The 65,000-nt window shown below is 54.4% G+C and overlaps 3 protein-coding genes across 3 annotated transcripts in view; 2 read left to right on the top strand and 1 right to left on the bottom strand.

Annotated features, from left to right (window-relative positions):
- Positions 1-28,684: 28,684 nt before the first annotated feature.
- LOC125447190 (putative oncomodulin-2) lies at positions 28,685-37,898 on the top strand. The gene is made up of 5 exons (XM_048521396.1): positions 28,685-28,791; positions 29,677-29,744; positions 30,681-30,813; positions 31,084-31,193; positions 37,704-37,898. Exons 1-5 carry the CDS (start codon positions 28,739-28,741, stop codon positions 37,727-37,729), a joined length of 390 nt encoding a protein of 129 aa, XP_048377353.1. The 5' UTR covers positions 28,685-28,738; the 3' UTR covers positions 37,730-37,898.
- Positions 37,899-39,659: 1,761 nt separating this feature from the next.
- On the bottom strand, positions 39,660-49,238 carry LOC125447127 (E3 ubiquitin-protein ligase TRIM56-like). The gene is made up of 2 exons (XM_048521264.2): positions 49,030-49,238; positions 39,660-48,531 (listed from the first exon to the last, which is right to left on the bottom strand). The coding sequence occupies exon 2, from the start codon at positions 48,520-48,522 to the stop codon at positions 46,552-46,554; it is 1,971 nt and encodes a 656-aa protein (XP_048377221.1). The 5' UTR covers positions 48,523-48,531; positions 49,030-49,238; the 3' UTR covers positions 39,660-46,551.
- Positions 49,239-64,942: 15,704 nt separating this feature from the next.
- ddx47 (DEAD (Asp-Glu-Ala-Asp) box polypeptide 47) overlaps positions 64,943-65,000 on the top strand; it is a 29,690-nt gene continuing 29,632 nt past the window's right edge. Inside the window, exon 1 of the mRNA XM_059640743.1 lies at positions 64,943-64,996. Within this exon, the coding sequence (XP_059496726.1) occupies positions 64,943-64,996 (54 nt within the window). The remainder of the gene's footprint in view (positions 64,997-65,000) is intronic.

The raw sequence follows: 65,000 nt of genomic DNA, 5'->3' as shown, positions 1-65,000 counted from the left end.
CATTCGGAGTTTTGCCTCATGTTTTTCCTTTGGGAGCAGGAACTGTGCCTGCAATAAAGTCTATGGGAGCTGTCACACTGTCGGATGGTCAGTGCTGAGGGAGCGCCGCACTGTTTGCGGGGGGGGTCAGTGCTGACGGAGCGCTGCACTGTCGGAGGGCCAGGACTGAGGGACTGGCGCACTGTGGGAGGTCCAGGACTGAGGGACTGGCGCACTGTGGGAGGGTCAGTGCTGAGGAAGCGCCGCACTGTCGGAGGATCAGTGCTGAGGAAGCGCCGCACTGTCGGAGGGCCAGGACTGAGGGAGTGGGCTCTGTCGGAGGGTCAGTGCTGAGGGAGCGCCACACTGTTGGAGGGTCAGTGCTGAGGGATGGGCTCAGTCGGAGGGTCAGTACTGAGTGACTGGCGCGCTGTCAGAGGGTCAGTACTGAGGGACTGGCGCACTGTCGGAGAGTCAGTGCTGAGGGAGCGCCGCACTGTCTGAGGGTCAGTGCTGAGGGAGCGCCACACTGTCGGAGGGTCAGTGCTGAGAGAGTGGGCACTGTCGGAGGGTCAGTGCTGAGGGAGTGGGAACTGACGGGGAGTCAGTGCTGAGGGAGTGGGCACTCTCAGAGGGTCAGTGCTGAGGGAGCGCCGCACTGTCGGAGGGTCAGTGCTGAGACAGTGGGCACTGTCGGAGGGTCAGTGCTGAGGGAGTGGGAACTGACGGGGAGTCAGTGCTGAGGGAGTGGGCACTCTCAGAGGGTCAGTGCTGAGGGAGCGCCGCACTGTTGGAGGGTCAGTGCTGAGGGAGTGCCGCACTGTCGAAGCGTCAGGGCTGAGGGATTAGGCACTGTCAGAGGATCAGTGCTGAGGGACTGGCGCACTGTTGGGGGTCAGTGCTGAGGAAGTGGGCACTGTCAGAGGGTCAGTGCTGAGGGAGTGCCGCACTGTTGGGGGTCAGTGCTGAGGAAGTGGGCACTGTCAGAGGGTCAGTGCTGAGTGTGCGCTGCACTGTCAGAGGGTCAGTGCTGAGGGACTGGCGCACTGTCGGATGGTCAGTGCTGAGGGAGTGGGCACTGTCAGAGGGTCAGTGCTGAGGGAGTGCCGCACTGTTGGGGGTCAGTGCTGAGGAAGTGGGCACTGTCAGAGGGTCAGTGCTGAGTGTGCGCTGCACTGTCAGAGGGTCAGTGCTGAGGGACTGGCGCACTGTCGGATGGTCAGTGCTGAGGGAGTGGGCACTGTCAGAGGGTCAGTGCTGAGGGAGTGCCGCACTGTTGGAGGGTCAGTACTGAGGGTTCGCCGCACTGTCGGGGGGTCAGTGCTGAGGTATTGCCGCACTGTCGTAGGGTCAGGGCAGAGGGAGTGGGCACTGTCGGAGGGTCAGTGCTGAGGGAGCGCCGCACTGTCGGAGGGTCAGTGCTGAGCGAGTGGGCACTGTCGGAGGGTCAGTGCTGAGGGAGCGCCGCACTTTCGGAGGTTCAGTGCTGAGGGAGCGCCGCACTGGCGGACGGCCAGGGCTGAGGGAGCGCCGCACTGTCGGAGGGTCAGTGCTGAGGGAGTGCCGCACTGTGGGGTGTTCAGTGCTGATGGAGTGTGCACTGTTGGAGGGTCAGTGCTGAGGGACTGCCGTACTATCAGAGGTTCAGTGCTGAGGGAGTGGGCACTGTCAGAGGGTCAGTGCGGATGGAGTGGGCACTGTCGGAAAGTCAGTGCTGACAGACTGGCGCACTGTCGGAGGGTCAGTGCTGAGGGAGTGGGCACTGTCGGAGGGTCAGTGCTGAGTGACTGGCGCACTGTCGGAGGGTCAGTGCTGAGGGAATGGGCACTAATGGAGGGTCAGTGCTGAGCGAGTGGGCATTGACAGATCGTCAGAGCTGAAGGAGTGGGCACTGTCGGAGGGTCAGTGCTGGGGGAGTGCTGCACTGTTGGAGGGTCAGGGCTGAGGGAGTAGGCACTCTCAGAGGGTCAGTGCTGAGGGACTGGCGCACTGTCGGAGGGTCAGTGCTGAGCGAGTGGGCACTGTTGGTGGGTTAGTGCTGAGGGAGTGGGCACTGTCAGAGGATTGGTGCTGAGGGAGCGCCGCACTATCGGGGGGTCAGTGCTGAGGGACTGGAGCACAGTTGGATGGTCAGTGCTGAGGGAGTGCCGCACTGTCGGAGGGTCAGTGCTGAAGGATTGCCGCACTGTCGGAGGGTCAGTGCTGAGGGACTAGCGCACAGTCAGACGGTCAATGCTAAGGGATTGCCGCACTGTCGGAGGGTCAGTGCTGAGGGTGCACAGCACTGTTGGAGGGTCAATGCTGAGGGTCAGATGCACTGTCGGAGGGTCAGTGCTGAGGGAGTGGGCACTGTCCGAGGGCCAGTGCTGAGGGAGTGGGCACTGTCCGAGGGTCAGTGCTGAGGGAGTGGGCACTGTCGGAGGGTCAGTGCTGAGGGAGTGGGCACTGCCGGAGGGTCAGTGCTGAGGGAGTGGGCACTGTCGGAGGGTCAGTATTGAGAGAGCGCCGCACTGTCGGAGGATCGGTGCTAAGGGAGCGCCGCACTGTTGAAGTGTCAGGGCTGAAGGAGTGGGCACTGTCGGACAGTCAGTGCTGAGGGAGTGGGCACTGTCAGAGGGTCAGTGCTGAGGTAGTGGGCACTGTCAGAGGTTCAGTACTGATTGACTGGCGCACTGTCGGAGGGTGAGTGCAGAGGGTCTGGCGCACCGTCGGAGGGTCAGTGCTGAGGGAGCGGGCGCTGTTGGAGGGTCAGTGCTGAGGGAGTGTCACACTGTCGGAGAGTCAGTGCTGAGGGAGCGCCGCACTGTCTGAGGGTCAGTGCTGAGGGGGTGCGACACTTTCGGAGGGTCAGTTCTGAGGGACTGGCGCACTGTTGGAGGGTCAGTGCTGAGGGAGCGCCGCACTGTCGGAGGGTCAGTGCTGAGGGAGTGGGCACTGTCGGAGGGTCAGTACAGAGGCAGTGGGCACTGTCGGAGGGTCAGTGCTGAGGGAGTGGGCACTGTCCGATGTTCAGTGCTGAGGGAGTGGGCACTGACAGACGGTCAGAGCTGAGGGAGTGGGCACTGTCAGAGAGTCAGTGCTGAGGGACTGGCGCACTGTCGGAGGGTCAGTGCTGAGGGAGCACCGCACTGTTGGAGGGTCAGTACTGAGGGAGTGCCTCACTGTCGGAGGGTCAATGCTGAGGGGGTGCGACACTTTCGGAGGGCCAGTGCTGAGGGACTAGCGAACTGACAGATGGTCTGTGCTGAGGGAGTGCTGCACTGTCCGAGGTTCAGTGTTGAGGGACTGGCGCACTGTTGGAGGGTCAGTGCTGAGGCAGTGGGCACTATCGGAGGGTCAGTGCTGAGGGAGTGGGCACTGTCCAATGTTCAGTGCTGAGGGAGTGGGCATTTACGGAGGGTCAGTGCTGAGGGAACGGGCACTGTCGGAGGGTCAGTGCTGAGGGACTAGCGAACTGACAGATGGTCTGTGCTGAGGGAGTGCCGCACTGTCCGATGTTCAGTGCTGAGGGAGTGGGCACTTACGGAGGGTCAGTGCTGAGGGAACGGGCACTGTCGGAGGGTCAGTACTGAGGGAGCGCCGCACTGTCGGAGTGTCAATGCTGAGGGGGTGCCACACTTTCGGAGGGTCGGTGCTAAGGGAGCGCCGCACTGTTGAAGGGTCAGGGCTGAAGTAGCGGGCACTGTCAGACGGTCAGTGCTGAGGTAGTGGGCACTGTCAAACGGTCAGTTCTGAGGAAGTGCGCACTGACCGAGGGTCAGTGCTGAGGGAGTGGGCACTGTCGCAGGGTCAGTATTGAGGGACATGTGCACTGTCGGAAGGTCAGTACTGAGGGAGCGCCGCACTGTCGAAGTGTCAGGGCTGAGGGAGTAGGCACTGTCAGAGGGTCAGTGCTGAGGGAGTGCCGCACTTTCGGAGGGTCAGTGCTGAGGCAGTGGGCACTGTCAGACGGTCAGTGCTGAAGGACTGGCACACTGTCGGAGGGTCAGTGCTGAGTGAGCGGGCACTGTCGAAGGGTCAGTGCCGAGGGAGCGCCTCACTGTCGGAGGGTCAGTGCCGAGGGAGCGCCTCACTGTCGGAGGGTCAGTGCTGAGGGAGTGCCGCACTGTCGGAGGGTCAGTGCTGAGGGAGTGGGCACTGTTGGAGGGTCAGTGCTGAGGGAGCGTCGCACTGTCAGAGGGTCAGTGCTGAGGGAGTGGGCACTGTCAGAGGGTTAGTGCTGAGGGAGTGGCGCACTTTCGGAGAGTCAGGGCTGAGGGAGTGGGCACTGTTGGAGGGTCAGTGCTCAGGATGCGGCGCATTGTCGGAGGGTCAGTACTGAGGGAGCGCCACACTGTCGGAGTTTCAGTACTGAGGGTGCGCCACACTGTCGGAGGGTCGGTGCTGAGGGAGTGGCGCACAGTCGGAGGGTCAGTGCTGAGGGAGTGGGCACTGTCGGAGGGTCAGTGCTGAGGGAGCGACGCACTGTCAGAGGGTCAGTGCTGAGCGAGTGGGCACTGTCAGAGGGTCAGTGCTGAGGGAATGGGCACTTGCAGAGAGTCAGTGCTGAGGGAGTGGGTGCAGTCGGAGGGTCAGTGCTGAGGGAGTGGGCACTGTCAGAGGGTCAGTGCTGAGGGAGTGGCGCACTGTCGGAGGGTCAGTGCTGAGGGACTGGCGTACTGTTGGAGGGTCAGTGCTGATGGAGTGGGCACTGTCAGAGGGTCAGTGCAGAGGGAGTGGGCACTGTCGGAGGGTCAGTGCTGAGGGAGTGGCGCACTGTCCGAGAGTCAGTGGTGAGGGAGTGACGCACTGTTGGAGGGTCAGTGCTGATGGAGTGGGCACATCCAGAGAGTCAGTGCTGAGGGAGTGGGCACATCCAGAGAGTCAGTGCTGAGGGAGTGGGCACTGTCGGAGGGCTAGTACTGAGGGAGTGGGCACTGTCAGAGGGTCAGTGCTGAGGGAGTGTCGCACTGTTGGAGGTTCAGTGCTGAGGGTGTGCCGCACTGTCGGAGGGTCAGTGATGAGGGAGCGACGCACTGTCAGAGGGTCAGTGCAGAGGGAGTGGGCACTGTCAGAGGGTCAGTGAAGAGGGAGTGGGCTCTGTCGGAGGGCTAGTACTGAGGGAGTGGCGCACTGTCCGAGGGTCAGTGCTGAGGGAGTGGGCACTGTCAGAGGGTCAGTGCTGAGGGAGTGCCGCACTGTCGGAGGGTCAGTGCTGAGGGAGTGGGCACTGTCGGAGGGTCAGTGCTGAGGGAGCGCCGCACTGTCACAGGGTCAGTGCTGAGGGAGTGGGCACTGTCGGAGGGTCAGTGCTGAGGGAGCGGGCACTGTCGGAGGGTCAGTGCTGAGGGAGTGGCGCACAGTCGGAGGGTCAGTGCTGAGGGAATGGGCACTGTCGGAGGGTCAGTGATGAGGGAGCGACGCACTGTCAGAGGGTCAGTGCAGAGGGAGTGGGCACTGTCAGAGGGTCAGTGAAGAGGGAGTGGGCTCTGTCGGAGGGCTAGTACTGAGGGAGTGGCGCACTGTCCGAGGGTCAGTGCTGAGGGAGTGGGCACTGTCAGAGGGTCAGTGCTGAGGGAGTGCCGCACTGTTGGAGGTTCAGTGCTGAGGGTGTGCCGCACTGTCGGAGGGTCAGTGCTGAGGGAGTGGCGCACAGTCGGAGGGTCAGTGCTGAGGGAGTGGGCACTGTCGGAGGGTCAGTGCTGAGGGAGTGGCGCACTGTCCGAGGGTCAGTGGTGAGGGAGTGGCGCACTGTTGGAGGGTCAGTGCTGATAGAGTGGGCACTGTCGGAGGGCTAGTACTGAGGGAGTGGGCACTGTCGGAGGGTCAGTGCTGAGGGAGTAGCGCACTGTCGGAGGGTCGGTGCTGAGGGAGTGACGCACTGTCCGAGGGTCAGTGGTGAGGGAGTGACGCACTGTTGGAGGGTCAGTGCTGATGGAGTGGGCACTGTCAGAGGGTCAGTGCTGAGCGAGTGGGCACATCCAGAGAGTCAGTGCTGAGGGAGTGGGCACTGTCGGAGGGCTAGTACTGAGGGAGTGGGCACTGTCAGAGGGTCAGTGCTGAGGGAGTGCCGCACTGTTGGAGGTTCAGTGCTGAGGGTGTGCCGCACTGTCGGAGGGTCAGTGATGAGGGAGCGACGCACTGTCAGAGGGTCAGTGCAGAGGGAGTGGGCACTGTCAGAGGGTCAGTGAAGAGGGAGTGGGCTCTGTCGGAGGGCTAGTACTGAGGGAGTGGCGCACTGTCCGAGGGTCAGTGCTGAGGGAGTGGGCACTGTCAGAGGGTCAGTGCTGAGGGAGTGCCGCACTGTTGGAGGTTCAGTGCTGAGGGTGTGCCGCACTGTCGGAGGGTCAGTGCTGAGGGAGTGGCGCACAGTCGGAGGGTCAGTGCTGAGGGAGTGGGCACTGTCGGAGGGTCAGTGCTGAGGGAGTGGCGCACTGTCCGAGGGTCAGTGGTGAGGGAGTGGCGCACTGTTGGAGGGTCAGTGCTGATAGAGTGGGCACTGTCGGAGGGCTAGTACTGAGGGAGTGGGCACTGTCGGAAGGTCAGTGCTGAGGGAGTAGCGCACTGTCGGAGGGTCGGTGCTGAGGGAGTGACGCACTGTCCGAGGGTCAGTGGTGAGGGAGTGACGCACTGTTGGAGGGTCAGTGCTGATGGAGTGGGCACTGTCAGAGGGTCAGTGCTGAGCGAGTGGGCACATCCAGAGAGTCAGTGCTGAGGGAGTGGGCACTGTCGGAGGGCTAGTACTGAGGGAGTGGGCACTGTCAGAGGGTCAGTGCTGAGGGAGTGCCGCACTGTTGGAGGTTCAGTGCTGAGGGTGTGCCGCACTGTCGGAGGGTCAGTGCTGAGGGAGTGGCGCACAGTCGGAGGGTCAGTGCTGAGGGAGTGGGCACTGTCGGAGGGTCAGTGCTGAGGGAGCGATGCACTGTCAGAGGGTCAGTGCAGAGGGAGTGGGCACTGTCAGAGGGTCAGTGAAGAGGGAGTGGGCTCTGTCGGAGGGCTAGTCCTGAGGGAGTGGCGCACTGTCCGAGGGTCAGTGCTGAGGGAGTGGCGCACTGTCCGAGGGTCAGTGGTGAGGGAGTGGCGCACTGTTGGAGGGTCAGTGCTGATGGAGTGGGCACTGTCGGAGGGCTAGTACTGAGGGAGTGGGCACTGTCAGAGGGTCAGTGCTGAGCGAGTGGGCACATCCAGAGAGTCAGTGCTGAGGGAGTGTACACTGTCAGAGGGCTAGTACTGAGGGAGTGCCGCACTGTCAGAGGGTCAGTGCTGAGGGAGTGGGCACTGTCGGAGGGTCAGTGCTGAGGGAGTGCCGCACTGTCGGAGGGTCAGTGCTGAGGGAGTGGGCACTGTCGGAGGGTCAGTGCTGAGGGAGCGCCGCACTGTCACAGGGTCAGTGCTGAGGGAGTGGGCACTGTCGGAGGGTCAGTGCTGAGGGAGCGGGCACTGTCGGAGGGTCAGTGCTGAGGGAGTGGCGCACAGTCGGAGGGTCAGTGCTGAGGGAATGGGCACTGTCGGAGGGTCAGTGATGAGGGAGCGACGCACTGTCAGAGGGTCAGTGCAGAGGGAGTGGGCACTGTCAGAGGGTCAGTGAAGAGGGAGTGGGCTCTGTCGGAGGGCTAGTACTGAGGGAGTGGTGCACTGTCCGAGGGTCAGTGCTGAGGGAGTGGGCACTGTCAGAGGGTCAGTGCTGAGGGAGTGCCGCACTGTTGGAGGTTCAGTGCTGAGGGTGTGCCGCACTGTCGGAGGGTCAGTGCTGAGGGAGTGGCGCACAGTCGGAGGGTCAGTGCTGAGGGAGTGGGCACTGTCGGAGGGTCAGTGCTGAGGGAGTGGCGCACTGTCCGAGGGTCAGTGGTGAGGGAGTGGCGCACTGTTGGAGGGTCAGTGCTGATAGAGTGGGCACTGTCGGAGGGCTAGTACTGAGGGAGTGGGCACTGTCGGAGGGTCAGTGCTGAGGGAGTAGCGCACTGTCGGAGGGTCGGTGCTGAGGGAGTGACGCACTGTCCGAGGGTCAGTGGTGAGGGAGTGACGCACTGTTGGAGGGTCAGTGCTGATGGAGTGGGCACTGTCAGAGGGTCAGTGCTGAGCGAGTGGGCACATCCAGAGAGTCAGTGCTGAGGGAGTGGGCACTGTCGGAGGGCTAGTACTGAGGGAGTGGGCACTGTCAGAGGGTCAGTGCTGAGGGAGTGCCGCACTGTTGGAGGTTCAGTGCTGAGGGTGTGCCGCACTGTCGGAGGGTCAGTGCTGAGGGAGTGGCGCACAGTCGGAGGGTCAGTGCTGAGGGAGTGGGCACTGTCGGAGGGTCAGTGCTGAGGGAGCGACGCACTGTCAGAGGGTCAGTGCAGAGGGAGTGGGCACTGTCAGAGCGTCAGTGAAGAGGGAGTGGGCTCTGTCGGAGGGCTAGTACTGAGGGAGTGGCGCACTGTCCGAGGGTCAGTGCTGAGGGAGTGGCGCACTGTCCGAGGGTCAGTGGTGAGGGAGTGGTGCACTGTTGGAGGGTCAGTGCTGATGGAGTGGGCACTGTCGGAGGGCTAGTACTGAGGGAGTGGGCACTGTCGGAGGGTCAGTGCTGAGCGAGTGGGCACATCCAGAGAGTCAGTGCTGAGGGAGTGTACACTGTCAGAGGGCTAGTACTGAGGGAGTGCTGCACTGTCAGAGGGTCAGTGCTGAGGGAGTGCCGCACTGTCGGAGGGTCAGTGCTGAGGGAGTGGGCACTGTCGGAGGGTCAGTGCTGAGGGAGCGCCGCACTGTCACAGGGTCAGTGCTGAGGGAGTGGGCACTGTCGGAGGGTCAGTGCTGAGGGAGCGGGCACTGTCGGAGGGTCAGTGCTGAGGGAGTGCCGCACTGTTGGAGGTTCAGTGCTGAGGGTGTGCCGCACTGTCGGAGGGTCAGTGCTGAGGGAGTGGCGCACAGTCGGAGGGTCAGTGCTGACGGAGTGGGCACTGTCGGAGGGTCAGTGCTGAGGGAGCACCGCACTGTCGGAGGGTCAGTACCGAGGGAGCGCCTCACTGTCGGATGGTGAATGCTGAGGGGGTGCGACACTTTCGGAGGGTCAGTGCTGATGGAGTGGGCACTGACAGAGGGTCAGTGCTGAGGGAGTGCCGCACTGTCGGAGGGTCAGTGCTGAGGGAGTGACGCACTGTCCGAGGGTCAGTGGTGAGGGAGTGACGCACTGTTGGAGGGTCAGTGCTGATGGAGTGGGCACTGTCAGAGGGTCAGTGCTGAGCGAGTGGGCACATCCAGAGAGTCAGTGCTGAGGGAGTGGGCACTGTCGGAGGGCTAGTACTGAGGGAGTGGGCACTGTCAGAGGGTCAGTGCTGAGGGAGTGCCGCACTGTTGGAGGTTCAGTGCTGAGGGTGTGCCGCACTGTCGGAGGGTCAGTGATGAGGGAGCGACGCACTGTCAGAGGGTCAGTGCAGAGGGAGTGGGCACTGTCAGAGGGTCAGTGAAGAGGGAGTGGGCTCTGTCGGAGGGCTAGTACTGAGGGAGTGGCGCACTGTCCGAGGGTCAGTGCTGAGGGAGTGGGCACTGTCAGAGGGTCAGTGCTGAGGGAGTGCCGCACTGTCGGAGGGTCAGTGCTGAGGGAGTGGGCACTGTCGGAGGGTCAGTGCTGAGGGAGCGCCGCACTGTCACAGGGTCAGTGCTGAGGGAGTGGGCACTGTCGGAGGGTCAGTGCTGAGGGACGGCTGCAATATTGGAGGGTCAGTGCTGAGGGAGTGGCGCACAGTCGGAGGGTCAGTGCTGAGGGAATGGGCACTGTCGGAGGGTCAGTGATGAGGGAGCGACGCACTGTCAGAGGGTCAGTGCAGAGGGAGTGGGCACTGTCAGAGGGTCAGTGAAGAGGGAGTGGGCTCTGTCGGAGGGCTAGTACTGAGGGAGTGGCGCACTGTCCGAGGGTCAGTGCTGAGGGAGTGGGCACTGTCAGAGGGTCAGTGCTGAGGGAGTGCCGCACTGTTGGAGGTTCAGTGCTGAGGGTGTGCCGCACTGTCGGAGGGTCAGTGCTGAGGGAGTGGCGCACAGTCGGAGGGTCAGTGCTGAGGGAGTGGGCACTGTCGGAGGGTCAGTGCTGAGGGAGTGGCGCACTGTCCGAGGGTCAGTGGTGAGGGAGTGGCGCACTGTTGGAGGGTCAGTGCTGATAGAGTGGGCACTGTCGGAGGGCTAGTACTGAGGGAGTGGGCACTGTCGGAGGGTCAGTGCTGAGGGAGTAGCGCACTGTCGGAGGGTCGGTGCTGAGGGAGTGACGCACTGTCCGAGGGTCAGTGGTGAGGGAGTGACGCACTGTTGGAGGGTCAGTGCTGATGGAGTGGGCACTGTCAGAGGGTCAGTGCTGAGCGAGTGGGCACATCCAGAGAGTCAGTGCTGAGGGAGTGGGCACTGTCGGAGGGCTAGTACTGAGGGAGTGGGCACTGTCAGAGGGTCAGTGCTGAGGGAGTGCCGCACTGTTGGAGGTTCAGTGCTGAGGGTGTGCCGCACTGTCGGAGGGTCAGTGATGAGGGAGCGACGCACTGTCAGAGGGTCAGTGCAGAGGGAGTGGGCACTGTCAGAGGGTCAGTGAAGAGGGAGTGGGCTCTGTCGGAGGGCTAGTACTGAGGGAGTGGCGCACTGTCCGAGGGTCAGTGCTGAGGGAGTGGGCACTGTCAGAGGGTCAGTGCTGAGGGAGTGCCGCACTGTTGGAGGTTCAGTGCTGAGGGTGTGCCGCACTGTCGGAGGGTCAGTGCTGAGGGAGTGGCGCACAGTCGGAGGGTCAGTGCTGAGGGAGTGGGCACTGTCGGAGGGTCAGTGCTGAGGGAGTGGCGCACTGTCCGAGGGTCAGTGGTGAGGGAGTGGCGCACTGTTGGAGGGTCAGTGCTGATAGAGTGGGCACTGTCGGAGGGCTAGTACTGAGGGAGTGGGCACTGTCGGAAGGTCAGTGCTGAGGGAGTAGCGCACTGTCGGAGGGTCGGTGCTGAGGGAGTGACGCACTGTCCGAGGGTCAGTGGTGAGGGAGTGACGCACTGTTGGAGGGTCAGTGCTGATGGAGTGGGCACTGTCAGAGGGTCAGTGCTGAGCGAGTGGGCACATCCAGAGAGTCAGTGCTGAGGGAGTGGGCACTGTCGGAGGGCTAGTACTGAGGGAGTGGGCACTGTCAGAGGGTCAGTGCTGAGGGAGTGCCGCACTGTTGGAGGTTCAGTGCTGAGGGTGTGCCGCACTGTCGGAGGGTCAGTGCTGAGGGAGTGGCGCACAGTCGGAGGGTCAGTGCTGAGGGAGTGGGCACTGTCGGAGGGTCAGTGCTGAGGGAGCGACGCACTGTCAGAGGGTCAGTGCAGAGGGAGTGGGCACTGTCAGAGCGTCAGTGAAGAGGGAGTGGGCTCTGTCGGAGGGCTAGTACTGAGGGAGTGGCGCACTGTCCGAGGGTCAGTGCTGAGGGAGTGGCGCACTGTCCGAGGGTCAGTGGTGAGGGAGTGGTGCACTGTTGGAGGGTCAGTGCTGATGGAGTGGGCACTGTCGGAGGGCTAGTACTGAGGGAGTGGGCACTGTCGGAGGGTCAGTGCTGAGCGAGTGGGCACATCCAGAGAGTCAGTGCTGAGGGAGTGTACACTGTCAGAGGGCTAGTACTGAGGGAGTGCTGCACTGTCAGAGGGTCAGTGCTGAGGGAGTGCCGCACTGTCGGAGGGTCAGTGCTGAGGGAGTGGGCACTGTCGGAGGGTCAGTGCTGAGGGAGCGCCGCACTGTCACAGGGTCAGTGCTGAGGGAGTGGGCACTGTCGGAGGGTCAGTGCTGAGGGAGCGGGCACTGTCGGAGGGTCAGTGCTGAGGGAGTGCCGCACTGTTGGAGGTTCAGTGCTGAGGGTGTGCCGCACTGTCGGAGGGTCAGTGCTGAGGGAGTGGCGCACAGTCGGAGGGTCAGTGCTGACGGAGTGGGCACTGTCGGAGGGTCAGTGCTGAGGGAGCACCGCACTGTCGGAGGGTCAGTACCGAGGGAGCGCCTCACTGTCGGATGGTGAATGCTGAGGGGGTGCGACACTTTCGGAGGGTCAGTGCTGATGGAGTGGGCACTGACAGAGGGTCAGTGCTGAGGGAGTGCCGCACTGTCGGAGGGTCAGTGCTGAGGCAGTGGGCACAGTCAGAGGGTCAGTGCTTAGGGAGTGGGCACTGTCGGAGGGTCAGTGCTGAGGGAGTGGGCACTGTCGGAGGGTCAGTATTGAGGGACTGGTGCACTGTCGGAGGGTCAGTACTGAGCGAATGCTGCACTGTCGAAGGGTCAGTGCTGAGGGAGTGGGCGCAGTCGGAGGGTCAGTACCGAGGGAGCGCCTCACTGTCGGATGGTGAATGCTGAGGGGGTGCGACACTTTCGGAGGGTCAGTGCTGATGGAGTTGGCACTGACAGAGGGTCAGTGCTGAGGGAGTGCCGCACTGTCGGAGGGTCAGTGCTGAGGGAGCGCCGCACTGTCGGAGGGTCAGTGCTGAGGGAGCGCCGCACTGTCGGAGAGTTAGTGCTGAGGGAGTGGGCACTGTCGGAGGGTCAGTGCTGAGAGAGAGCCGCACGGTCGGAGGGTCAGTACTGAGGGAGCACCGCACTGTTGAAGGGTCAGTGCTGAGGGAGCGTCGCACTGTCAGAGGGTCAGTGCTGAGCGAGTGGGCACTGTCGGAGGGTCAGTGCTGAGGGAGTGGGCACTGTCGGAGGGTCAGTGCTGAGGGACGGCTGCAATATTGGAGGGTCAGTGCTGAGGGAGCGCTGCACTGTCGGAGGGTCAGTGCTGAGGGAGCGCCGCACTGTCGGAGGGTCAGTGCTGAGGGAGCGCCGCGCTGTCGGAGGGTCAATGCTGAGCGGGTGCCACACTGTCGGAGGGTCAGTGCTGAGGGAGTGGGCACTATCTGAGGGTTAGTGCTGAGGGAGTGGGCCCTGACAGAGGGTCAGTGCTGAGGGAGTGCCGCACTGTCGGAGGATCAGTGCTGAGGGAGTGGGCACTGTCAGAATGTCAGTGCTGAGGGAGCGCCGCACTGTCAGAGGGTCAGTGCTGAGGGAGCGCCGTACTGTCAAAGGGTCAGTGCTGAGGCAGTGGGCACCGTCGGACAGTCAGTGCTGAGGGCCTGGCGCACTGTCGGAGGGTCAGTGCCGAGGGAGTGGGCACTGTTGGAGAGTCAGTGCTGAGGGAGCACCGCACTGTCGGAGGATCAGTGCTGAGGGAGTGGGCATTGTCAGACGGTCAGTGCTAAGGGACTGGCACACTGTCGGAGGGTCAGTGCTGAGGTAGTGGGCGCTGTCGGAGGGTCAGTGCTGAGGGAATGTGCACTGTCGGAGGGTCAGTGCTGAGGGGGCGCCACACTGTCGGCAGGTAAGTGCTGAGGGAGTGCCGCACTGTGGGAGGGTCAGTACTGAGGGAGCGCCGCACTGTACGAGGGTCAGTAGTGAGGAAGCGTCGCACTGTTGGAGGGTCAGTGCTAAGGGACTGGCACACTGTCGGAGGGTCAGTGCTGAGGTAGTGGGCGCTGTTGGAGGGTCAGTGCTGAGGGAATGTGCACTGTCGGAGGGTCAGTGCTGAGGGGGCGCCACACTGTCGGCAGGTAAGTGCTGAGGGAGTGCCGCACTGTGGGAGGGTCAGTACTGAGGGAGCGCCGCACTGTACGAGGGTCAGTAGTGAGGAAGCGTCGCACTGTTGGAGGGTCAGTGCTGAGGGAGTGGCGCACTGTCGGAGAGTCAGTGCTGAGGGAGTGGGTACTGTCGGAGGGTCAGTGCTGAGAGAGCGCCGCACTGTCGGAGGTTCAGTACTGAGGGAGCACCGCACTGTCGGAGAGTCGGTGCTAAGGGAGCGCCGCACTGTTGGAGGGTCAGGGCTGAAGTAGCGGGCACTGTCAGACGGTCAGTGCTGAGGTAGTGGGCACTGTCAGATGGTCAGTTCTGAGGGAGTGCGCACTGACCAAGGGTCAGTGCTGAGGGAGTGGGCACTGTCAGAGGGTCAGTGCTGAGGGAGTTGCACACTGTCGGAGAGTCAGTGCTGAGGGAGCAGCGCACTGTCGGGGGGTCAGTGCTGAGGGTCTGGTGCACTGTCGGAGGGTCAATGCTGAGGGAATGGCGCACTGTCGGAGGGTCAGTACTGAGGGAACGCTGCACTGTCGAGGGGTCAGTGCTGAGGGAGTGGGCACTGTTGGAGGGTCAGTGCTGAGGGATTGGAGCACTGTTGGAGGGTCAGTGCTGAGGGAGTGGTGAAATGTCGGAGGGTCAGTGGTGAGGGAGTGGCGCACTGTCGGAGGGTCAGTGCTGATGGAGTGGGCACTGTACGAGGGTCAGTGCTGAGGGAGCGCCGCACTGTCAGAGGGTCAGTGCTGAGCGAGTGGGCACATCCAGAGAGTCAGTGCTGAGGGAGTGGGCACTGTCGGAGTGTCAGTGCTGAGGGAGTGGGCACTGTCGAAGGGTCAGTGCTGAGGGACTGGCGCACTTTCGGAGGGTCAGTGCTGAGGGAGTGGGCTCTGTCTGATGTTCAGTGCTGAGGGAGTGCGCACTGATGGAGGGTCAGTGCTGTGGGAGCGGGCACTGTCAGATGGTCAGTGCTGAAGGAGTGGGCACTGTCGGAGGGTCAGTGCTGAGGGAGTGGGCACTGTCAGAGTGTCAGTGCTGAGGGAGCGCCGCACTGTCGGAGGGTCAGTGCTGAGGGAGCGCCGTACCGTCAAAGGGTCAGTGCTGAGGCAGTGTGCACTGTCGGAGGGTCAGTGCCGAGGGAGTGGGCACTGTCGGAGAGTCAGTGCTGAGGGAGCACCGCAGTGTCGGAGGATCAGTGCTGAGGGAGTGGGCATTGTCGGACGGTCAGTGCTGAGGGACTGGCACACTGTCGGAGGGTCAGTGCTGAGGGAGGGGGCGCTGTCGGAGGGTCAGTGCTGAGAGAGCGCCGCACTGTCGGAGGTTCAGTACTGAGGGAGCACCGCACTGTCGGAGAGTCGGTGCTAAGGGAGCGCCGCACTGTTGGAGGGTCAGGGCTGAAGTAGCGGGCACTGTCAGAGGGTCAGTGCTGAGAGAGTTGCACATTGTCGGAGAGTCAGTGCTGAGGGAGCAGCGCACTGTCAGGGGGTCAGTGCTGAGGGGCTGGCGCACTACCGGAGGGTCAATGCTGAGGGAATGGCGCACTGTCGGAGGGTCAGTGCTGAGGGAGTGGGCTCTGTCTGATGTTCAGTGCTGAGGGAGTGCGCACTGATGGAGGGTCAGTGTTGAGGGAGCGGGCACTGTCGGAGGGTCAGTGCTGAGGGAGTGGGCACTGTCAGAGTGTCAGTGCTGAGGGAGTGCCGCACTGTCAGAGGGTCAGTGCTGAGGGAGCGCCGTACTGTCAAAGGGTCAGTGCTGAGGCAGTGGGCACCGTCGGACAGTCAGTGCTGAGGGCCTGGCGCACTGTCGGAGGGTCAGTGCCGAGGGAGTGGGCACTGTTGGAGAGTCAGTGCTGAGGGAGCACCGCACTGTCGGAGGATCAGTGCTGAGGGAGTGGGCATTGTCAGACGGTCAGTGCTAAGGGACTGGCACACTGTCGGAGGGTCAGTGCTGAGGTAGTGGGCGCTGTCGGAGGGTCAGTGCTGAGGGAATGTGCACTGTCGGAGGGTCAGTGCTGAGGGGGCGCCACACTGTCGGCAGGTAAGTGCTGAGGAAGTGCCGCACTGTGGGAGGGTCAGTACTGAGGGAGCGCCGCACTGTACGAGGGTCAGTAGTGAGGAAACGTCGCACTGTTGGAGGGTCAGTGCTGAGGGAGTGGCGCACTGTCGGAGGGTCTGTACTGAGAGAGCGCCGCACTGTCGGAGGTTCAGTACTGAGGGAGCACCGCACTGTCGGAGAGTCGGTGCTAAGGGAGCGCCGCACTGTTGAAGGGTCAGGGCTGAAGTAGCGGGCACTGTCAGACGGTCAGTGCTGAGGTAGTGGGCACTGTCAGATGGTCAGTTCTGAGGGAGTGCGCACTGACCAAGGGTCAGTGCTGAGGGAGTGGGCACTGTCGGAGGGTCAGTGCTGAGGGATTGGAGCACTGTTGGAGGGTCAGTGCTCAGGGAGTGGTGCAATGTCGGAGGGTCAGTGGTGAGGGAGTGGTGCACTGTCGGAGGGTCAGTGCTGATGGAGTGGGCACTGTACGAGGGTCAGTGCTGAGGGAGCGCCGCACTGTCAGAGGGTCAGTGCTGAGCGAGTGGGCACATCCAGAGAGTCAGTGCTGAGGGAGTGGGCACTGTCGGAGTGTCAGTGCTGAGGGAGTGGGCACTGTTGAAGGGTCAGTGCTGAGGGACTGGCGCACTTTCGGAGGGTCAGTGCTGAGGGAGAGGGCTCTGTCTGATGTTCAGTGCTGAGGGAGTGCGCACTGATGGAGGGTCAGTGCTGTGGGAGCGGGCACTGTCAGATGGTCAGTGCTGAAGGAGTGGGCACTGTCGGAGGGTCAGTGCTGAGGGAGTGGGCACTGTCAGAGTGTCAGTGCTGAGGGAGCGCCGCACTGTCGGAGGGTCAGTGCTGAGGGAGCGCCGTACCGTCAAAGGGTCAGTGCTGAGGCAGTGTGCACTGTCGGACGGTCAGTGCTGAGGGCCTGGCGCACTGTCGGAGGGTCAGTGCCGAGGGAGTGGGCACTGTCGGAGAGTCAGTGCTGAGGGAGCACCGCAGTGTCGGAGGATCAGTGCTGAGGGAGGGGGCGCTGTCGGAGGGTCAGTGCTGAGAGAGCGCCGCACTGTCGGAGGTTCAGTACTGAGGGAGCACCGCACTGTCGGAGAGTCGGTGCTAAGGGAGCGCCGCACTGTTGGAGGGTCAGGGCTGAAGTAGCGGGCACTGTCAGACGGTCAGTGCTGAGGTAGTGGGCACTGTCAGATGGTCAGTTCTGAGGGAGTGCGCACTGACCATGGGTCAGTGCTGAGGGAGTGGGCACTGTCAGAGGGTCAGTGCTGAGAGAGTTGCACATTGTCGGAGAGTCAGTGCTGAGGGAGCAGCGCACTGTCGGGGGGTCAGTGCTGAGGGGCTGGCGCACTACCAGAGGGTCAATGCTGAGGGAATGGCGCACTGTCGGAGGGTCAGTACTGAGGGAACGCTGCACTGTCGAGGGGTCAGTGCTGAGGGAGTGGGCACTGTCGGAGGGTCAGTGCTGAGGGATTGGAGCACTGTTGGAGGGTCAGTGCTGAGGGAGTGGTGCAATGTCGGAGGGTCAGTGGTGAGGGAGTGTTGCACTGTCGGAGGGTCAGTGCTGAGGGACTGGCGCACTTTTGGAGGGTCAGTGCTGAGGGAGTGGGCTCTGTCTGATGTTCAGTGCTGAGGGAGTGTGCACTGATGGAGGGTCAGTGCTGTGGGAGCGGGTTCTGTCAGACGATCAGTGCTGAAGGAGTGGGCACTGTCGGAGGGTCAGTGCTGAGGGAGCGCCGCACTGTCGGAGGGTCAGTGCTGAGGGAGCGCTGTACTGTCAAAGGGTCAGTGCTGAGGCAGTGTGCACTGTCGGACGGTCAGTGCTGAGGGACTGGCACACTGTCGGAGGGTCAGTGCTGAGGGAGGGGGCACAGTCGGAGGGTCAGTACTGAGGTAGTGGGCGCTGTCGGAGGGTCAGTGCTGAGGGGGCGCTGCACTCTTGGAGGGTCAGTGCTGTGGGTGCGCCGCACTGTCGGAGGGCCAGTGCTGAGGGTGCTCCCCCAAGTCGGGGGGTCAGTGCTGAGGGACTGGCGCACAGTCGGACAGTCAGTGCTAAGGGTGTGGCGGACTGTCGGAGGGTCAGTGCTGAGGGTGTGGCGCACTGTTGAAGGGTCAGGGCTGAAGTAGCGGGCACTGTCAGACGGTCAGTGCTGAGGTAGTGGGCACTGTCAGACGGTCAGTTCTGAGGGAGTGCGCACTGACCAAGGGTCAGTGCTGAGGGAGTGGGCCCTGTCGGAGGGTCAGTGCTGAGGGAGCGCCGCACTGTCAGAGAGTCAGTGCTGAGCGAGTGGGCACATCCAGAGAGTCAGTGCTGAGGGAGTGCCGCACTGTCAGAGGGTCAGTGCTGAGGGTGTGCCGCACTGTCGGAGGGTCAGTGCTGAGGGAGTGGGCACATCCAGAGAGTCAGTGCTGAGGGAGTGCCGCACTGTCAGAGGGTCAGTGCTGAGGGTGTGCCGCACTGTCGGAGGGTCAGTGCTGAGGGAGTGGCGCATAGTCGGACGGTCAGTGCTGAGGGAGTGCCGCACTGTCAGAGGGTCAGTGCTGAAGGAGTGGGCTCTGTCTGATATTCAGTGCTGAGGGAGTGCGCACTGATGGAGGGTCAGTGCTGAGGGAGCGGGCACTGTCAGAGGGTCAGTGCTGAAGGAGTGGGCACTGTCGGAGGGTCAGTGCTGAGGGAGTGGGCACTGTCAGAGTGTCAGTGCTGAGGGAGCGCCGCACTGTCGGAGGGTCAGTGCTGAGGGAGCGCCAAACTGTCAAAGGGTCAGTGCTGAGGCAGTGGGCACTGTCGGACGGTCAGTGCTGAGGGCCTGGCGCACTGTCGGAGGGTCAGTGCCGAGGGAGTGGGCACTGTCGGAGAGTCAGTGCTGAGGGAGCACCGCAGTGTCGGAGGATCAGTGCTGAGGGAGTGGGCATTGTCGGACGGTCAGTGGTGAGGGACTGGCACACTGTCGGAGGGTCAATGCTGAGGGAGTGGGCGCTGTCGGAGGGTCAGTGCTGAGGGAGTGGGCACTGTCGGAGGGTCAGTGCTGAGGGAGGGGCACACTGTCGGAGGGTCAGTACTGAGGGAGCGCCGCATTGTCGGAGGGTCAGTGCTGAGGGAGTGCCGCACTGTTGGAGGGTCAATGCTGAGTGAGCGGGCACTGTCGAAGGGTCAGTGCTGAGGCAGTGGGCATTGTCGGACGGTCAGTGCTGAGGGCCTGGCGCACTGTCAGAGGGTCAGTATTGAGGGAGTGGGCACTGTCGGAGAGTCAGTGCTGAGGGAGAAACCGCACTGTCCGAGGGTCAGTGCTGAGAGAGTGGGCATTGTCGGACGGTCAGTGCTGAGGGACTGGCACACTGTCGGAGGGTCAGTGCTGAGGTAGTGGGCGCTGTCGGAGGGTCAGTGCTGAGGGAATGTGCACTGTTGGAGGGTCAGTGCTGAGGGAGTGCCGCAGTGTTGGAGGGTCAGTGCTGAGGGAGTGGGCAATGTCAGAGGGTCAGTGCTGAGGGAGTGGGCAATGTCAGAGGGTTAGTGCTGAGGGAGTGGCGCACTGTCGGAGAGTCAGTGCTGAGGGAGTGGGCACTGTCGGAGGGTCAGTGCTGAGGGATTGGAGCACTGTTGGAGGGTCAGTGCTGAGGGAGTGGTGCAATGTCGGAGGGTCAGTGGTGAGGGAGTGGCGCACTGTCGGAGGGTCAGTGCTGAGGGACTGGCGCACTGTTGGAGGGTCAGTGCTGAGGGAATGGGCTCTGTCTGATGTACAGTGCTGAGGGAGTGCGCACTGATGGAGGGTCAGTGCTGTGGGAGCGGGCACTGTCAGACGGTCAGTGATGAAGGAGTGGGCACTGTCGGAGGGTCAGTGCTGAGGGAGCGCCGCACTGTCGGACGGTCAGTGCTGAGGCAGCGTCGCACTGTCAGAGGGTCAGTGCTGAGGGAGTGGGCAATGTCAGAGGGTCAGTCCTGAAGGAGTGGGCACTGTCGGAGGGCCAGTGCTGAGGGAGCGCCGCACTGTCAAAGGGTCAGTGCTGAGGCAGTGGGCACTGTCGGACGGTCAGTGCTGAGGGTCTGGCGCACTGTTGGAGGGTCAGTGCTGATGGAGTGGGCACTGTCAGAGGGTGAGTGCAGAGGAAGTGGGCACTGTCGGAGGGTCAGTGCTGAGGGAGTGGCGCACTGTCCGAGGGACAGTGGTGAGGGAGTGGCGCACTGTCGGAGGGTCAGTGCTGATGGAGTGGGCACTGTCAGAGGGTCAGTGCTGAGCGAGTGGGCACATCCAGAGAGTCAGTGCTGAGGGAGTGGGCGCTGTCGGAGGGCTAGTACTGAGGGAGTGGGCACTGTCGGATGGTCAGTGCTGAGGGAGCGCCGCACTGTCGGAGGGTCAGTGCTGAGGGAGTGGGCACTGTCGGAGGGTGAGTGCTGAGGGAATGGGCACTGTCGGAGGGTCAGTGCTGAGGGAGCGGGCACTGTCGGCGGGTCAGTGCTTAGGGAGCACCGCACTGTTGGAGGGTGAGTGCTGAGGGAGCGCCGCACTGTCGGACGGTCAGTGCTGAGGGAGCGCCGCACTGTCGGGGGGTCAGTGCTAAGGGAGTGGGCACTGTCGGTGGGTCAGTGCTGAGGGAGCATCGCACTGTCGGAGGGTCAGTGCTGAGGGAGCGCTGTACTGTCAAAGGGTCAGTGCTGAGGCAGTGTGCACTGTCGGACGGTCAGTGCTGAGGGACTGGCACACTGTCGGAGGGTCAGTGCTGAGGGAGGGGGCACAGTCGGAGGGTCAGTACTGAGGTAGTGGGCGCTGTCGGAGGGTCAGTGCTGAGGGGGCGCTGCACTCTTGGAGGGTCAGTGCTGTGGGTGCGCCGCACTGTCGGAGGGCCAGTGCTGAGGGTGCTCCCCCAAGTCGGGGGGTCAGTGCTGAGGGACTGGCGCACAGTCGGACAGTCAGTGCTAAGGGTTTGGCGGACTGTCGGAGGGTCAGTGCTGAGGGTGTGGCGCACTGTTGAAGGGTCAGGGCTGAAGTAGCGGGCACTGTCAGACGGTCAGTGCTGAGGTAGTGGGCACTGTCAGACGGTCAGTGCTGAGGGAGTGGGCACTGTCAGAGGGTCAGTGCTGAGGGAGTGGCACACTGTCGGAGAGTCAGTGCTGAGGGAGCAGCGCACTGTTGGAGGGTCAGTGCTGAGGGAACGCTGCACTGTCGAAGGGTCAGTGCTGAGGGAGTGGGCCCTGTCGGAGGGTCAGTGCTGAGGGAGCGCCGCACTGTCAGAGAGTCAGTGCTGAGCGAGTGGGCACATCCAGAGAGTCAGTGCTGAGGGAGTGCCGCACTGTCGGAGGGTCAGTGCTGAGGGTGTGCCGCACTGTCGGAGGGTCAGTGCTGAGGGAGTGGCGCATAGTCGGACGGTCAGTGCTGAGGGAGTGCCGCACTGTCAGAGGGTCAGTGCTGAAGGAGTGGGCTCTGTCTGATATTCAGTGCTGAGGGAGTGCGCACTGATGGAGGGTCAGTGCTGAGGGAGCGGGCACTGTCAGAGGGTCAGTGCTGAAGGAGTGGGCACTGTCGGAGGGTCAGTGCTGAGGGAGTGGGCACTGTCAGAGTGTCAGTGCTGAGGGAGCGCCGCACTGTCGGAGGGTCAGTGCTGAGGGAGCGCCAAACTGTCAAAGGGTCAGTGCTGAGGCAGTGGGCACTGTCGGACGGTCAGTGCTGAGGGCCTGGCGCACTGTCGGAGGGTCAGTGCCGAGGGAGTGGGCACTGTCGGAGAGTCAGTGCTGAGGGAGCACCGCAGTGTCGGAGGATCAGTGCTGAGGGAGTGGGCATTGTCGGACGGTCAGTGGTGAGGGACTGGCACACTGTCGGAGGGTCAATGCTGAGGGAGTGGGGGCTGTCGGAGGGTCAGTGCTGAGGGAATGTGCACTGTCGAGGGTCGGTGCTGAGGGACTGGCGCACTGTTGGAGGGTCAGTGCTGAGGGAGTGGGCACTGTCGGAGGGTCAGTGCTGAGGGAGGGGCACACTGTCGGAGGGTCAGTACTGAGGGAGCGCCGCATTGTCGGAGGGTCAATGCTGAGGGAGTGCCGCACTGTTGGAGGGTCAATGCTGAGTGAGCGGGCACTGTCGAAGGGTCAGTGCTGAGGCAGTGGGCATTGTCGGACGGTCAGTGCTGAGGGCCTGGCGCACTGTCAGAGGGTCAGTATTGAGGGAGTGGGCACTGTCGGAGAGTCAGTGCTGAGGGAGAAACCGCACTGTCCGAGGGTCAGTGCTGAGAGAGTGGGCATTGTCGGACGGTCAGTTCTGAGGGACTGGCACACTGTCGGAGGGTCAGTGCTGAGGTAGTGGGCGCTGTCGGAGGGTCAGTGCTGAGGGAATGTGCACTGTCGGAGGGTCAGTGCTGAGGGAGTGCCGCAGTGTTGGAGGGTCAGTGCTGAGGGAGTGGGCACTGTTGGAGGGTCAGTGCTGAGGGAGTGGGCAATGTCAGAGGGTCAGTGCTGAGGGAGTGGGCAATGTCAGAGGGTTAGTGCTGAGGGAGTGGCGCACTGTCGGAGAGTCAGTGCTGAGGGAGTGGGCACTGTCGGAGGGTCAGTGCTGAGGGATTGGAGCACTGTTGGAGGGTCAGTGCTGAGGGAGTGGTGCAATGTCGGAGGGTCAGTGGTGAGGGAGTGGCGCACTGTCGGAGGGTCAGTGCTGAGGGACTGGCGCACTGTTGGAGGGTCAGTGCTGAGGGAATGGGCTCTGTCTGATGTACAGTGCTGAGGGAGTGCGCACTGATGGAGGGTCAGTGCTGTGGGAGCGGGCACTGTCAGACGGTCAGTGATGAAGGAGTGGGCACTGTCGGAGGGTCAGTGCTGAGGGAGCGCCGCACTGTCGGAGGGTCAGTGCTGAGGCAGCGTTGCACTGTCAGAGGGTCAGTGCTGAGGGAGTGGGCAATGTCAGAGGGTCAGTCCTGAAGGAGTGGGCACTGTCGGAGGGCCAGTGCTGAGGGAGCGGCGCACTGTCAAAGGGTCAGTGCTGAGGCAGTGGGCACTGTCGGACGGTCAGTGCTGAGGGTCTGGCGCACTGTTGGAGGGTCAGTGCTGATGGAGTGGGCACTGTCAGAGGGTGAGTGCAGAGGAAGTGGGCACTGTCGGAGGGTCAGTGCTGAGGGAGTGGCGCACTGTCGGAGGGTCAGTGCTGAGGGAGTGGCGCACTGTCCGAGGGTCAGTGGTGAGGGAGTGGCGCACTGTCGGAGGGTCAGTGCTGATGGAGTGGGCACTGTCAGAGGGTCAGTGCTGAGCGAGTGGGCACATCCAGAGAGTCAGTGCTGAGGGAGTGGGCGCTGTCGGAGGGCTAGTACTGAGGGAGTGGGCACTGTCGGATGGTCAGTGCTGAGGGAGCGCCGCACTGTCGGAGGGTCAGTGCTGAGGGAGTGGGCACTGTCGGAGGGTGAGTGCTTAGGGAGCACCGCACTGTTGGAGGGTGAGTGCTGAGGGAGCGCCGCACTGTCGGACGGTCAGTGCTGAGGGAGCGCCGCACTGTCGGAGGGTCAGTGCTGAGGGAGTGGGCACTGTCGGTGGGTCAGTGCTGAGGGAGCATCGCACTGTCGGAGGGTCAGTGCTGAGGGAGTGGGCACTGTCGGTGGGTCAGTGCTGAGGGAGCATCGCACTGTCGGAGGGTCAGTGCTGAGGGAGCACCGCACTGTCGGAGGGTCAGTGCTGAGGGAGCGCCGCACTTTCGGGGGTTCAGTGCTGAGGGAGTGCCGCACTGTCGGAGGGTCAGTGCTGTGGGTGCGCCGCACTGTCGGAGGGCCAGTGCTGAGGGTGCTCCCCCAAGTCGGGGGGTCAGTGCTGAGGGACTGGCGCACAGTCGGACAGTCAGTGCTAAGGGTTTGGCGGACTGTTGAAGGGTCAGGGCTGAAGTAGCGGGCACTGTCAGACGGTCAGTGCTGAGGTAGTGGGCACTGTCAGACGGTCAGTGCTGAGGGAGTGCCGCACTGTCGGAGGGTCAGTGCTGTGGGTGCGCCGCACTGTCGGAGGGCCAGTGCTGAGGGTGCTCCCCCAAGTCGGGGGGTCAGTGCTGAGGGACTGGCGCACAGTCGGACAGTCAGTGCTGAGGGTGTGGCGCACTGTTGAAGGGTCAGGGCTGAAGTAGCGGGCACTGTCAGACGGTCAGTGCTGAGGTAGTGGGCACTGTCAGACGGTCAGTGCTGAGGGAGTGGGCACTGTCAGAGGGTCAGTGCTGAGGGAGTGGGCACTGTCGGAGGGGCAGTGCTGACGGAGCACCGCACTATCGGAGGGTCAGTGCTGAGGGAGCGCCGCACTATCGGAGGGTCAGTGCTGAGGGAGCGCCGCACTGTCGAAGCGTCAGGGCTGAGGGAGTAGGCACTGTCAGAGGGTCAGTGCTGAGGGAGTGGGCACTGTCGGAGGGCCAGTGCTGAGGGAATGTGCACTGTCGAGGGTCGGTGCTGAGGGACTGGCGCACTGTTGGAGGGTCAGTGCTGAGTGAGTGGGCACTGTCGGAGGGTCAGTGCTGAGGGAGGGGCACACTGTCGGAGGGTCAGTACTGAGGGAGTGGTGCATTGTCGGAGGGTCAGTGCTGAGGGAGTGGGCACTGTCGGACAGTCAGTGCTGAGGGTCTGGTGCACTGTTGGAGGGTCAGTGCTGAGGGAGTGGGCATTGTTGGACGGTCAGTGCTGAGGGACTGGCACACTGTCGGACGGTCAGTGCTGAGGGAGTGGGCATTGTCGGACGGTCAGTGGTGAGGGAATGGCACACTGTCGGAGGGTCAGTGCTGCGTGAGTGGGCACTGTCGAAGGGTCAGTGCCGAGGGAGCGCCTCACTGTCAGAGGGTCAGTGCTGAGGGAGTGCCGCACTGTCGGACGATCAGTTCTGAGGGCCTGGCGCACTGTCGGAGGGTCAGTGCTGAGGGAGCGGGCACTGTCAGAGGGTCAGTCCTGAAGGAGTGGGCACTGTCGGAGGGCCAGTGCTGAGGGAGCGCCGCACTGTCAAAGGGTCAGTGCTGAGGCAGTGGGCACTGTCGGACGGTCAGTGCTGAGGGTCTGGCGCACTGTTGGAGGGTCAGTGCTGAGGGAGTGGGCATTGTCGGACGGTCAGTGCTGAGGGACTGGCACACTGTCGGAGGGTCAGTGCTGAGTGAGTGGGCACTGTCGAAGGGTCAGTGCCGAGGGAGCGCCTCACTGTCGGAGGGTCAGTGCCGAGGGAGCGCCTCACTGTCAGAGGGTCAGTGCTGAGGGAGTGCCGCACTGTGGGAGGGTCAGTAGTGAGGGAGCGTCGCACTGTTGGACGGTCAGTGCTGAGGGAGTGGGCTCTGTCTGATGTTCAGTGCTGAGGGAGTGCGCACTGTTGAAGGGTCAGGGCTGAAGTAGCGGGCACTGTCAGACGGTCAGTGCTGAGGTAGTGGGCACTGTCAGATGATCAGTTCTGAGGGAGTGCGCACTGACCAAGGGTCAGTGCTGAGGGAGTGGCACTGTCGGGGGGTCAGTGCTGAGGGTCTGGCGCACTGTCGGAGGGTCAATGCTGAGGGAATGGCGCACTGTCAGAGGGTCAGTACTGAGGGAATGCTGCACTGTCGAAGGGTCAGTGCTGAGGGAGTGGGCACTGTCGGAGGGTCAGTGCTGAGGGATTGGAGCACTGTTGGAGGGTCAGTGCTGAGGGAGTGGTGCAATGTCGGAGGGTCAGTGGTGAGGGAGTGGCGCACTGTCGGAGGGTCAGTGCTGATGGAGTGGGCACTGTACGAGGGTCAGTGCTGAGGGAGCGCCGCACTGTCAGAGGGTCAGTGCTGAGCGAGTGGGCACATCCAGAGAGTCAGTGCTGAGGGAGTGGGCACTGTCGGAGGGTCAGTGCTGAGGGAGTGGGCACTGTCGGAGGGTCAGTGCTGAGGGAGTGGCGCACAGTTGGAGGGTCAGTGCTGAGGGAGTGCCGCACTGTCAGAGGGTCAGTGCTGAGGGAGCGCCGCACTGTCGGAGGGTCAGTGCTGAGGGTGTGCCGCACTGTCGGAGGGTCAGTGCTGAGGGAGTGGCGCACAGTTGGAGGGTCAGTGCTGAGGGAGTGCCGCACTGTCAGACGGTCAGTACTGAGGGCCTGGCGCACTGTCGGAGGGTCAGTGCCGAGGGAGTGGGCACTGTCGGAGAGTCAGTGCTGAGGGAGCACCGCACTGTCGGAGGATCAATGCTGAGGGACTGGCACACTGTCGGAGGGTCAGTGCTGAGGGAGGGGGCACAGTCGGAGGGTCAGTGCTGAGGTAGTGGGCGCTGTCGGAGGGCCAGTGCTGAGGGTGCCCCCCAATTCGGAGGGTCAGTGCTGAGGGTGTGGCGTACTGTTGAAGGGTCAGGGCTGAAGTAGCGGGCACTGTCAGACGGTCAGTGCTGAGGTAGTGGGCACTGTCAGACGGTCAGTGCTGAGGGAGTGCGCACTGACCAAGGGTCAGTTCTGAGGGAGTGGCACACTGTCGGAGAGTCAGTGCTGAGGGAGTGGCACACTGTCGGAGGGTCAGTGCTGAGGGAGCAGCGCACTGTTGGAGGGTCAGTACTGAGGGTCTGGCGCACTGTCGGAGGGTCAATGCTGAGGGAACAGTGCACTGTCGGAGGGTCAGTACTGAGGGAACGCTGCACTGTCGAAGGGTCAGTGCTGAGGGAGTGGGCCCTGTCGGAGGGTCAGTGCTGAGGGATTGGAGCACTGTTGGAGGGTCAGTGTTGAGGGAGTGGTGCAGTGTCAGAGGGTCAGTGGTGAGGGAGTGGCGCACTGTCGGAGGGTCAGGGCTGATGGAGTGGGCACTGTACGAGGGTCAGTGCTGAGGGTGTGCCGCACTGTCGGAGGGTCAGTGCTGAGGGAGTGGCGCGTAGTCGGACGGTCAGTGCTGAGGGAGTGCCGCACTGTCGGACGGTCAGTACTGAGGGCCTGGCGCACTGTCGGAGGGTCAGTGCTGAGGGACTGGCACACTTTCGAAGGGTCAGTGCTGAGGGAGTGGGCTCTGTCTGATATTCAGTGCTGAGGGAGTGCGCACTGATGGAGGGTCAGTGCTGAGGGAGCGGGCACTGTCAGAGGGTCAGTGCTGAAGGAATGGGCACTGTCGGACGGTCAGTGCTGAGGGAGTGGGCACTGTCAGAGTGTCAGTGCTGAGTGAGCGCCGCACGGTCGGAGGGTCAGTGCTGAGGGAGTGGGCACTGTCGGAGAGTCAGTGCTGAGGGAGCACCGCACTGTCGGAGGATCAGTGCTGAGTGAGTGGGCATTGTCGGACGGTCAGTGCTGAGGGACTGGCACACTGTCGGAGGGTCAATGCTGAGGGAGTGGGCACAGTCGGAGAGTCAGTGCTGAGGTAGTGGGCGCTGTCGGAGTGTCAGTGCTGAGGGAATGTGCACTGTCGGAGGGTCGGTGCTGAGGGACTGGCGCACTGTTGGAGGGTCAGTGCTGAGGGAGTGGGCACTGTCGGAGGGTCAGTGCTGAGGGATTGCCGCACTGTTGGAGGGTCAGTGCTGAGGGAGTGGGCTCTGTTGGAGGGTCAGTGCTGAGGGAGCGTCGCACTGTCAGAGGGTCAGTGCTGAGGGAGTGGGCAATGTCAGAGGGTTAGTGCTGAGGGAGTGGCGCACTGTCGGAGAGTCAGGTCTGAGGGAGTGGGCACTGTCGGAGGGTCAGTGCTGAGGGTGCGGGCACTGTCGGAGGGTCACTACTGAGAGAGCGCCGCACTGTCGGAGGTTCAGTACTGAGGGAGCGCCGCACTGTCGGAGGGTCGGTGCTGAGGGACTGGCGCACTGTTGGAGGGTCAGTGCTGATGGAGTGGGCACTGTCAGAGGGTGAGTGCAGAGGAAGTGGGCACTGTCGGAGGGTCAGTGTTGAGGGAGTGGCGCACTGTTGGAGGGTCAGTGCTGAGGGAATGGCGCACTGTCCGAGGGTCAGTGGTGAGGGAGTGGCGCACTGTCGGAGGGTCAGTGCTGAGGGAGTGGGCGCTGTCGGAGGGCTAGTACTGAGGGAGTGGGCACTGTCGGATGGTCAGTGCTGAGGGAGCGCCGCACTGTCGGAGGGTCAGTGCTGAGGGAGTAGGCACTGTCGGAGGGTGAGTGCTGAGGGAATGGGCACTGTCGGAGGGTCAGTGCTGAGGGAGCGGGCACTGTCGGAGGGTCAGTGCTTAGGGAGCACCGTACTGTTGGAGGGTGAGTGCTGAGGGAGCGCCGCACTGTCGGAGGGTCAGTGCTGAGGGAGCGCCGCACTGTCGGAGGGTCAGTGCTGAGGGAGCGCCGCACTGTCGGAGGGTCAGTGCTGAGGGAGTGCGGCACTCTTGGAGTGTCAGTGCTGAGGGAGTGGGCACTGTCGGAGGGTCAGTGCTGAGGGAGTGGGCACTGTGGGTGGGTCAGTGCTGAGGGAGCGCCACAGTGTTTTTAAGGAGAAGGTCGGTAGCTTTTTGAACAGTAAAGAATTAAGGGTGACCGTGAGTCGACCGATAAATAGAGCCAAGTCCACAAAAAGATCGGCCACGGTCTAATTGAATGGTGGAGCAGACTCGATGGGCCAGATGGCCTCCTCCTGTTCCTATTCCTTATGGCCTTAAGGCTCTCTGAGGTGATGAAAGGCATTATATAAATAGAGGTCGCACAGTGTGGGGCTGGAGGAACACAGCAGGCCAGGCAGCTTCAGAGGAGCTGGGAGGTTTTTCTGAAGAAGGGTCCCGACCCGAAACATCAACCTTCCTTTTCTCTGATGCTGCCTGATCTGTTGTGTTCCTCCAGCCCCACACTGTATTATCTCTGGCTCCAACAGTCCTTACTACCTCTATATAAATGGATCTTTTTACCTTTGTCACTCCAAGGCTTCCTAACTGACTTTTCTGGCAATGAATGTCCCTTTGAGCCCCCTTTGAGATGTTGGACACACAGTCGTCAATTTGCAAACAGCCTGCACTCACCAACAGCCATGTGATAATGACCAAATAATTTGTTTGGCTCATGTCGAAAATATATTGAGCACAGGATGTCTAGATGAAACAGATGCTGTTTGGTTTATTAAATGGTTTTAATTATCTAATCGAATGTTTTCGTGCCTTTTGTGAGGAGAATGGAGGTGGAAAATGCAGGTGATTTCTGTTCAGCTTTGTCTATCATGTAAACAGGGCAAATCCTGGCCTTAACAGTCCCAGGTTTACACCAGGACAATTATTTACATATTCCTTATCACCTCCCTTTTGTAACTGTCATTACAAACTGTGTCAGACACTCTGTATATAAAGACCAGCATCCAAACTGTGTATAAATGCCAGTGTTTATCTCTTGGCTACCTGCCTTCGTCTCAGGAGATCACGAGAGGTAAGTGTTTGTTTCATCTAATTTGTTGAATTGCCCAAAGAAATGTGCTGGACACTTAAAATGGCCCAGCTCTTTGTGAGATATGGGAAGTAATTAACAATGTAACCTTCCAAATGGGATTTAGATCAAAACTCTTCATCATGGTGTTCAGCAGGAGAACGGAATTTATCTGAAGGGTTTATGCTCCCAAATCCTTCTCGATTATTGTCACTCATGGGATGGGGTGTCCATGGCTGGGCCAACATTTATTGCCCCATTCCTAGTTGCCCCTTGAGAAGGTCGGAGTGAGCTGCCTTGTTGAACCATTGCAGTCCATGTGGGTTGATCCACAATGTCCTTAGGGAGGAAATTTCAGGATTTTGACCCAGCGACAGTGAGGGAACAGTGATATATTTCCAAGTCAGGATGGTGAGTGGCTCGGAGGGGAACTTGCAGAGGGTGGTGTTCCCATGTATCTGCTGCCCTTGTCCTTCTAGAAGGAAGTGGTTGTGGGTTTGGAAGGTGCTGTCTGGGAATTTTTCTCACTTATTAGTGATGGTGAGTGCCTGGCATTTGCGTGGTGTGAATGTCACTCGCCATGTGTCAGCCCAAGCCTGGATATTGTCCAGAACTTCTTGCATTTGAACATGGACTGCTTTAATTACAGAAACACAGGACTGTTCAGGATTTCACTGATGTTGAGTTCTTTGTAGCTTTGTGTTTGCTGTGAGATTCATGGAAACTGCAGTGAGAGTGATCTTCACACGGAAAGACAGATGGAGAAATGTTACAACTGAGAGTAGTCAGAGAAAATGTTAAGAGCTCAAGTGTGTTCATTGGATAACTACAATGGGTGGTTTCCCTGAGCTTGTGTGTGGACAGTAATACGTGTGATCACATTCACAGATTTATGATGAAGATTACAGACTTCCTCGCTGCTGGGGATGTGGCAGCTGCTCTGGCTGAATGTAATGGTAAGACCATACAGTGTGGGTCTGTGCAAGGTCACTCCCATTCCCCAGTGTTCTTGTCATTTGCACTTTGACAGCATTCTCGAGTCCTCATTCTCCCTGTTGGAGCTCACTGATGCTGACCTCCCCTTCCCTTGCCACTCAGGGTCAATGCTCCTCTTTGGGGTTTTAATGCTGCTCCATGGATCCATGCAAACTATAGAAAGACCTCTCAGGTCATCGGCTCGTTTCATTGTTTGTGACTGCAGCAATGCTAATCCCTGCCTCCCAACATTTCACTCCCAGCTGACTCTGATCCAGTGTGGAGTCACTGACGTCTGTGTTTCTTTAACAATATAAACAACAAATGTTTGACACTGCTCACTCACTGAGATCATCCAACGCAACTCAAAGCTGAAAGCGCTTCAATATGTACATTTCAATACCAACAGTAACCACATCCCGGTACCTCCAGGGTCCTGTATTACACTGACCCTGTCCCGCACTGACCCTGTATCACCTGGACCCTGTCTGTATCACCCTGGACCCTGTCTGTATCACCCTGACCCTGTCTGTATCACCTGGACCCTGTCTGTATCACCCTGACCCTGTTTGTATCACCTGGACCCTGTCTGTATCACCCTGGACCCTGTCTGTATCACCCTGACCCTGTCTGTATCACCCTGGACCCTGTCTGTATCACCCTGACCCTGCCTGTATCACCCTGGACCCTGTCTGTATCACCCTGACCCTGTGTGTTTGCACATGTCTGAGATTGTGGTCAGTATGATGATTATGTTTTAAAATCCCACTTTAAATGCATTGTTCTGATAATATTCAGTGCGAGGCTCTCTGCTTCTTTGTTGAGACAGATTGATGCCATTAAACAGATCATGGGCATTCACTCTCAATGAAAAACTTCTCAGGTGCTCTCCCCTGACCAACTATGTCCCTTTTCAGATCCCGGCTCCTTCCAGCTCAAGAAATTCTGCAAAACCTCTGGCTTGGTGAAGAAATCGGTGAAAGAAATCGAGCAAATCTTTGCAATTCTTGATAACGACAACAGTGGCTTCATTGAGAAACATGAACTCAAGTAAAAACCTGCTGATTTCTATCTAAATATTCACATTGAATATTAACTGAGTCAAGGAGAAGGAATGAAGACAGGGAGTGTAACAGCGCAATAGGTCCTCCCTGTCCTGATATTTGTTGATAAGTGCACTGCAAACAGCCGGTAGGGTACCCACCAATCACATCCCAGACAGAAATAACACACAAATACAACACACACACTCATCTGCTGACAAACTGTGTTAGTGTCTCTCAGGATATTAATGCAGGGCTCCTTTTGTTCTCATTTAAGGTTGTTCCTTCAGTATTTTGCTCCCCAGGCTCGAACATTCAGTGACTCTGAGGCAGACAGTTTTATATCGGCTGCAGACGCAGACGGAGACGGCAAGATCAACTTCTCTGGTCAGTGTTTAAACAATTAAAAACGACTCACTTACTGTTCTGTTTAGAAACATACACAGCCTTTGTCAGAGTTACTGAGACTCTAAACAGGAGGGGTTTTCTGAGAGAAAAGGTAGAGATGCATGATTCTCTCAAAAGCAATTTAATTGAGATACAAGTTTGTGTTATTTCCCGAACTCGATTCCACCATTTCTGAAGGTGCTGATCCTCACTGGGATACAGTCCCTGAAGGTGCTGACCCTCACTGGGATACAGTTTCTGAAGGTGCTGACCCTCACTGGGATACAGTTCCTGAAGGTGCTGACCCTCACTGGGATACAGTTTCTGAAGGTGCTGACTCTCAGTGGGATACAGTTCCTGAAGGTGCTGACCCTCACTGGGATACAGTCCCTGAAGGTGCTGACCCTCACTGGGATACAGTTCCTGAAGGTGCTGACTCTCAGTGGGATACAGTTCCTGAAGGTGCTGACCCTCACTGGGATACAGTCCCTGAAGGTGCTGACCCTCACTGGGATACAGTTCCTGAATGGGCTGACTCTCAGTGGGATACAGTCCCTGAAGGGGCTGACCCTCACTGGCATACAGTTCCTGAAGGTGCTGACTCTCACTGGGATACAGTGCCTGAAGGTGCTGACTCTCAGTGGGATACAGATCCTGAAGGGGCTGTTTCTCATTGGGATACAGTCCCTGAAGGTGCTGACTCTCAATGGGATACAATCCCTGAAGGTGCTAAATCTCACTGGGATACAGTTTCTGAAGGTGCTGAATCTCACTGGGATACAGTTTCTGAAGGTGCTGACCCTCACTGGGATAAAGCTTCTGAAGGTGCTGTCTCTCACAGGGATACAGTCCCTGAAGGTGCTGACTCTCACTGGGATACAGTTCCTGAAGGTGCTGACTCTCACTGGGATACAGTGCCTGAAGGTGCTGACTCTCAGTGGGATACAGATCCTGAAGGGGCTGTTTCTCATTGGGATACAGTCCTGAAGGTGCTGACTCTCAATGGGATACAATCCCTGAAGGTGCTGACTCACTGGGATACAGTTCCTGAAGTTGCTGCCTCTCACTGCAATACAGTTGCTGAAGGTGCTGACCCTCACTGGGATACAGTTCCTGAATGGGCTGACTCTCAGTGGGATACAGTCCCTGAAGGGGCTGACCCTCACTGGCATACAGTTCCTGAAGGGGCTGACTCTCAGTGGGATACAGTTCCTGATGGTGCTGATTCTCACTGCGATACAGATCCTGAAGGTGCTGACTCTCACTGGGATACAGCCCCTGAAGGTGCGACTCTCACTGGGATACAGATCCTGAAGGTGCTGACTCTCACTGGGATACAGTTCCTGAAGGTGCTGACCCTCACTGGGATACAGATCCTGAAGGTGCTGACTCTCAGTGGGATACAGTTCCTGAAGGTGCTGACTCTCAGTGGGATACAGATCCTGAAGGGGCTGATTCTCAGTGGGATACAGTTCCTGAAGGTGCTGCCACTCAGTGGGATACAGTTCCTGAAGGTGCTGAATCTCACTGGGATACAGTTCCTGATTGTGCTGATTTTTACTGGGATACAGTTCCTGAAGGTGCTGACTCTCACTGGGATACAATCCCTGAAGGTGCTGACTCACTTGGATACAGTTCCTGAAGTTGCTGCCTCTCACTGCGATACAGTTCCTGAAGGTGCTGACCCTCACTGGGATACAGTTCCTGAATGGGCTGACTCTCAGTGGGATACAGTCCCTGAAGGGGCTGACCCTCACTGGCATACAGTTCCTGAAGTGGCTGACTCTCAGTGGGATACAGTTCCTGATGGTGCTGATTCTCACTGGAATACAGATCCTGAAGGTGCTGACTCTCACTGGGATACAGTCCCTGAAGGGGCTGACCCTCACTGGCATACAGTTCCTGAAGGGGCTGACTCTCAGTGGGATACAGTTCCTGATGGTGCTGATTCTCACTGGAATACAGATCCTGAAGGTGCTGACTCTCACTGGGATACAGTCCCTGAAGGGGCTGACCCTCACTGGGATACAGTTCCTGAAGGTGCTGACTCTCACTGGGATACAGTTCCTGAAGGTGCTGACCCTCACTGGGATACAGTTCCTGAAGGTGCTGACTCTCACTGGGATACAGTTCCTGAAGGTGCTGACCCTCACTGGGATACAGATCCTGAAGGTGCTGACTCTCAGTGGGATACAGTTCCTGAAGGTGCTGACTCTCAGTGGGATACAGATCCTGAAGGGGCTGATTCTCAGTGGGGTACAGTTCCTGAAGGTGCTGCCTCTCACTGGGATACAGTTCCTGAAGGTGCTGAATCTCACTGGGATACAGTTCCTGATTGTGCTGATTTTTACTGGGATACAGTTCCTGAAGGTGCTGACTCTCACTGGGATACAATCCCTGAAGGTGCTGACTCACTGGGATACAGTTCCTGAAGTTGCTGCCTCTCACTGCGATACAGTTCCTGAAGGTGCTGACCCTCACTGGGATACAGTTCCTGAATGGGCTGACTCTCAGTGGGATACAGTCCCTGAAGGGGCTGACCCTCACTGGCATACAGTTCCTGAAGGGGCTAACTCTCAGTGGGATACAGTTCCTGATGGTGCTGATTCTCACTGGAATACAGATCCTGAAGGTGCTGACTCTCACTGGGATACAGTCCCTGAAGGTGCTGACCCTCACTGGGATACAGTCCCTGAAGGTGCTGACTCTCACTGGGATACAGTTCCTGAAGGTGCTGACCCTCACTGGGATACAGTTCCTGAAGGTGCTGATTCTCACTGGGATACAGTTCCTGAAGGGGCTGACTCTCACTGGGATACAGTTCCTGAAGGTGCTGATTCTCACTGGGATACAGTCCCTGAAGGTGCTGACCCTCACTGGGATACAGTTTCTGAAGGTGCTGACCCTCACTGGGATACAGTTCCTGAAGGTGCTGACCCTCACTGGGATACAGTTTCTGAAGGTGCTGACTCTCAGTGGGATACAGTTCCTGAAGGTGCTGACCCTCACTGGGATACAGTCCCTGAAGGTGCTGACCCTCACTGGGATACAGTTCCTGAAGGTGCTGACTCTCAGTGGGATACAGTTCCTGAAGGTGCTGACCCTCACTGGGATACAGTCCCTGAAGGTGCTGACCCTCACTGGGATACAGTTCCTGAAGGTGCTGACCCTCACTGGGATACAGTTCCTGAATGGGCTGACTCTCAGTGGGATACAGTCCCTGAAGGGGCTGACCCTCACTGGCATACAGTTCCTGAAGGTGCTGACTCTCACTGGGATACAGTGCCTGAAGGTGCTGACTCTCAGTGGGATACAGATCCTGAAGGGGCTGTTTCTCATTGGGATACAGTCCCTGAAGGTGCTGACTCTCAATGGGATACAATCCCTGAAGGTGCTAAATCTCACTGGGATACAGTTTCTGAAGGTGCTGAATCTCACTGGGATACAGTTTCTGAAGGTGCTGACCCTCACTGGGATAAAGCTTCTGAAGGTGCTGTCTCTCACAGGGATACAGTCCCTGAAGGTGCTGACTCTCACTGGGATACAGTTCCTGAAGGTGCTGACTCTCACTGGGATACAGTGCCTGAAGGTGCTGACTCTCAGTGGGATACAGATCCTGAAGGGGCTGTTTCTCATTGGGATACAGTCCTGAAGGTGCTGACTCTCAATGGGATACAATCCCTGAAGGTGCTGACTCACTGGGATACAGTTCCTGAAGTTGCTGCCTCTCACTGCAATACAGTTGCTGAAGGTGCTGACCCTCACTGGGATACAGTTCCTGAATGGGCTGACTCTCAGTGGGATACAGTCCCTGAAGGGGCTGACCCTCACTGGCATACAGTTCCTGAAGGGGCTGACTCTCAGTGGGATACAGTTCCTGATGGTGCTGATTCTCACTGCGATACAGATCCTGAAGGTGCTGACTCTCACTGGGATACAGCCCCTGAAGGTGCGACTCTCACTGGGATACAGATCCTGAAGGTGCTGAATCTCAGTGGGATACAGTTCCTGAAGGTGCTGCCTCTCACTGGGATACAGTTCCTGAAGGTGCTGAATCTCAGTGGGATACAGTTCCTGATGGTGCTGATTTTTACTGGGATACCGATCCAGAAGGTGCTGCCTCTCACTGAGATACAGTTCCTGAAGGTGCTGCCTCTCACTGGGATACAGTTCCTGAAGGTGCTGAATCTCACTGGGATACAGTTCCTGAAGGTGCTGACTCTCACTGGGATACAATCCCTGAAGGTGCTGACTCACTGGGATACAGTTCCTGAAGTTGCTGCCTCTCACTACGATACAGCTCCTGAAGGTGCTGACCCTCACTGGGATACAGTTCCTGAATGGGCTGATTCTCAGTGGGATACAGTCCCTGAAGGGGCTGACCCTCACTGGCATACAGTTCCTGAAGGGGCTGACTCTCAGTGGGATACAGTTCCTGATGGTGCTGATTCTCACTGGAATACAGATCCTGAAGGTGCTGACTCTCACTGGGATACAGTCCCTGAAGGGGCTAACCCTCACTGGGATACAGTTCCTGAAGGTGCTGACTCTCACTGGGATACAGTTCCTGAAGGTGCTGACCCTCACTGGGATACAGTTCCTGAAGGTGCTGACTCTCACTGGGATACAGTTCCTGAAGGTGCTGACCCTCACTGGGATACAGATCCTGAAGGTGCTGACTCTCAGTGGGATACAGTTCCTGAAGGTGCTGACTCTCAGTGGGATACAGATCCTGAAGGGGCTGATTCTCAGTGGGATACAGTTCCTGAAGGTGCTGCCACTCAGTGGGATACAGTTCCTGAAGGTGCTGAATCTCACTGGGATACAGTTCCTGATTGTGCTGATTTTTACTGGGATACAGTTCCTGAAGGTGCTGACTCTCACTGGGATACAATCCCTGAAGGTGCTGACTCACTTGGATACAGTTCCTGAAGTTGCTGCCTCTCACTGCGATACAGTTCCTGAAGGTGCTGACCCTCACTGGGATACAGTTCCTGAATGGGCTGACTCTCAGTGGGATACAGTCCCTGAAGGGGCTGACCCTCACTGGCATACAGTTCCTGAAGTGGCTGACTCTCAGTGGGATACAGTTCCTGATGGTGCTGATTCTCACTGGAATACAGATCCTGAAGGTGCTGACTCTCACTGGGATACAGTCCCTGAAGGGGCTGACCCTCACTGGCATACAGTTCCTGAAGGGGCTGACTCTCAGTGGGATACAGTTCCTGATGGTGCTGATTCTCACTGGAATACAGATCCTGAAGGTGCTGACTCTCACTGGGATACAGTCCCTGAAGGGGCTGACCCTCACTGGGATACAGTTCCTGAAGGTGCTGACTCTCACTGGGATACAGTTCCTGAAGGTGCTGACCCTCACTGGGATACAGTTCCTGAAGGTGCTGACTCTCACTGGGATACAGTTCCTGAAGGTGCTGACCCTCACTGGGATACAGATCCTGAAGGTGCTGACTCTCAGTGGGATACAGTTCCTGAAGGTGCTGACTCTCAGTGGGATACAGATCCTGAAGGGGCTGATTCTCAGTGGGGTACAGTTCCTGAAGGTGCTGCCTCTCACTGGGATACAGTTCCTGAAGGTGCTGAATCTCACTGGGATACAGTTCCTGATTGTGCTGATTTTTACTGGGATACAGTTCCTGAAGGTGCTGACTCTCACTGGGATACAATCCCTGAAGGTGCTGACTCACTGGGATACAGTTCCTGAAGTTGCTGCCTCTCACTGCGATACAGTTCCTGAAGGTGCTGACCCTCACTGGGATACAGTTCCTGAATGGGCTGACTCTCAGTGGGATACAGTCCCTGAAGGGGCTGACCCTCACTGGCATACAGTTCCTGAAGGGGCTAACTCTCAGTGGGATACAGTTCCTGATGGTGCTGATTCTCACTGGAATACAGATCCTGAAGGTGCTGACTCTCACTGGGATACAGTCCCTGAAGGTGCTGACCCTCACTGGGATACAGTCCCTGAAGGTGCTGACTCTCACTGGGATACAGTTCCTGAAGGTGCTGACCCTCACTGGGATACAGTTCCTGAAGGTGCTGATTCTCACTGGGATACAGTTCCTGAAGGGGCTGACTCTCACTGGGATACAGTTCCTGAAGGTGCTGATTCTCACTGGGATACAGTTCCTGAAGGTGCTGACCCTCACTGGGATACAGATCCTGAAGGTGCTGACTCTCAGTGGGATACAGTTCCTGAAGGGGCTAACTCTCACTGGGATACAGTTCCTGAAGGTGCTGACTCTCAGTGGGATACAGATCCTGAAGGGGCTGATTCTCACTGGGATACAGTCCCTGAAGGGGCTGACTCTCAGTGGGATACAGTTCCTGAAGGGGCTGACTCTCACTCGGGGGTGGTTTCTAAATGGCTCTTAGTCAGCTGTTGCCTGTGCTGTACTTTTGTCATTTATCACTTCCCAGTTATGAGTTTGTAAAGTAATAGAAATTAACGTCAGTAACAAATAAGTGAAAGTCACTGTACTGAAATTGCAGAATTCCAGAATGTGGTCAAGATGTAATGAGATTAAAGTGCGAAGCACAGAAGCATCACCTCCAGCATGACAACAGAGGAGAATGCAGCTGGATCCCTGCCCCAACCTTTGCTGGAAACTGTGAGATCTGTGCTTCTACAATGTTAAAGTGGTCACTAACTGCTTCATTTGTCATGATTCAGTTCAGTCACAACAATAAAAGCCTCTTTTTGAATTGTTGGTCAGTTTTATTTTGTCACTGGGAATAATGAGTGAGACATGGCTGTAGCTGTGTAGTGCACAGGATCAAGTCTCAGGGATAATTGGGTGACATTGAGATGAGTTTCTGTCAATGAGAACTGCTAAGCTGGAATGTTTCTGAATTCCACTCTCACTGGTTACTGGGCACAACCATTTACATGTGAGCCTGGGAAATGGCACGTGTAACACCACTGTTTAAGGAAGGAGGAAGCCAGGAGACAGAAAACTATAGACCGGTTAGCCTGACCCCGGTCATTGGTATGAGTTTACAATCCATTAGGAAGGATGAGATTGAGAGTACTTGGAAGTACATGACCAAATAGTGCTGAGTCACAACAGCTCCATCAACGAATGCTGATTCCTGACATTTCTGTTCGAATTGTTTGAGGAGGTAATGAGCAAGTTAGATGAAGGAGCCTGTGTAAACGATGGGTTTGGATTTCCAATTGGCCTTTGACCAGGTGCTGCACGGGAGGCTGGAACATTAGATAAGGGCCTGTTGTGCCAGGGGCGAGTTATTGGCATGGATAGACGATGGGCTGACTGGCAGAAGGCAGAGGGTTGTGATAAAGGGGTCTTTATCAGCATGGCAGACAGTGATCCACATTGGGACCACACCTACTTGTGTGGTACATTAACGATCTGGGCAAAGGAACTGAGGGCAATGTTGCTCAGTTTGCAGATGGGACAGAGATAGATGGTGGGACAGGGAGTGCTGAGGAGGCAGAGAGGCTGCAGCAGTCCCTGGACAAGCTAGGAGAATGGGAAAAGAAGTGGCTGACAGAGTACAACGTGAGATCGTGTGAGGTTCTGCTAAATGGTAGGAAGAAGCTTGAATCATCAGTAGCATGTGATTAAAACTGATGTTCACATCCCCTGCCATTGATTTGTTTTTATCATTTTCTCTGACAAAAAGACATAATATATTTACACTCTAAGAAGATACAAGGAGAATGCAAAGACAAACTAGAGGCCATTCAGCCCTTTGATCCCATTCTACCTTTTGTGAGCAACCTCTATCTAACATCTACCTGCCCTGGTTCTATAACCATTAATATTCTTCATATCAAAAGCCTCACGATCTCAGTTTTAGATCGTTACTTAACCTCTAGGGGAAGTCTTAGACCCCGTTCCTCAGTTGAGACCTCAGCTTCGAACCTCACTCTAATTCTGAAACCTCTTTCCCACCCAAAGGAAATATTTTATTCAAAAAACAAAATGCCAGAAATGTTTCTGCCTGAAGATCATATTTAACTCAAAATGTTAACTCTTTCCACAAATGCTGCCAGACCTGCTGAGTTTCTCTGGGTCTTTCTGACTTTATTTCAGATTTGCAATACCTGCAGCATTTGCTCTTATTATAAAGGAAATGATGCCCCAGTCTGCTCCCACCAATTCCACTGATCGCCTTCAATGCACCAATCAATTAGCCTGTTATTTTATTTTTAAGTATCCCCTGTGGTGTTTCTCTCTAAATGCTTGTACCCTAATCTTCCAACTCCAGCTCAGTCAATGCAATATTGGCTTTATTTTCCATCTCTTCTTTGGACGTCTGGGAGATGGGACAACATTTGTGGCTGGTGACAGACACAAAACCAGTTGCCAATCTTACACAGAGATACCTGGGCCGATGTATTGGACCCTGGTGCAGTCAGATTACTCACTGTGGGTCAAAGAGGCGTGGTGTTCATCATCTGGATAAACTCACAGACTCAACTGAGAATTCCAACATATTTATTACAGTTTATAGTCAAAACAGAAAAAAGTACAAAGATGAAGATTATAGGTACATAATACACAAGATCCTGTGAACCCACCAGGAATAAATGCTCACCAACCCCAGTGTCCTTGACCAGGCCAACATCCCCAGCATCAAAGCACTGACCCCCGCCTTCCCCCTTGACTGACTGCAGTGGGCCGGGCATGTCGTCCACATGACCGACACGAGACTCCCAGCTCCAAAACGGCAGGCAAGCCCCAGGGGTCAGGGGAAGTGCTTCAGTGATACCCTCAAGGCCTCATGGGGGAAGTGCGACATTCCCACAGACACCGGGGAATCACTGGCTCAAGTCCGTCCAAAGTGGAGGAGGAGATTCCCGGAAGGAGTCGAACACCTCAGGACTCGCTGTCGGGAAAAAGCGGAAGATGGGCAAAAAACAGCGAAAGAGGCGCACTATCACACCAACGCCCCCACCAACTCACCTCCTTCCCATGACTACCACCTGCCCCAAGTGTAACAGAGTCTGCGGAAACTACATCGGCCTGTACAGCCACGTACAGACTCACCCTGAGAGGTGGGAGAGAGTCATCCTATCTGTGAGGGACTGGCGATGATGATGATATTATGGAATGTGTGATTAAAACTACTCAGCTTGTGCAACAATGCTATTTGTGGTCTGCATTCAGAGCTCATGTACTCAATAATCAGCAACATGGTTATAACCAATAGACCCTACCGAGCTAAGGAGGTCTAAAACAAGGTTAACTAGAAGGGTAGGCTCTTACTAGATACTGGTCCACAAACACTACCCACCCTTTGACTGGAATCAGGAGACAGAGAAGACAAAACGTACAATTCAAAGTTCACAGCCTGTTCCTGATCTCCCACCTCCACAAGTGTGTGGATCTGGCAGGAGATCCAGGACCTACCCTGAACTGCTATTAAAATGCCATCAGCAAGTTTTTGATTGTCCTCACTCGATGTTCTATTTACAAAACAAAATTCTGAACAAGAAAGATAAAAGCAAAATACCTGAGGTTATAATTAAATGCCTTTCCTCTAACATCTAAATAATCTAAAAAAAATTACCATCCATTTCATTCATTTAGCCACCAATCTGAATCATATGACCATTTCAATGAAAGGAGTTGGTCCCAAAGAATCCAATTGGACGACAATGATCACAGTTGTACTGTATTAATCGCTAGACTACTAATCTAGAGACCCAGATAATGTTCTGGGGGCCTGGGTTTGAATCCTGCCATGGCAGATGATGGAATTTGAATTAAATTTAAACAAAAGTCTGCAATTAAGAATCCACTGATGACCGTGAAAGCATTGTGAATTGTCAGAAAAACTCATCTGTTCACTAATGCCCTTCAGGGAAAGAAATCTGCCATGCTCACCTGGTCTGCCCTACACGTGACTCTCAATTGCCCTCTGAAGTGACCGAGCATTCAGTTGTTTCAGTTGCTATGAATTTTCAACAAAGTAATGAAACTGCACGGATCACCTGGCATCGACCTAGACATGGGAAAAGACAAGGGCAGAAACAGCCCTGTCGACCCTGCCAAGACTTCCTCACTAACGTCTGGGGGTTAGTGCCAAAACTGGGAGAACTGTCTCACAACCTAGTCAAGAAACAGCCTGGCATAGTCATATCACAGAATCATACCTTACAGACAATGTCCCAGACACAGCATCACCGTCCCTGGATATGCCCCGTCTTACTGGCAGGACAGACCCAGCAGAGGGGGTGGCACTGTGGTATACAGTCAGGAGGGTGTCGCTCTAGGAGTCCTCAACATGAAGTCTCGTGGCTTCAGGTTAAACGTGGGCAAGGAAACCTCCTGCTGATTACTACAAACAAGGGACAATATGTACTCTGGGCGGGGGATTTCAATGTCCACCCACCAACAGTGGCTCAGCACCAGTTCTACTGACCAAGCTGGTCAGGTCCTAAAGGACATAGTCACTGGACGGGGTCTGCAGCAGGTATTGGAGGAGAATCAAAAAGATGGAAAAACATACTTGACCTCATCCTCACCAATCTGCCAGCTGCATTTACATCTGTCCATGACAGGATCGGTAAGAGTGACCATCGCACAGTCCTTGTGGAGACAAAGTCCTGCCTTCACATTGAGAACAATCTCCATCATGTTGTGTGACCCTCTCACCCTGCTAAATGGGACAGGCTTCACACAGATCTAGCAACTCAACACTGGGCATCCATGAGACGCTGTGGGCCATCAACAGCAGCAGAATCGTACTCCAGCACAATCTGTAACCTCATGGCCCAGCATATCCCCCACTCAATCATTACCATCGAGCCAGGGCATCAACCCTAGTTCAATGCAGAGCGCAGGAGGGCATGCCAGGAGCAGGACAAGGCATACCTGAAGGTGAGCTATCAACCTGGTGAAGCCACCAAACAGGACTACTTGCACGTCAAGCAGCAAAAGCAGCAAGTGATACACAGAGCTAAGCGATCCCACAACCGACGAATCAGATTTAATCCCTGCAGTCCTGCCACATCCAGTGGTGAATGATGGTGGACAATTAAACAACTCACTGGAGGAGGCGGCTCCACAAATATCCCCATCCTCAATGATGGAAGAGCCAAGCACATCAGTGCAAAAGATAAGAACGAAGCATTTGCAGCAATTTTCAGCCAGAAGTGGGGGTGAGGGCACTTTTGGAATACTGTGTGCAATTCTGTTCTCTCTAAGGAGGATGTTGTGAAACTTGAAAGGGTTCAGAAAGATTTATAAGGATGTTGCTGGGGTTGGAGGGTTTGAGCTCTAGAGAGAGGCTGAATAGGCTGGGGCTATTTTCCCTGGAGTGTCAGAGGCTGAGGGGTGACCTTACAGAGGTTTATAAAACCATGAGGGTCATGGATAGGGAGAATAGCCAAGGTCTTTTCCCCCAGGGTACGGACATCCTAAACTAGAGGGCTTAGGTTTAGGGTGAGGGGGAAGATTTAAAAGGGACCCAAGGGGCAACTTTTATCACACAGAGGGTGGTGCGTGTATAGAACAAGCTGCCGGAGGAAGTGGTGGAGGCTGGTACAATTACAAGATTGAAAAGGCATCTGGATGGTAAGAGGGATACGGGCCAAATGCTGGCAAATGGGACTGTACGGTCTGTTTCCATGCTGTTTATATCTATGATTCTAAGTGCCAAATGGATGGCCCATCTCAGCCTCCTCCAGTGGTCCCCATCATTACAGATACCAGTCTTCAGCCAATTCCATTCACTCCACATGATATCAAGAAACAGTTGGAGACACTGGATACTGCAAAGGCTACCGGCCCTGACAACATTCCGGCAATTGTGCTGAAGATTTGTGCTCCAGAACTCGCTGCTCCCCTAACGAAGCTGTTCTGGTACAGTTACAACCCTGGCATCTACCCGACAATGTGGAAAATTTCCCAAGTATGCCCTGTACACAAAAAGTAGGACTAATCCAACCCGGCCAATTACCACCCCATCAGTCTACTCTTGATCATCAGTAAAGTGATGGAAGGTGTCAGTAACAGTGCTATCAAGCAGCACCTGCTCAGCAATAAACTGCTCACTGATGCCCAGTTTGGATTCCACCAGGGCCACTCAGCTCCTGATCTCATTACAGCCTTGGCTCAAACATGGACAAGAGATCTGAATTCCAGAGGTGAGGTGAGAGTGACAGCCCTTGATATCAAGGCTGCATTTGACAGAGTGTGGCATCAAGGAGCCCTGGCCAAACTGGAATCAACGGATATCAGGGGACAAACTCTGGTGATTGGAGTCATACCTGACACATCGGAAGATGGCCGTGGTTATGGGAGGTCAGTCCAGAACATCTCTGTAGGGTTCCTTGGCCCAAACATCTTCAGCTGCTTCATCAATGACCTTCTGTCCATCATAAGGTCAGAAGTGGGGATGTTTGCTGATGATTGCACAATGTTCAGCACCATTCATGACAGGAAGTGTACTGAGATGGATAGGAAACCGGTTGGTAGAGAGGAAACAAAAAGTGTAGGAATCAATGTGTGCTCTACAATTTGCAGACAGTAACTAGTGAGGTGTCATAGGGATCGGTGCTGGGATGCCAGCTATTCACAATATATATCCATGATTTGGACGAAGGAACAAAACGTACCATCTCCATGTTTGCAGATGATACCACGCTGGGTGGGTGGGTGAACTGTGACGAGGATGCAGAGATCCTTCAGCATGATCTCGACAGGTTGGGTGAGTGGGCAAATCAATGGCAGATGTAGTATAACTTGGATAAATGTCAGGTTATTCACTTTGGAAGCAAAAACAAGAAGGCAGATTACTACCTAAACAGCTGTAAACTTGGAGAGGGGAGCCTGCAGTGGGATCTGGGTGTCCTTCTGCACCAGTTGCTGAAGGTAAGCATACAGGTGCAGCAGCTGGTAAAGAAGGCAAATGGTATGTTGGCCTTAATTGTGAGAGGTTTCGAGTGCAGGAGCAGGGATGTGTTGTTGCAGTTATACAGGGCCTTGGTGAGACCACACCTAGAGTATTGTGTGCAATTTTGGTCTCTTTTTCTGAGGAAGGACACTCTTGCTCTCAAGGGAGTGTGGCGAAGGTTTACCAGGCTGATTCCAGGGATGGCAGGTCTGACGTATGAGGAGATATTGACTGGGTTAGGATTGCGCCACACAAATGCCAGGCTATGACCATCACCAATAAGAGACAATCTAACTACCACCCCTTGATATTCAATGGTGTTAACATCACTGAATCCCCCACTATCAACATCCTGGGGATTACCATTGACCTGAAACTCAACTGGACTCACCACATAAACACTGTGGCAACTAAAACAGGTCAGAGGCTGGGAATACTGCAGCGAGTAACTCGCCTCCTGACTCCCCTGAGCCTGTGCAACACCTACAAGTTACAGGTTAGGAATGTGATAGAATACTCCCCACTCACCTGGATGGGTGCAGCTGCAACAACATTCAAGAAACTTGACACCCTCCAGGAGAAAGCAGCCGCTTGATTGGGATCACATCCTCAGACACCCACTCCCTCCACCACCGACACTCAGTAGCAGCAGTGTGTACCATCTACAAGATGCTCTGCAGAAACTCACCGAAGATCCTCAGACAGCACCTTCCAAACCCATGACCACTTCCACCTAGAACGGCAAGAGCAGCAGACACATGGGAACACCATCCCCTGCAAGTTCCCCTCCAAACCGCTCACCATCCTGACTTCGAAATTTATCGCTGTTCCTTCACTGTCGCTGGGTCAAAATCCCATAATTCCCTCCCTAAGGGCATTATGGGTCAACCTACAGCTGACAGACTGCAGCAGTTCATGAAGGCAGCTCACCCCCACCTTCTCAAGGGGCATCAAGGGATAGGCAATAAATGTTGGACAGTCAGTGACATCTACATCCCACAAAAAGAATAAAATAAAAATTAAGACTTTGCATATTTCCTGAAATCTCATTGGTCGAACTAATTAAAGCCTTGGCTCGAGACAATTAAGAATAAACAATTAATGGTCACCATCAGAGTCGACTTTCCAACAGGAATGGAGAGCTACAACTGACCACTTTTTAAAAAATGTTTGAAATCAAGAGTAAAGGAAGTAACAAAAATATACTTGAACATTGGAATGTTTCAAAGGAACGTACAAGAACAAAATGACACTGAGTGGCCAGTGCCAGCACATTGTCGTCCCAGTCACATGCGCGTTCGAAAGGAGGGTAGTCTACATTAGTCCCAGGCTCAATCACTGAGAAAACGCATTTTCCAGTGCTTAACCCAGCAAATACAAATCGAAAGTTTGTCATATTGAACTAGCTATGTAATGAATGGGATTTCTCAAATTTCTTTCAAAACTAGGCAGGACTTAGAATCATAGAGTCCCTACTGCAGGAGCAGGCTATTTGGCCCATCGAGTCACACCAACCCTCTGAAGAGCATCCTATCCAGATCCACACCCTTCCCACCCTATCCCGGTAAACCTATATTTCCCATGACTAATCTACTGAACCTGCACATCCCTGGTCACCTTGGGCAATTTAGCATGGGTAATCCACCCTAAAATACATGTCTCTGGGCTGTGGGAGGGAACTGGAGCACCCGGAGGAAACCCACGCAGACACGTGGAGAATATGCAAACCGCACAGTCACCCGAAGGTGGAATCAAGCCCAGGCCCACGGCAGCATGAAGCAGCAGTGCTAACCACCGAGCCACTGTGCACTTAACAACTACAGGGGTCTTGCTCACTGATGGAAGTCTCATCCTGCCTAATGAAAGGTTTCCTCGTGATCAGGGATCAGGGATCCTGGGGGCAGAAAGCCCAGCCATCAGCAGCCAATCCAAAGCCAGCAGCTGTCACCAATGCCATACAGTGGCTGTTGATGGTATTGTAACCAAAGAGGCTAACAATCAGCTCCCAGGTCAACAGGTGAGCTGGCCTGGGGGCTGGTAGGAGGGCCTGGGTTGGTGAGCAGGCTTGTTTTTTGGTGGGGAGTGGGGAGGTGGGTGGGAACTCTCTTGGGGCTACCTGAAGGCTCCAGTTGGAGACAGGTTGGGAAGGTCAGCCATGCAGCATCCTGGCTCAGGCCTCACTTTAATGAAGGCAGGAGGCAGAATGGCCTCGTTCCATTCTCCATCGGACTGAAACCCTGGTTTCGGGGCGTCTATACAACCCTGAATAACCATCACCTCAGCCCCACCCGCAGAGCCCTGCTCCTCCCCATTCAATATATTTATTTGCAAAGACTGTGACCCTTTCCAGTCCAATGCACAGGGTCGGCCTCTTGAATTTAGAAGCAAGCAGGTGACATTGTCTCTGAGCCTGGCTCACGTCCATTTTCAGCCCAGTGGAGGAGGCCTGTTTACTCTGAATCCGAGCCCATTAATCCACAGTCAATGTGTACACATAAACAAACCTGTTGTCTTGGACTATGATCAGATTGTCATCTGGATCGATTGTGAGGACACGTGGCTTGTGAAGGCCATCAACTGTACTCAACAACTGTCTCTTAAAGCTTCCAGTGGGTGAAAACACCAGGATCCTATTGGGCTCAGTGACATAGATATTATTATTTCCATCAACACAGACACTGAAAGGATTAAGAAGACATTGTATTCCATTCACGAAGCTCTCTCTGCAAACGGTTACAAGGTCTCCATATCGAGTGAAGATAACAACACATTTCTTCCCACAATCAGACACAATGAATTCTTCTTCGCTGTTCACTGCAATGAAGAGAAATCTACTGCCATCATAACCCCTTGGCTTAATCCTGTCAACCACACGCCCATCGAGATCATACAGAGAGACAGAACATAGTGTCCCTTCGCTCACAGCCACATATTCATCTTCATACGTGGCAATAGGGTAGGCTGACTCGCATCCTCGGAGGAGGAGCTTTCTCACCAATGATCCGTCCATTTCTAAGAAGTAAAGCCTGTTCTTGGCGGAACACACAATAATATCGTCACAGATGGCCACGCTACATGGGTCTTCATCTTCATCTGGCAGTGAGATAATCCTGTTCAACGATCCACCTTTCCAGTAACATTTCAGGACCGCATTCTCTTCATCTGCAACAATGATGTCTCCATCTTCAGAAGTACAGATGCCTGTCAATTTCGGCCTCATGTTATGGTCCAGCTTGGTGTCAAAGTGATATTTCCGAACTGCCCATTGTTGGGACTGAGTGGTGGCCTGGGTTTCGGCAATGCATGCCAGCTGCCCAGTTTTGGGGACAGTTGACTGGGATTCAGGACCTGAATCTTCACCCAACGTGACAGTGAAGAGATGAGTTTCTGATATTATACTTCGGACATATTTGTTGACCATTAGCTTGGGGCAGGCTTTGTTTAATTCTTTGATGTTGAATGGTTGCAATGAACTGATCTGATCTTGTAAAATGCTCTCCAAACCCACTATCTCCTTCGCATTGCAATCCATCATAACCCTCTCACCATGTTCTCTCATATTCTTTGTCTTCTCCTTCTGACGCTCGAGGTTAGATTTGGCAGCTTTGATTAACTCTTCCTGTTTCTTCACATACTCCGAGAGAGTTTTTTTGATGGCATCTCCCTGTTTAAACAGATCATTTAAAACCTCAGTTAGAGTGCTCTCTAAGTTGGAAATGACAGACAATTCCGTTGTTTTCACTTTGTCCATTGCTTCATCCAGTTCGTTCTCTTGTTGGGCGAGTGACTGGGAAACCGCGCTGAGTCTTTCCAGCAGTTTTATGATGGTGGGTTTCTTCACCTCGGCTGCCTCAGCGATCCCAAGCCGGTTATGTTTGTTACAGGAATGGGAGTAACATTTGTAGCAAATGACCCGGTCACACGTGCTGCAGTAGTGACGGACTCGCTCCTTGGGGTGAAGCAGGCAGGAGACCTTTTGCTGCATTAACATCACTGTACCGGCTTTATCCAGCAGGGCAGGGGCCAGGTCCTCCATCTGATGGGTGCTGTAGTTAATCCGATGACTGTCCCCACAAGCTCTACACAGGTAGCTTGAACAACTGATACACTGGGCTACTGCAGAGTTCTTGACGCTCCAGCCTTGGGGGCAAAGGCTACATACCAGCTCCTTCTTCTCCTCCTTTGCTGGGCTTTTGAAGATATCCAGAAGGCTGTTGATGTGGAAGTTTGTCTTCAGGCTGCTAATGCCAGCACTCACATCAACGACGACCCTACACTCTGGGCACATGATCTTATCAGCTTTGACCAGCTTTCGCAGGCATTCTTGACAGTACGTGTGTTGACAGGGCAACATTTTGGGCTGTTCCATCGTTTCAAGGCAGATTTTACAATTTAAAATATCATGTTGAATTTTATCAGCAATAGCTGATGAAGTGGCCATCTTGTCAACCTGAAAAGGAGAGCAGAGAGAGAGAGAGAGAGTGACCCTCAGCAGTCAGTGCTGAGGAGATGTGGCCAGGATTCCGAGCAGACGGTGATTGCATCAGAACAGATTTCAGTTCGAGATTTCTCTAAATCAGAAGCGAAACCAAAACCAAAGCGGGAGGCGGGGGGAGGGCAAGGGTAACCCCGCCAGGAAAACAAACCCTTTCCGAGCCCATCAAAACTGAGACTGAGTCAAAGGGGCAGCTTCCGGGGCTCAATTCCCACCCCCCACCCCCATAAAACCATCTCCCCACAAACAAAATACAAGAAACTGCAAGGGTCATGTTTAACTGGGCGACCTCAGGGTTAAAGGCGAGCAGCTCCACCCCCCCGGGGGATGTGAGTACACAGAGGGTAAGCAGCCCGGCTTAGCCCAGGGACAGGTTGCTGCTCCCGGGGACCCAGTTCATGAAGCCCATCCCGTGCGGAGGCTGGTGCAGGGTCTCACTGTGGTTCCACTTACCTGCGGGGCTCTGATGCTCACACTGGCGGCTCTCCCGGAGCACAGTGAGCTGTATCAGCCGGGCCCTTCCCCCCGCAGCAAGAGCCCCGCCCGCCGTTTACCCAGACACACAGAGAGAGAGAGAGCAGATCCGCTCCCAGCCGCTGGGCTTCCTCTCCCTGGCCCTTGCTGCGCGCACACACACCTACAGCAAAGTGAGACCGTGCGAAACAAACTCAACTCCAACTGACCGTCCCCCCCACCAATCCTAAACAATTTAAATTAATGCAGCAACGAGAAAACTCGACTTGTATTTCCGAAATGCAGCGAATGCTGAAACCTCTGTCGTGTGTTTGCAGGTTCGGTTCAGTGAACGTTTCCACGGAAGCACTGCCTTTGTATCACTCCAGCTCTACAGCCCATCATTGCAAATTGGAAAGGGATCCATGGTTATGGTAGCACAGAGGGATTTGGGAGTCCAAGCACATCAGTCAGAAAAAGGCCACTCCAGTTAGAGATAGGGAATCAGAGATAATGGAAACTGCAGATGCTGGAGAATCCAAGATAATAAAATGTGAGGCTGGATGAACACAGCAGGCCCAGCAGCATCTCAGGAGCACAAAAGCTGACGTTTCGGGCCTAGACCCTTCATCAGAGAGGGGGATGGGAGAGGGTTCTGGAATAAATAGGGAGAGGGGGGGACGCGGACCAAAGATGGATAGAGGAGACTCCCCCCCCATTCCTTAGACGACATGTCCATCATGGGCCTCCTGCAGTGCCACAATGATGTCACCCAAAGGTTGCAGGAACAGCAACTCATATTCCGCTTGGGAACCCTGCAGCCCAATGGTATCAATGTGGACTTCACCAGCTTCAAAATCTCCCCTTCTCCCACGGCATCACAAAACCAGCCCAGTTCGTCCCCTCCCACAACCTCATCCCAAAACCAGCCCAGCTTGTCCCCGCCTCCCTAAGGTGTTCTTCCTCTCACCTATCCCTTCCTCCCACCTCAAGCCGCACCTCCATTTCCCACCCACTAACTTCATCCCGCCTCCTTGACCTGTCCGTCCTGCCCGGACTGACCTATCGCCTCCCCACCTATACTCTCCTCTCCACCTATCTTCTCCTGTATCCATCTTCGGTCTGCCTCCCCCTCTCTCCCTATTTATTTCAGAACCCTCTCCCCATTCCCCATTTCTGATGAAGGGTCTAGGCCTGAAACATCAGCTTTTGTGCTCCTGAGATGCTGCTGGGCCTGTTGTGTTCATCCAGCTACACACTTTGTTAAGCTTAATGGAATGTTGGCTTTTATTTCAAAGAAATGGAGGGTAGGACATAGAATGATACAGGCCTTTTGGTCCAGGATGCTGTGCCAACCCATTATTCTACTCTGAAAGCATTAAACTCGTGGCTAGAAAACTACAAACTTGGTCAATGTAAGGGATTGAACCCATGACCCTAATATTATTAGCACTATGCTCTAACCGACTGAGCTAACAAACCACCACCAAGCCTCAGATCATAGATCACAGAATCCCAACAGTGTGGAAACAGGCCCTTCAGCCCAACAAGTCAACTCTGCCCCTCAAAGCATTCCCCAGACCCCACCTAAACTACACATCCCTGAACACTACAGGCAATCTAACACGGCCAAGCCACCTAACACATCTCTAGACTGTGGGAGGAAACTGGAGCACCTGGAGGAAAATAACAGGGAAGTCTCGCTAAATCTGTACAAGGTGTTAGTTAAACCATTAGCTAGAACACAATGAACAGCTTTGCTCTTATTTAAGGAAGTATATTTTTATTGCAAAAATATACTTTATTCATAAAAGATCTTTATGGAAATATGCAGGTACTAAAGCAGTTCTATACAGTCTTTGCATATTAACTGAAACAAACATTGATTTGACATTGTCTGGCATTTCTGACTTATATAGGACGCTATTTACGTACATTTGAGACATTGGGATAGTCTAATAATTGAATGGACTCCCACTTACTTTCCGTGGGAAGACCTCAGACAGTGGTCCTTTCCTACTGTGTCTTGCCAGCAGCTGCCCCAAGCTTTAGTGCATCCCTCAGCACGTAGTCCTGGACCTTGGAAGGCGCCAGTCTGCAGCACTCGGTCGGGGCCAACTGCTTGCTATGGAAAACCAACAAGGTTTGGGAAGACCGAAGAGCATCTTTCACCGCGTTGATGGTCCTCTAGGTGTTGGTCTCGGTGTGCGTCCCGGGGAACAGACGGTACAGCACAGAGTCCCACATCATGGAGCTGCTCGGGATGAACCTCAATAAAAATCACTGTTTATGGTGAGGGGAAAAGATTTAAAAGGGACCAGAGGAGAAACTTTTTCACGCACAGGGTGGTGTGTGTATGGAATGAGCTGCCAGAGGAAGTGGTGGAGGCTGGTACAATTATAACATTTAAAAGGCATCTGGGTGTGTATATGAATAGGAAGAGTTTAGAGAGATATGGGCTAAATGCTGGCAAATGGGACTAGATTAATTTAGGAGATCTGACCGGCATGGATGAGTGGGACTGAAGGGTCTGTTTCAGCCTCTAACTCTATGAGATGTGTGACAGTCTCAATGCCCCCTGCAGCCACTTTGAGGGCAGTGTACGGTGGCACAGACCAACTGGACAGACATAAAGGCTCTCAGGAGGAATGCCCATCTCACCACCAGCCAAGCAATGCCTTGGTTCTTATTGGAAAGTTCTGGTGATGAGGCATTCTGCCAAATAACTTTGACAGTCTGCTCAGGGAACAACCCGACAGGATCCACCCTCTCCTTTTCCCACAGGGTCTCGCGGACACTATGTACTGACCACTTCCTGATGGACTGGTGGCCAAAGTTGTTTTTCTTCACAAATTTCTCCTTAAAGGAAAGGTAATACAGAATGGTTCAACTGCATTCCACGGCAGCGAGGCCAGTCCCATCCTTCAGCACCAGGGACAGTTACAACCTCAATACGTAGAGATACTTGGTGTTTGCATATTGTGGGTGTACATGCAGCTTGATGCAGCCACACACAAAGGATGAGGGTGATGTTGGGTACATTCTCTTCCCATTTATCCAGAGCTTTGTACATGGTGATCCTTGTGAACACGGTCCACTTTAGACCTCCAGATGAAGTGGAAGATGATTCAGATGTTTTCAACGGCACAGGTTCAGCAAATAGGCCACACCTGTGTCATGTATCACAACAGGGAGAGTGCCTTACGGCCTAATGACCACATGCAATGGAGAGGAAGTGGTGCTCACAGGAGACCAGTTTCTGCCTCACCTTGGCGATATACTCCTTCCAAGATTTTGCACATTCCTGGCCCCTCTGAGCCATATTCCCCACGTCCAGGTAGTCCGCCCTGATGAAGAGGATAAAGGATCAGTTGACCCAGTTCCCAAAGAACATGGCCTCGCTCTTGCCTTGGTTTACTGTGGCTCACGAGGACAGCTCAAACTGATTGCAGATGCTCATGAGACAGCGGATTGAGCAGAAAACGGTGACTTCATCCATGTACAGGTGTAGTGGAGAAACTACCAGGAGACACGGAGAATTCTTCAGGGAGTTGAACTTTTATTTGCAAACAAAAGCTGTGACAATCAGAAAGTGGTTTCCCAATCGCCCCCGATCCTCAGGGCTTGTTATCCTTTATACATTTTCAGTTATCGTGCTCTTCCTCAGGTTGCCAGCCCAATGGTGTCAGTAGGGGATATCTTTCTACACCTCGGCAGTAAGTCAATGCTGTTAGTTTATGTTATCTCTTTGCTTCTGCCACTATGGCTGTTTCTTCTTCAAACTAAGATAATGGTTATTTATTACAACTTCTGCTACAATGGTCTCTTCTACTCCAAACTTAGTCTATAAGATAGTGATTATTTATTACTACATCTGCCACAACGGTCCTTCTCCTCGGGTTGACACCATTACATCATGCTAGTCCTTGCTTCTAAGTTACATACTTTAAGCAACCTAATTAAGCTGCCGTTAATAGCTAGCCAAGTTATACTACCATTGTGCTACACTCCCTTGACCTATGCTCAAGCACCTCATTCTATTAATATACAGCATTTCATTGATTATTGCAACATTCCATAATTCAGTACATCATCCTACTGATCACTGTAAGATTTAACCCTTCGTCTGCCCCTATATTTTACTCTCCATCACAGGGAGGCTTTAACCTGCAGGCCCCCGCTGCCTGGACCAGTCACCCCTCTCATGCTCACATCCTTCCTGAAGGACTCAGCAAAAAGCTCTATGCAACACACAACTAGGCAGCAGAGAGTGGGCAGCCCTGGTTGACTCTCGATCTGATCGAGAAGCTTTCTGATTCCCATCAATTCATAATCATTGCCATCGCAGATGAGGATGACTCTCTTCCGCTCTCAGGGTGGGTCTGTAAGTGGCAGTACAGACCAATGTGGCTACCACAGGATCTGTTACACTTGGGGCAGGTGGTGGTCACAGGAAGGGGAAGGTTGGGGCATTGGTGTGGCAGTGTGCTCCTTTCACTCGGCCTCCACTTTTTCCAGATGGCAACTCTCAAGGTGCTTGATACCTTCCAAATGCTCCTTCTCCATTTTGGACAGTCCTGTGTCAGTGATTCCCTGGTGCCTGTGGGAATGTCGCACTTCGCCAGAGAGGCCTTGAGGGTATCACTGAAGCACTTGCCCTGTCCCTCTGGGGCTCGCCTCCCGATCCAGAGCTGGGAGTAGAGCACTTGCTCGGGGGAGTCTCGTGGCAGTCATTGATGAGACTGCACTAACAATGTTGGTATTGAGCAGTTGGATCCAGTTACGGATTCCCTCCCCAAGGGCTGTGTTAGAAAACATGTCACACCCGAACATGTGTGATATCCTGCCAAAGGCCTTCTCCTGGCCCAGGCTGATGAGGCCGGCATCCACCCCACTGTCCTGTATGTTAGTGATCGGATCCCTGAGGAGCGCGAGGCTCTCAGCGATCATCCTGCCTGGTACAGCACAGATCTGGTCAGGGTGAATTACTGATTTCAGAGCAGACCTGACCCAGGTGGTGAAGACCTTAGAAAGGATTTTGCTGTGTACATTCAGCAGTGAATTTGGTCACCCATTTCTAATTTCCTCCCTCTCCCACTTCCACTCTTCCCTCAATCTCTCCCTCAATGTCAGCAGAATGAAGGAGCTGGTCATCAACTTTAGAAGTTGAAGTGGAGAACATTCCTCTATCTGTATCCATAGTGCTGGGGTGGAGATGGTCGAGGGCTTTAAGTTCCTGGGAGTGATGGTCACCAGTCTGTCCTGGTGCATCCACATCAATGTGACAGTCAAGAAAGCACAACAATGTCTCTACTTCCTCAGAAGGCTATGGAAATTCAGCATGTCCTGAATGACACTTACCAACTTTTATAAATGCACCATAGAAAGCATCCTATCCAGGTGTATCACAGCCTGGTATGGCAACTGCCCTGCCCAAGACCACAGGAAATTGCAAAGTGTTGTGATCACAGTCCAGACCATCACAAAAACCAGCTTTCCTTCCAATGACTCTGTCTACACTTCCCACTGCCTCGGGAAAGCAGCCAACATCAAAGACCCCTCCCATTCCAGTTATACCCTCTTTCACCCTCTCTATCAGGCAGAAGATACAAAGGGTTTGAAAATATGCACTAACAGATTCAAGAACAGCTTCTTCCCTTCTGTTATCAGACTGATGAACGGATCTCTCATATAGATCTTTCTCTGCTCCTTCTCTAAAGCTGTAATGCTCTATTCTGCATTTCATTCAATAGCCCTCATGTACTTATGTAAGGTATGATTTGTCTGAATAGCATGCAAAACAATGCTTTTCACTATATCTCAATACATATGACAATAATAAATAAAATCAAATCCAGGAGGACCTGGTCATTCAAGTCCAATTGAGTGAAATGTAACTCAGCAACTTGGCCTGTAAGCAGTCACTTTTGTTCTTTTCTAAGGACTTGAGAGCCTTGATCACCTCATTGAGAGATATCAGCAGGTACGGCCTCCCCTGCATGCTGTTTCTATGACTGGGTGGCCGTGCTGTCTGTGGGCTCCATGTCACATGGTCTGGCATAAGAGGATTTGCTGACCCTCAGTATGTCAGACTATGATGATGTTACTGAGCCAGCTTCTTCCTCCAGGCTGCTGAGCACAGAGCTCTCCCTGTGCACCCTCAGGAAGAAGAAACGTGAGCACATCTCATCCTGCTCCACCAAGCGGACCCTGGACTGGAAAATTATCTTGGAGAACTCCAAGGCATAGAGCGAGGCTTGCTGGCTGTTCACCTCCTGGAGATCCTCCGTGACATCGACCGCCAGCATCTGCAGCAGGGGTAGGATCTGTGTGGTTTTCTGGAGTTTGGACAGTTTTTTCCGCCTGTCTCCTTCCTTCTGAGCACCTTTGACGATGAAGAACCTCTCAATATTCCCTTTGACTGTTTCCCACTAGTCTGTTGGAGACTCAAATAGGGCTTTCATGGTTTTCCAACCTGTGTAATCCTTTTTGAGCCCCTCCATGTTCAACGTCCATGTTCCCTTGCTAGCCCAATGGTCATCCTGTAGCTGACAGTCGGCCAGCAGGAGGCAGTGGTCAAAGAAACACTGGCCTGACATCGGTCAATCTGACCAGAATGCTCGGGACACAAACAGGAAATCTGTCCTGGAGTGGGATGTCCGGGATGTCCCATGTGGCAGCAACCAGGTGTATCTGCTGTGCGAGAGACAGTAGGAACTGCAGATGCTGGAGAATCTGAGATAGAGCTGGATGAACACAGCAGACCAAGCAGCACCAGAGGAGCAGGCAGGCTGACGTTTTGGGTCTAGACCCGAAATGCCAGCCGTATCTGCTCTGCGCTCTGTCTGCAGGGATACTGAAGATGTTGCTCTGCGCTCTGTCTGCAGGGATACTGAAGATGTTGCTCTGCGCTCTGTCTGTAGGGATACTGAAGATGTTGTGCAGTTTGACAATTTATTTGTTCCCATCAGGAAGCTGAATGTGTCGTCCATTTTAATGTCAGCTCCTTTAGATTGTCCATGTGTATTGATGATGCAGTTGAAATTTCCAGCCAGAATGACCAGCCTGGCCATCTCTAGCAGCAGTGGAGCCAGCTGCTCGATCTGTACCTCTGGGGCGTGCACCAGGGGAGCGTTTCTGTGCGTAACGTCTGTTACGAAGAGGTGCCTGTTCACTACCTCCTTAACCTCAGAGATGGTGAAGTTGCCTCCTTGGAGCAGAGTTCCCAGGCTGGAGGAACAGCTATCATTCCGCACCCTGCCTCCCAACTGTGCGACCGTAGGTTTGACCATTTCCTGTAGCTGCTGAGGTACGGATCCTGCACTCCTGCAGAAACAGAAAGTTTGTTTTGCCTTTGGCCGAATAAACCAAAGTAGAAACACATTGTGTGGTGAATTTAATGCTGTTCACATTAATGCTGGCAATTTTCAAAAGGTTTTTATGATTATCAAGAGTCCAATATCAGTTTCCCCGTGATGTTGTCACGTGTTGAGCTGATGCACCCCCGTGGTGGGGGTAAATTGTTGTTCCTCGGTTTGGTGTCTTGGGGCGAGGACAAAGCCAGGAAAGTCTGGTTCAGAGTCTGACAGAGGTGCTGTCATGCTCTGCTCCTTCCTCGGAGTGTCGCTGCTCCTGGATGCCTGGAGCTATGGTGCGGTGGGTACCCCTTGGTTCCCAGTGGCTGGAGGTTGGGTTTCACTGAGCCCCTTACTGTGTCTGGAATTTCTGAGTTGGAGGTGGCGGGGTGGGGGGGCCTCCACTCCTTTCTCCCCGTGGTGCTGTGCCTCTTTTTCTGGTGGTGGCCACCCCTCCACACATCTCCATTGCCAGAGGACCTCCTGCTGTGCCCAGTGTGCACTTGCCCCTTTCTGTTTTGTCGTGGGTGTGTGGGGGCCGGGACTGGTTTTCCCTTTCCAGCTGTTTCTCACTGATATCCACTCCCCCACCTGCTTCACTTCCTCCTCCTCCATTGCATCTGCCTCTCGGTGGGGGTTGAATTGGCTGTTGGTCCAATGCACTGTCCTCTCCGGCTTGCCCCTCCTTTGGGGTGCCCCCTTCTTTCAGTGTTTTGACCGGGTGAGGGTGATATCTCGCTGTGGCTTGCATTGCCCCCTCCAGCCATCTCAGCATATATGGCAACAACAGCACCAGGACCAAACCCACCACCATATCTTAGGGGCAGGCCTTGTACAGGTGGTTTGCTTCCCCACCCAGGTTGTAGCTCTTGGACTCCTTAGTCAGGTGGTCCCTCTGTTCCTGCAGTGCGTCACTCTGCAGTCTGTTGCTGGATGCCCTGCCCTCTAGGTTCGGCCCACTCCAGGCTGCCCTGCGCACGTCAGGTAGCCTCAGCTCCCTCCAATCGCAAGGCTGGGGGTCAGGTAGGGGATGTCTCTGTCAGCGTCTGCCCTCAGGGTCACCTTGACCTGATGTTTGCTGGTCCAGATCCTAAAGGGATCCGTCACATCAGTGCTAACACTTTCCAATTGGAAGCGCCTTCTCAGGAAGGTGAGAACGTCTGCTGCTAGGACATGGGGTTGGTACATATGGAATGTAACAACCCCGGCTCTTCTGTGCAGGTCAGACAGCAGCAGTCTTTCACACCGGACGGGGAGGGAACTCTCTCTTTCTTTCTCCTCAAATACTTTCAGGAGGCACTCACATTGCCTCACGCTCCTGAAGGCCACGTCGAAGTCTCTCCTGCCGGGGAAATCCTGCAGGCAGTAGATGCCCACAGCGATCCAGGATGATCCTGTTCAGGAGGAAGGTCTGAACGACTGGCGATCCTTCCTCCATCTTCTTCACAGTCACCCCGACTGTGTTTCAGATCCCTTGTCCTGGGGCATGGGCACATGCCGAAACCACAGCTCTGATTGGCTGGTCACTGAATTGGTGACAGGCCAAAGCCAGCAAAAAGATCCACCAATTGCAGGTTAGCACTTGGCTGATCCCAGGTACGGAGGAACTGTCTTAAGAGAAGAGGGTAAGAAGGGTGGGCTTCTACTCATTGGTGTTTAGAAAGATGAGAGATGACCTCACTGAAACATTTACAATTCTGAGGGGACTTGACAAGCTGGATGTGTAGAGGTTGTTTCTCCTTGTAGGAGAGTCTAGGACCACAGGGCATTAAAAAGGCCATTCAGCCCAAGTTGGGATTAATGCTTAGTTCAATTTTTGTATTATAGAACATAGAACAGTACAGCAAAGTTTTTAGACTTTTTTTAAGATTAGATTCCCTACAGTGTGGAACAGGCTCTTTGGCCCAACAAGTCCACACTGCCCCTTGAAGCATCCCATCCAGACCCATCCCCCTATAACCCACACACCCCTGAACACTACGGGCAATTTAGCATGGCCAATCCCCCTAGCCTGCACATCTTTGGACTGTGGGAGGAAATTGGAGCACCCGGAGGAAGCGCACGCAGACACAGGTAGAACGTGCAAACTCCACACAGACAGTTGCTGAGGCTGTAATTGAACCTGGGTCCCTGGTGCCGTGAGGCTGCAGTGCTAACCACTGAGCCACCGTGCTGCCCCTCCTTTAAATCCAGCATTAGACCTATCTATCCAACCTTCTCCCTATGGGAGTCATCTTAAATTCATGTGTGTAATTTGCTTCAACCACTCCCTATTGTAATAAGTTCCACTCTCTTACCACTGAAAGCAGTTTTTGTGATTCTGGATTTCTTGGGGAATGACAACCTCTAATTATGCTCTTCTTCAAAACAGGAAACATTCCCCCTCTCTTACGAACATAGGGATTAGGAGCAGAAATAGGCCATTCAGCCCCTCTAACCCGCTTTTCCTATTCTATAACACAGTGACGAATCTGGTTGAGTTTTGATTTCCACATTTCCACGGATTCTGACTTCCTTGCTTCACAAGAACCTCCCCATCTCCACCTCCAGAAACTGTGACTCAAACGCCTGCTGAGGAAGGGAGTTCCAAAGTTGCTGAGCTCAAAGAGAAAACAATCCTCTTAATCTTTAGCCTGAAAAGGCAATGTCTTCCTGTAAAATTATTTTTAAGAAATGTTTGTTTAAAATGTAAATGGTCTCACCCAATTTTCAAAGACTCAGCAAAGCCAGCATCTATTCTCTTTGATGCAGGGATATCTTCTGAGCAGTTTCGCCTGGTTCCTTATGATATTGAGGGAAACTATAACCCAGATAAAAATAATTCTCTTTCCTTCAGGTGAGGCCTAATTGCACTTTGCAGATCCGCATTAAGTGTCCTTGAGTCTAGCTCCCTCTGGTCGAGGTGAAGTGAAGTTCTTATCCCAGATCGTAATGGCCTGAATGATGAATTAAGGTTGGAATAAAACACCCTATGGAGAGTTTGCTATCAATTTTAATTCACACCTTTTACATCTTGTCTGAATTATTTCTTTGTTTCTTTACTTTGTCCCTTTTGTCTTTAGTCTCTCCTGCCTTCTGTCTGAGCACAAACCTTCTTTGTTCTTTTCCTCCCCTCTTCCTTCCTCTACTGTTAAAGCTCAAACGTGATCTAGCTCATGCACTTGGTGTGTCTCCCAAAGGTCTCCCAAAAACTCTGAGAGTTTTTATTTGAAATTGCCAGCAATTCACTTTGTCTTTCAGAGGAAGTGTTACACTGAGACCCTGCCTTCCTTCTCAATGTAAAATGCTCAAAACCACACTATTGTGATGAGGAACAAGGGTCCAGATTGATATCTACCACTTGGCAGGCAACCATTTGGCCCATCAATCCAGTATCACTCCATAACCATCCAACTCCATCCACATCTCAACCCTTTCTCTGTAATACTTCAAGAATTTTTGAAAATTCCTGTTCAATCCACTTTCACCATCCTTTCAGCCAGCAGGTCCCAAATCGCAACAACTCTCTGATTTCAACAACTTTAGGGCTTGAAGCTCCTTCTCACTTGTCCTTACCCCAACCGTCACACATCAGGCCTTGCCATTCACATGGTCTGCTGCTACGCACCACCCATTGTTAGCCACGAATTGTCACCATTAGCAGCTATTCATTCTCCCAGTCTGATTGTTATCCACTCCTTTTTCTGTCCAACTATTCTTCTCTTTCTTTGGGCTCTATCTCTACCTATTGTTTACCCCTTAAACCCTTGCCCCACCCTATCTCCTGCATAAAAAAACTTTTTTCCAAGCTACCACTGGCTCTGAGGAAGAGTCACTGGACACAAAACAGAAAGACACTCTTTGGTGTGCCCAAAACTTTTGTTGGTTTTCCAGAGCAAGGTGTTGGCCCTAATCGAGTGTTGCAGACTGGTACATTCCAAGGTCCAGGACTACATACTGAGGGATGCATTAAAGCTTGGAGCCTCCAAGGCACAGTGGGGAAAGACCACCCTATCGCAGGTCTTCCTGCTGAAATTCAATGGGAATCGGTTCTGTCTGTTACTGAACCCTCCTGGTGCCTCAAGTGTATATAAATGTCATCTTGTAGAAGAAATAAGTGCCTTGGGTTTGTTTGCTGCATTGACTCAAACTCCAGTGTTTATTTTGTTTCTTCATATGTTACTGTACGGAACCAGACTGCTTTAGGGACCATGTATCTATATGGTTCTTATGAATATGAAAATTTTTTATGAATAAAGTATATTTTTGAAATTAAAAACGTTAACTCTGATCTCTCTTCACAGACACTGCCAGGCATGCTGAGCTTTGCCGGCAATTTCTTTTTTGTCACTGTTTATGGCAATGTTTTCTGCTGTTCCTGATTTGATTCTTTTGCCAATCACATTATGAAAGCTCGCAGATCTGGATTGTTCTCCCAGTTTCACTCTTTATGGATGGTATCAGACCCACCATGTTTATCCAAGATTTTCTACTTTTAACATCTAAATCTGCACCCTCTGGTGATGGTGCTAAATTACCAGATCTTTAAGTTCAACGTAAAAAACAGAAAATGCTGGAGAAACCTCAGCAGGTCTGGCAGCAGCAAGAGAAACCATTAACCTTTCAATTGCATCAGAGATAATAAGAACTGCAGATGCTGGAGAATCCAAGAGAACAAAGTGTGGAGCTGGATGAACACAGCAGGCCAAGCAGCATCTCAGGAGCACAAAAGCTGACGTTTCATGCCTAGACGCTTCATCAGAAATTCAATAACCTAGCGAGTTTTGAGAAGATTTGTAGCTCAGGTTGAGGTTCTGGATGTGAGTTTGCTCGCTGAGCTGGAAGGTTACTTTTCAGACGTTTCGTCACCATTCGAGGTAACATCATCAGTGAGCCTCCGACGAAGGCTTTGTCGGAGGCTCACGGATGATGTTACCTAGAATGGTGATGAAACGTCTGAAAACTAACCTTCCAGCTCAGCAAGCAAACTCACATCCAGAATCAATAACCTTTCAATTTCAGTTTGACTCTTTTTTGGGATTGATGGGGGCTGGAAATGTGATGGGTTTTTTTTTGCCCATCCAGTACAGTTATAAGACTGGCCCCTACCCGACAATGTATACAATCTTATCTATCTGTATTGCTACCTTTCTTCTCTGAGGAATACCTGAAGACAAAATCATATTTAAAACATTATTTCTTACTCTCTCTCAACTGATGCTGCTAGACCTGCCAAGAATATCCAGCTCTTTCTGTTTTCATTTCAGTATCCCACGTATTTTGTGTTTACCCTCCATTTACCTCTCTCCTCTATCACCCGTAACATCTCCTTCACTTTTTCCTGTGGGCACCTCCCTCATCTGTTACAGTCACTCCTCCCCCACCCTCCAGTTGATTTTCAGGTCAATGATAAGCTCCAGGATGTTGACAGTGATGTATTAAGTGATAGTAATGATTGCCCAGGTATGTTCTGTACGTAAAAAGCAGGGCAGATCCAACCCGGCCAATTACCGCCCTATTAGTCTCCTCTTGATCATCAGTAAAGTGATGGAGAGTGTCATCAATAGTTCTATCAAGCAGCACCTACTCAGCAATAACCTGCTCAGTGACACCCAGTTTGGGTTCCAATCAGCTCCTGATCTCATTACAGCCTTGGTTCAAACATGGACAAAGGAGCTGAGTTCAAGAGGGGGAGGTGAGAGTGACAGCCCTAGACATGAAGGCTGCATTTGACCGAGTGTGGCATCAAGGATCCCTAACCAAATTGGAGTCAATGGGTATCGGGGGCAAATGCTCTGGTGGTTGGAGTCATACCTGACACATAGGAAGATGGTGTGGTTGGTGGAGATCAGTCAGCTCAGCTCCAGGACGTCTCTGCAGGTGTTTCTCAGGGTAGTTTCCTCGGCCCAACCATCTTCAGCTGCTTCATCAATGACCTTTCCTCCGTTATAAACTCAGAAATGTGGGATGTTCGCAATGACTGCACAATGTTCAGCACCATTCATGACTCCTCAGATACTGAAGCAGTCTGTGTGCAAATGTAACAATATCCAGGGTTGGACCGACAAGTGACAAGTAACATTCATGCCACACAAACACCAGGCTATGGCCATCATCAACAACAGACAATTTGACAACTATCCCTTGACATTCAATAGCATTACCATCACTTAATACATCACTGTCAACATCCTGGAGCTTATCATTGACCTGAAATTCAACTGGAGGATGGGGGAGGAGTGACTGTAACAGATGAGGGAGGTGCCCACAGGAAAAAGTGAAGGAGATGTTACGGGTGATAGAGGAGAGAGGTAAATGGAGGGTAAACACAAAATACGTGGGATACTGAAATGAAAACAGAAAGAGCTGGATATTCTTGGCAGGTCTAGCAGCATCAGTTGGGAGAAAATCAGAAATAATGTTTTAAATGTTCTTTACTCAGAGAGTGGTAAGGGTGTGGAACGCCCTGCCTGCCAATGTAGTTAACTCAGCCACATTCAGGGCATTTAAACAGTCCTTGGATAAGCATGTGGATGATGATGGGATAGTGTAGGGGGAGGGGCTTAGATTAGTTCACAGGTCGGCACAACATCGAGGGCCGAAGGACCTGTTCTGCTCTGTATTGTTCTAGGTTCTATGTTCTACATATAATTTTGTCTTCAGGTATTCCTCAGAGAAGAAAGGTAACAATACAGGTAGATAAGATTGTATACAAGGCACATAGAATGCTCTCCTTCATTGGCAGAGGCGTAGAATGTGAAAGTAGGGATGAAACTGGATAAGACAGTGGTGAGACCACAGCTGGAGTATTGGGTGCAGTTCTGGTCAGCACATTATAGGAAGGACATTATTGTTCTGGAGAGAGTGCAGAGAAAATTTACTAGAACGTTGCCAGTGCTGGAGAACTGTAGCTATGAGGAGAGATTGGAGAGATTGGGATTGTTTTCCTTGGAACAGAGAAGGCTGAGGGGGCGACATGACTGAGATACACAAAATTGTGAGGGGCAGAGATAGACAGGAGGAACCAGTTTCTCCCAGGCAGAGAGAGATCAGAAACCAGGTCATAGATTCAGGCTAAGGGGCAGATGGATGTGAGGGTGCAGACGTTAGAGGATGTCTGGAATTTGCTGTCTGATTTGGTGCTGGAGGCAGAGACCCTAAACTCTTTTAAAAAGATCTGCATCTTAAGTGCTGTAAGCTGCAAGGCTATGGACCAGGTACAGGAAGATGGGATCAGAAAGAGTATCTGGGTGTCATTGGGTTGGCATGGACAAGATGGGCCAAATCATCCCCACTTGTGCCATATCATTTGATTTGATTTATTTACGTAAATACGGTGAAAAGTTTCACCGTGAGAGCAATACAGACAGATATTAGCAAACAAGGGCATACAGATCATAGGGTGCTTAGAGTGAGAGACACAAGGTTATAGCTGCACCGGCTGTGCACAAAGCAAGGTCAACATTATCTGAAGTTAGAGAGTCCATTCATCAGTCTAATAACAGCGGGGAAAAAGATGTTCTTGAACCTGTTTGTGTTCAAGTTGTGCATAATGGAAAAGGTTGTAGGAGAGCATTATCAGGGTAGGAAGGGTCTTTGATGATGTTCTCAGTCTTTCTCCGGCAATGAGAAGTGTAAATGGAGTCCATGGATGGGAGATCGGCTTCTGTGATGGTCTGGGCTGTGCACACAATCTTCTGTAGTTCCTTACGGTCCTGGGCAGAGCAGTTACCGTACCAGACCATTTTGCACCCACTCAGCATGCTTTCTATGGTGCATCTATAGAAGTTGGTGACGGACCTTATGGACATATATTTCCTGAGGAAGAAAAGGCGTTGTTATGCCTTTTCAACCATTGCATCGACATCAGAAGTCCTCAACAAGTTGTCAGTTATTGTCAGTTGTAGGAAATTGACGTTCTTCATCCTCTCCATCTCAGCTCTGTCGATGCAGATGGGGGCTTGTCCTCTTCCTTTCTTCCTGAAGTCAATGATTAGTTCTTTCATCTTGCTGATGCTGAGAGAGAGGTTGTTTTGGTTGCAACACATCACCAAGCCCTCTACCTCCTTTCTGTATTCTGATTCATTGTTGTTTGATGTTCATCTTACCACAATGGTATCATCAGTAAACTAGCAGATGTTTGATGGTTCTGTGAAGCGTAGGTATTAATCGGGGCTGTAAATAGCAGAAAACAAGTCAAGGTCTCCCGAAAACAAAGCAATATGGAGCTGTGATAACATGGGAAAGTGCTGAATTTTGGGGGGGGGGGGGCAGGGTGGTTTAAAGATGTGAGAACAATCTATTTTGCCAATACATTCTGACCTCACTCCTGTGTCCAATGTCATTTGGTGGATACACGACTCCCCCTAGGGCTCATGTTCCTATAGCCCTGATCATTCTGCATCCAAGGACATCCCTTGCCCAAGGAGGCTGGTTCCAAAACACAACAGCCACAGGAACTCTCATGTCCCCAACACGTGCTTAAGTGCGTCCCCACGCGCCGGGGTGAAATCCCTCACCAGAACTACAGTTCCCAGTGTCCGCAGCGCGGCGCATGCGCATTGTGTCCCCGGAGCAAGATGGCGGCGGCAGCGGAAGGCGAGGCCGAAAACGCGGAGAGTTTCCGACAATTGGTAC

Source organism: Stegostoma tigrinum, chromosome 38 (genome assembly GCF_030684315.1).
Source record: "Stegostoma tigrinum isolate sSteTig4 chromosome 38, sSteTig4.hap1, whole genome shotgun sequence".
In the NCBI taxonomy this organism is placed as follows: domain Eukaryota; kingdom Metazoa; phylum Chordata; class Chondrichthyes; order Orectolobiformes; family Stegostomatidae; genus Stegostoma; species Stegostoma tigrinum.
The sequence above is the reverse complement of the archived record's forward strand: the minus strand, read 5'-3'. Positions and strand labels throughout refer to the sequence as shown.

Coding starts and splice junctions, on each gene's coding strand:
- LOC125447190 (XM_048521396.1), top strand. CDS start 28,739: ATGCCAGTGTTTATCTCTTGGCTACCTGCCTTCGTCTCAGGAGATCAC. Junction 29,745..30,680: donor TGCTCTGGCTGAATGTAATG/GTAAGACCATAC, acceptor GTCCCTTTTCAG/ATCCCGGCTCCTTCCAGCTC. Junction 30,814..31,083: donor ATTGAGAAACATGAACTCAA/GTAAAAACCTGC, acceptor TTCTCATTTAAG/GTTGTTCCTTCAGTATTTTG.
- LOC125447127 (XM_048521264.2), bottom strand. CDS start 48,522: ATGGCCACTTCATCAGCTATTGCTGATAAAATTCAACATGATATTTTA.